This window comes from Populus nigra, chromosome 3 (genome assembly GCF_951802175.1).
Source record: "Populus nigra chromosome 3, ddPopNigr1.1, whole genome shotgun sequence".
NCBI classification, from domain to species: Eukaryota; Viridiplantae; Streptophyta; class Magnoliopsida; order Malpighiales; family Salicaceae; genus Populus; species Populus nigra.
In genome coordinates, this window is record NC_084854.1 from 15730635 (window position 1) to 15802363 (window position 71729).

The following is a 71729-nucleotide window of genomic DNA, read 5'->3' on the forward strand; positions in this document are numbered from 1 at the left end:
GATGGAAATACATTAGATCAATTTAGGTCAACTTAGGTTAACCCGTTAAACCTGCAACTTGAGTTATAAACTCCATTGAATTTAATAATTTTTTCTTAAAACTTTTTTATTTAATTATATGATAAAAAACGCTTGCAAAACTGAGTGCCAACTCAATATCGAGATTTTTTTTGAAACCACGGTAACCCTATAAAAACTAAATTAAAATAAATCATGAAGATTAATTTTTAATAATTATGTTTTATTTTTCTAGAATCACTTTTTTTTTAATAATACACTAAAAAAACAAATGCTAAAAAAACCAAGCACCAACCCAACATTAGTATATTTTTCTAAAATCACCATAACTTCATAGAAAAAAAAATCAAAATAAATTATAAAACTCAATTCATAATAATTATGTTTTTTTAAGAGCTATTTTTTATTTAACAATATGATAGATCATTTTTTATTTAATAGTATGATATAAAAAAGTAGATGATCGTAAAACTGGCAACAAACCAATGTTGAGATGTTTTTTTGATACCATGATATTCTAGTATAAAGAAAACAAAAACAAATAATAAAATTTAATTCCTAATAAATCAAATGTTGAAATATAAAAATAAAAAGAAAATAAAAAACATAAGGAAAAAAAGAGTGTTAATGTACTCATGAACAGTAACATGGATTTCTCTTACTCAATTATTTCTTCTTAATCTTCCTCAACAGTTTGTAGCTGTGTTAATTAATCTGTTCATAGGTGGTGGGCGTAGTTAATATTGAAAATTAATTTGCATTATTTATAAGCTGGTGAGTCCGTCCGTCTAGTGCATTATTTGGTTGGGCCAGGCATTGCATCTCATTCGACCACAACAGAGACATTATATTATAGTCCTTTAACTTTTATGATTCTTTAATTAAATCTTTCAACATATTTTTTTCTTGTTTTTTCCCCTCTAATTTCATCCATCTTTCATTTTTGTTATTTTTTTATTTGATTTTATTCTTCAATATTTTATCAATTTTAAACTGATTTTCATAATTTATTTCAGTTTGTTTTTTATAAAATTATTGCAATTTCAAATAAATATCTTGATATTTGGTTTATAGTTGATTTTGCAAGTATGTATTTTTAATATCATATAATTGATAAAATAGTTTTTTTTTGAAAAATAAAAGTTATCAAATTTAATAGAGTATATGACTTGAGTTATATGTTTGACGTGTTAAACCATGAAACTCGGATCAATCAATATATTATTGTCTCAATATTAAAAAAAAATTTATCTTGAATTTTTAAAAACAAAATAAAGCTTTTTACTTGTCATTCAAGTTGTCTATGGACTATATAGTTTAATTCTAAACATATGATAAATAAGAAGTCGGAGTTTTCAAAAATATCATACTAAGAGAGTTTAATAATAATAATAATACTAATTTTTTTTTCCACCTATATTTTTTTAATGCCCGAGCCCACGCGACTGGGCTTTTTTTGTTTTTTTTCCTTTCTATCTTATATTTGAATTAAAAAAAATTGATAAAACAAATCATTGAACTTAATTGAGTTCATTATCCGGTAAGCAGATTTAACAGGTTAATCCATGACATTCAGATTGTTTTTTGTTTTTTTATTTAATGCTTTTTGTATCCCTCAATTTTAAAAAAATAATACAATTTCACACTTTATTATCGACAGTCTACTTTATATATATATATATATATATATATATATATATATATATATATATATATATATATATATATATATATATATATATATATATATAAAACCTAAAAGAATGCAATTTCACCTTTTGTTGATTTGATTTACCTTTGCTATCTCAGCCCCACATGCCTATCATATTTTTTTACTTTTAAATAAATGCAACTTATTGTTGCATAAATAAATGAGAAATAATCTTTGAGGTAAAAGATTTATTGAATTTCATGGTATGCACAACTTTTATTGTGAGTTTGCTTTGTTAACTCAAGCTCACATAGGTTTTTTTAATCAAATATTGTTTTTCATTAGTTTCATCTTTCAACATTGAGTTGGTTCATAATTGAGCTTTTTAATTTATTTTTTCAAGATTTTTCCTGCGAGTTCCACAAGTTAGACTAAGTTAACACAAGTGGATCAAATATTTTTTCATTTCAGTATTTGATTGAAATATCAATCAATTCATGGTTAAAATTTTTTCTTAGAAGACACGTTAACAATACCTAAACTTCTTTTTTACATTCAAAATCATTTTTTTTAGGACCCGCAGCATAGCACGGGCCAATGACCTAGTTTAAACTATATAACTTGCTTCAAAAATGGTAAAATTCTCTTTTCCTAGTAACCCATTTATCATTACAAGATTGAATGGGTGTAGAATGTTTTTTTGAACTTTTATTTGCACAGTGTAATATTTAAAATACCAAGTTAAATTTGCTTAACCTTTTTTGTTAGGTGCATTTTTGGTTTTTTTTTTAATCTCTCTTGGCATAGTGTAATTACAAAGGTACCTTTAGAAGAAAAAAAAATATAGCTTAGGTCAAGGAGATTTTTGGCCTTTTCTATTTTTTTGTTAATATCATGTGGGGTTAGGGGCACCTAGATCTTTTGATAAATTAAATAAAAAAAAGTTATTAGTGTATGCAGTGCACGCACCAATGTATGGGAGGCGTTCACGTCCTTTGGGCAGTGCATGCGGCACCTTCCAGTGACAAAAAAAGAGCAATTGCCATCTTTGCCAACGATGCATGTAGAAGCACATCCACCAGAGAGACACTTGCAAGGCGTCTCTTAGTGTTTAGGTGGCGATTGAATTTTTTTCCTCCCCCATCATTTTCTCTCTGTTCCATCGAAAAACATGTTAGCACAACCAAAATTAAAAGTTGTCCTCCAATTTCCTTTTATTTTAATTGTGACCCTCATTCTTTTGATTGATTTTAATTTGTTTTTATTCCTTTATTTTTTTTAATTTCATCCTTTATCATTTTGTTCTATTTTATATTTATATTAAATTAGGTTCTTATTCTTTTAATTATTTTTTTAAAATTTTATTCCATATCATTTGATTTAATTTATTAGATATTAAATTCCAACAAATTTTTAATTTGAAAAGTTAGTAGACTCCACTTTTAATTTAGCTTCAAATATACCTATTAAGTATGTTCTTGAGCAAAATTTTCCAACATACAGGGGGGTCTCCATAGTCGGAATTGATTTGCATTATTTAGGACCCTATCCCTCATCAGCCTTGTGGGCAGTTCATTTGAAATACTTCAGCAATATGGCAATTCTTGTCTCGCTCAAGCTTTAAATTAAACTATATAAGAATTATCCCGACATGACCTCGTCAATTTGATAGGTTACAAAAAACTTAGATAACTGGTAAAAATATGATTTGATCTTAAAAATATTTTCAAGATGATATATTTTTTTTAAAAAAATATTGAGACGGAAATACATTAGATCAATTTAGGTCAATTTAGGTCAACCCGTTAAATCTACAACTTGAGTTATAAACTCCATTGAATTTAATAATTTTTTCTTAAAACTTTTTTATTTAATTATATGATAAAAAATAAACGCTTGCAAAACTAAGTGCCAACTCAATATCGAGATTTTTTTTGAAACCACGGTAACCCTATAAAAACTAAATCAAAATAAATCATGAAGATTAATTTTCAATAATTATGTTTTATTTTTCTAGAATCACTTTTTTTTTAATAATGCACTAAAAAAACCAAGCACCAACCCTACATTAGTATGTTTTTCTAAAATCACCATAACTCCATAGAAAAAAAATCAAAATAAATTATAAAACTCAATTCATAATAATTATGTTTTTTTAAGAGCTATTTTTTATTTAACAATATGATAGATCATTTTTTATTTAATAGTATGACATAAAAAAGTAGATGATCGTAAAACTGGCAACAAACCAATGTTGAGATGTTTTTTTGATACCATGATATTCTAGTATAAAGAAAACAAAAACAAAAAATAAAATTTAATTCCTAATAAATCAAATGTTGAAATATAAAAATAAAAAGAAAATAAAAAACATAAGGAAAAAAAGAGTGTTAATGTTCTCATGAACAGTAACATGGATTTCTCTTACTCAATTATTTCTTCTTAATCTTCCTTAACAATTTGTAGCTGTGTTAATTAATCTGTCCATAGGTGGTGGGCGTAGTTAATATTGAATATTAATTTGCATTATTTATGAGCTAGTGAGTCCGTCCGTCTAGTGCATTATTTGGTTGGGCCAGGCATTGCATCTCATTCGACCACAACAGAGACATTATATTATAGTCCTTTAACTTTTATGATTCTTTAATTAAATCTTTCAACATATTATTTTCTTGTTTTTTTCCCCTCTAATTTCATCCATCTTTCATTTTTGTTATTTTTTTATTTGATTTTATTCTTCAATATTTTATCAATTTTAAACTGATTTTCATAATTTATTTCAGTTTGTTTTTTATAAAATTATTGCAGTTTCAAATAAATATCTTGATATTTGGTTTATAGTTGATTTTGCAAATATGTATTTTTAATATCATATAATTGATAAAATAGTTTTTTTTAAAAAATCAAAGTTATCAAATTTAATAGAGTAAATGACTTGAGTTATATGTTTGACGTGTTAAACCATGAAACTCGGATCAATCAATATATTATTGTCTCAATATTAAAAAAAAAATTATCTTGAACTTTTAAAAACAAAATAAAGCTTTTTACTTGTCATTCAAGTTGTCTATGGACTATACAGTTTAATTCTAAACATATGATAAATAAGAAGTCGGAGATTTCAAAAATATCATACTAAGAGAGTTTAATAATAATAATAATACTAATTTTTTTTACTTTTAAATATTTTTTTATTACTCACTTATAACCTAATATTCATTTTTTAGGGTGTTTGAGAATGTGGGAACTAGGGGTTTTCATGGTTTAGTTCGGTTCAATTTAGACTCAAAAAACCAACCAAACCGAATTTCAGTATTTTTGATAAATATTAACCGAATCGGACCGGAAACCGGTTCAAACCAAACCAGGCTGGTTCGGTTAAATCTGGTTTTTTTTGGAAAAAACAGGGAAACCTAATCCCATAATATATGGATTTTTTTTTGTTTTTTTATAAATTGGCTTAGCTTTACATTAAAATTTACAGTAACCTGATGTTTAGTTAATTCACAGCTTGACTGACTTTTAATATGAATTAAAATCTGGACATGAATTAAATCAGATGCAAATTGGCTGACTTTTAGTTTTAATTTGCTTCCCAAAGTGATAAATCAATGCAAGATGTGTGATCAAATTCAAACATCTCAAATTAAAAGTTTGTTCGCACTAGAAAAGTTAATATTAACAAGCGAATACATTAGCAACCAACAATAAATTATCATAAACATCCGGCATAGTTTGAAGAAAAAAACCCATCAACACCAGCATCCAAAAATTCCAGCAATGACAGCATCCAAAAATTCTAGCAACGATAATGCTATAAAAAAACACTAGCAAATTAGCAACATATTAGAGTTCAATTATTGAAAGAATTAAGTATGCAAAATGTTAAGGGGAATTAACAAGGTAAAGCAAATTAATTACCCAAAACAATTATATTTCAAGATTGCACCAAGCCACCAATACTAACAAACAATCAGTTGAAATTTTTAAACTTTCACCAAATTCTACAAAAACATAAATTAAAATGTTAGATTAAATATATGTAAATAAACAATATTATAAAATAACTATATTTAAATTTGTAAGAGAAATTACCTGACTCAATTATCTCAAAATTTTCAATATAATCCATGAAGGTTCTAATGTTGATTGGAATCGGTGCTAAACTCAACCAATTCTAACAACAAACAAGTGCTTGCATTGTCGATGAAGGTAAAGAGCTTCGAAATGGATCTAATATACGACCGCCAGTACTGAATGTTGCTTCAGAAACAACTGTAGATACCAGGATAGCTAACACCTGTTGTGCCACCTTAGAAAGAATCTTGTATTTTGTAGCATTACACCTCCACCAACCTAAAATATCTAATTTAAAATCATTAGGATCCTCACAATCATCACTCAAATACCTCTCAACTTTATTTTTTTTAGACATAGCCTTCTTCCTCTAAATATTTTTCGAATTGAGAAGCTAAGTCATCTAACATTTCATCATTTACCACCGTTAAATCAACATTAACATTTTCATTTATACTAGTTCCAACACTAGAAACAACCTCAACATTCTTATCAACATTCATGTAATGCTCAAACAACCTTAGCAAAGTATCTTTAACCTTAATTGTAAAATTTTCAGCCTCTTCAACATCATACAATCTTCCAAAACAAAATCTCACATACTTTAATTTGAAACGTGGATCCTACACAACAGCCACATACAACAAAAAGTTTTATGTATCTTGATCCCCTCAATATTTTTTATACTTTTCCATCATATTCTTAGCCATGTTACTTACATAAACATCTTCATTTCTACAAAGTTGAGATATGCTTGTGTGCATGGAAATCAATTCATGAAAGAAAGAATTAGATGTCACATATAACGAGTCAGAAAATTTCAATGTAACCGTGTAAAATAGTTTCAAGAACTTGATAAAAGATCTAGCCTTTTCCCAATCTTCTAAAGCAGGAGGACCTAAGTTTTTTAGTTTCCCGTTTGAATCAACCTCAAAGTAACTCAAATACCTAGGATCGGTTTCTTCTAACCTCATAAAAATCATATCAAATTTATCAGCCGCATCTAGCATTATATATGTAGAGTTCCATCTAGTTTCAATATCCAAGCAAATAGATTTTTTACTCTCAATTTTCAACCTCTCTGCACGTTAGTTAAAAACAAGTTATCTAGAAAGAGAAGATCTAACAAACCTTACTGCATTCCTAATTTTAACCACTGAATCATCAATATCTTTCAATCCTACACATACAATAAGATTAACAATATGTGTACAACATCTAATATGCATGAAGTTATTTGACAAAATATTAGTTGCCCACCCAATTGTTACTCTTTTCAGATATTTTATTGTCAAATTATTTGAACTTGTATTATCTACAGTAATTGTTAAAACCTTATCAATTCCCCATTCCAATAAACAACTCTCAATTGCTTGGCCAATTGTTTCACCTTTATGATTAGAAACTTGACAAAAGTTTAGAATTTTTTTATTCAAGTTCCAACTTTCATCAATCCAATGAGCAATCAAACACATATAATTAATATTTTAGATTGATGTTCAAGTATCAGTTGTTAAATATAAACGTTGATCCTTAAAAGCTTTCTTTAATTTCTCCTTCTCAACTAAATAAATCTTCAAACAATCTCTCTAGATCGTCAAACGAGAAGGAACATCAAATCTAGGTTCCATTACTTTACACAATGATTTAAATCCTTGGTTTTCTATAAAGTTAAAAGGTAGCTCATCAAGTATAATCATTTTTTCAAGGGCTTTCTTACACTCTTTATAATTATAACCCACTGCCTTAACAGTCACCAAATTTTCCTCTCCATTATCACCCCCTTCTATTATAGGCTTAGGTTCTAAAACTAAAGTTTTTTGTTTTTGATCAATGACAACAGAAAATTTTTTGCATACACTTAGATGACTTCACATGTTACCAGTCTCATTAAGTATAGTATGACATGTATAGTCTTTTTCACAATACTTATATGCAGCCCAGGAGTTTTAGAATTACCATCTAGTTTTTTAAAGTGATCCCAAATTTAGGATGTTTTTCTTTTATTACATCTAGAAGGTAGATTACCTTATTCAGTGTTGCTATTTGTACTAGAGGTAGTAACTGGAACTGGAATAGGCAAAGAATTTGGTTTCGAATTTGAAGGATTTGACTCATTTGATGTAGGATGTTCGCTATTATCCATATGAAATTAAGAAAACAACAACAACATCAATCAAGCAATTATTTTCAGTTATGTAGATGTTAAGTAACTTATTGATGAAAATGTGACAGTTAGCAATTGAAATGTCTTGATTTATGCATGGCCTATTATTCTGCCAGTTAATGCAAAAGTAAGAAAAAAGCCTATGATACATTTTGCAATACATACGGAATATGCCTACTATTCTGTCAGTAGGGGAGAATGTGTTTTATATGCCTATTGCCTACTATTTTGCAGGCTGCATAAACCTAAATTTAGGAGTGTGTATGTTTTTTACGGTATTGCTGCTCTTCCCTTCTCTTCTTCTCTTGTTCTAGTTTTTATCATTGGTTTCTGTTTGAACTTCTGGTTTTGTTTTCTATACTATATTTTTGTGAGAAGAGGACTAAACTGTAGAATCTTGATTATGGTAGCTTTAAGAATAAAGGAAAAACTCATAACATGGAAACGCAATCAAATTCGAACAGGAAACATATATTTACATACATATTTATATATATGCAATCAAATTAATAATTTATATACATATTTTATCAAATTCACAATCAAATTAATTAGAAGCAATGCATACATATTTTTTTATCAACAATAAACAAAAGACAAATAATTTAGCATGAAACATATATTTACATCTGGAAAAGGAAATGCAATTTGTAATATTAATAGGTTGTCTAATAGTATTGCATAATAGAAATCATATAATACTTGCTGCAAGAGAACAAGATAAAACCACCTTAAACACTGCACTTCAACAACCCAAGCTCACAAATCTTAAATAACCTAAGATCCACGACTGAAAAACAAAGAAACAAAAACAACCCACTTTACACAATTCATAAAACTAAAAAACAAATAAATAGATCAACAAAACTCATTATCTAAAAAAAACATCAACAAAACAGAACAAAGATATGAATTTAAGCTTAAAATCATAGGGGTAGCAGTAGGGACTAGCCATTACAGTCTGACGCGGGACAACAAGCAAAAAAATTAAAGCAGGGAAAAGAAAGAAGCCTAGAGGAAGAAGAGGAGAAGAAGAAAGCCAAAGAAGAGAAGAGAGGAGAGTAAGGAGATGCAAAATGTGCAAATTTTCATTAATCATCAATAACTGTCCTTACATTTAAAAAAGTAGGGTATTTATACTAAAAACCCTAACTAGAATAAGCAATTGGGCTTATGGCCTATTAAATAAAATATCCAACAATAATTAAATCCAACCCAACAAATAAAACCAAATTCATAAACCTTAACTAAAAGTCCATATGAATTAAGCCCAAAAACATAAGTTAAAGCACAATTTCTCAATGGTTTGGGCTATCCTCCATCGTCTATAATTATACGCGCGCGTAACCAATGTTTTCGGTTCGATGTCCCCATCAATTCTCCCGGGGTTGGAAGAACTCGACCCCGTCGAGTATAGGTCAAGGCAGCTTTGATAATGCTCTCAAAGATAAGGATCAAACTGTTATGATGTCTCTCTGATAATCCAAGTACAGTCTGAATCTGGTCGTCGAGCCCATATACTAGGATTTGCTGAAGTTCATCAACCTTGGTAAAAACAACTTGTGCATTCAAAGTAGCATTAATATATTCCTTTTGTGCCAAAGATATGGATAAAGAGGTAGGGGTATCAAAAGGAGCATCAGGGATAGGTTGTATTTTATAAATACTGAGATCTTTCATGTTAAAAGTAGAGCTAATATCAAAGTTTAATGACAATTTAATGACATAATTATTTGATTTAATCATTTGCAACACTTTGAATGGTCTAACACTACTTACTTGCAATTTATGATCGGTTTCCAAAGGATACCGTTTAGGTCTAATCTGTATCATTAAATAATCTCCAACTGTAAGTGCATCATGATATTCAAGTAAATCAGCTCGAAATTTGTATTGTTCATTACTTACTTGAATTTGTTTCATGATCTCAATATGCAAATTATGAACCCTACATGGTAATGACTCAGCTGACTTAAACATCCTATCGTGAGGAGATATGGGAGGGTGTTCTATAGGCTTCTCAGGTTTGTAACTATGAACACTAAATGATTGAGGGTGTGGAATGTGACAAACATTGTTTGAAACCTGTGTAGATATGGTATGAACACGATCAAGTAAACTAGGATTATCTTCATCTTCCTCATCACGTGCATGTGGTAAGGGGTCAAAAAGCTCAATATGTTGCTCTAAACTTATGATGTGCTGGACACCAAGCATGTGGGATGAGGAATAAGGTAGTTTAGGAGGACTAATATCATGAGACTCTTCTAAGACCATACGTATCTCTACAGGCGATTCCACTGAAGAGTTCCCTAAAACTTCCTCTACCATTGAAGCAGACATATCAGACTCTTTTTTAACCTCAGTCTCAAGCTCATGTGGACTCATTGTGTTAAGTCCCTCTTTTTGCACATCCTCGTCATCCAGGTCACTAAAATCCTCAAGATTAGGCCCATACACTTCAACACTACAATATTTCTCTTTACCTATATCCTTATGTTTTTGGATGACTAAGGGTTTAGAGGTGCAATCTAAGGAGATATGACCAAAACCTAAACAATTAGTACACTTAACCTTTGAACTCACCTTAGACACTTCATTGACAACTCGTTTACCTTTATCTTTCTTACAAAGTTTGGTGCTACTAGGATTAAGTCTGTGGGGTGGAGCACCTAACAAAGAATCATTGTTTCTGAATTAGGACCTAGTAGGGATACTATAAGAGTCCTGACGATTCTTCCACTGATTCTTTGTGACCAACTTGTAGTCTTTAACTAAGGTATAAGCTTGGTCAAGGGTAGATACACCTTGAAATACAACTTCTCTTCTAAGATCATCATTTAGGCCTCTACAAAATCTATGTAAAGTCATGGCTTCATTCTCTCTTATGGCACATCTAATCATGTAGTCGTTAAACTGCGTTATATACTCATTGATAGACTTAGTTCCTTGTCTTAGATTGTTCCATTAGTCTAAGAATTTATTCCTATAAGACTGGGGTAGGTACTTCTCCTGAAGTTTATGTTTCATTTTGATCCAATCAGTTATAGAAGGTTTACCTCTCATCTCTAAACAATCCTCAACATCTCTCCAATAAACTTTGGCTTCATCAATGAGTTTCATCTTAGCAAATCTAACTTTTCTATTATCAGACAATTTATGCCACTCAAAGAATTTATCCATATCACGAATCCACATATCAAATATCCAAGGGTCATGACGACCGTCAAAAGTGGGAGCTTCTATTTTGTTAAGACTTAAGACTCGCTCATCAAAGTCCTCGTATTTAGAATAACCTAAATGATAGTCATATTGGTGGCACTCAGAGTGAACTTGTCCATAATGATTGTTCTTGTGATATTCATTAGTCTTTGAGTGCCTTATTCGAAAACTCTCTTGGGGCTCAATTCTCTTAAACATGTTGATCACCTAAGCTTGCAGTTCCCTTTAAATGGTCGTCGAGAGTATCACTAAGGTTGAGTCTACAGCAAGTGTAAACTTAAGCTTGAATACTAAATGATCATGACATAAATGCATGCAACACTAACTTATAAATGGAATTGAGATCATAAATGGTTCTTGCATGTAAAATCACAATACAAAAATAAAGCTATTTTTTTTCTGTGAAGATTAATCAAGAACAGATTATGCCAGGAAAATTATAAGCAAGCAATGCTAGACCTTTTAAGTGTAAATGATTAATCAAATAATGGTAACAATTTTTATTAACTTCAACGGGCTCAACAACTAGTTGCTAAATATCAAAGAAGAAAATGGTTAAGTAAGAGTGAACAGATAAAAATGGAAGGTGCAATGATTTTTTTTTTTGGGAATTTTCTAGGCACAAAAGTAATATTAATAATACCTTAAATGACAAGTGAAAAACCAAGAAACGTAAACTTCAACAAATATGAGAGAGTGATTCACTAACTAGGGTGCTAGGAGGAAACTGGAGCTGACGTGGCAAACTAGATGAATGGAATGCTGACATGGCAGATGACATGACCAGTTTGCTGGCGTGGTGGGTGACGGGGATGATCATGTCTGACGTGGCAGGGGTGGCATGGCTAAAGGGACAGATGATGTGGCGGTCGGCGCTGATGTGGCAGATACGATGACGTGGCAGACGACATGGCAAGATCTGCTGACGTGGCAGGTGACACTAATGCGGACGTGGCGATGACGTGTCTAGGTTAATTATATTCTCAGCTGTGGTTTTCTTTCTTTCTTCCTTGCTTCCCTAACTTCAGCGAACTATGGTCGCTGCTGTCGGCGATGGTGCACGAAGCGGGGCTTCGTGATTCTGCTTGGAGCCAGCGGTGCGAGGGAAGAGGCGGTGGTGTCTGTGGAGTCTCTGCTGGACGGGGGTCGTTGATGTGTGGATCGGTCGTTGCTACTGAAAGCGATGGCGCTGTGGATGGCGGGTCGCGGTTGGTGCTGGTGTTGTTGCTGCGGTGATGCTTCTGTGGCGTTTGGTCGGCGAAGATGGAGGGTACTGTTTGGTCTGTTCCTTTGTTTCCCTTCTGTTTGCTGTCTTCCTTTTGGTTCGTTTCTTCTTTGCAGATCCGGCAGTCGGTTCTCAGTTAGGAGTGGGGCTGCTTTTGTGGGCGTCACTGGAGGAAGGAGGACTGTTGTTGGACGGTGAAGAAGCTGGAAGGTGGAGGCTGTCGCTGCTGAGGAGTCGCCGAAGAACAGTGACGATGAACAGTAACGATGAGCTGATCTTGGTTTTGGTGGCTATTGGGGACGCCTAAACTGCTCTCTGGTGAGGATGAAACTGGTTGATGCATGGATCCGTTGTGATGGGTGTTGTGGGTAGCTGTTGCTGGTGGTTTTGTGCTGCTGAAGCCGGAGATCCACTGATGTCTCTTGCGGTGTCAATCTGGTGGTTGCCGCTGGTCTGTGTCTGAGGTAGCAAATCGGCGTGGATCGGTGGACTGATTTGCAGGTCTTCTCGGTGGTGGGTCTGCCGCTGTGACTGGCTGAGATGCCGCAGATGGCAGGGGCGTCGCTGCTGGAAACCCGATTACAGTGGATGATGAGCAATGAATAGTGAACAATAGATTCTTATAATCAGAACAGTAGGGTTTTGATCAGGGAATTTTTTTTTTACAGTGGGGTTTCATATAAACACGTAGATAGTTTAATTGTAAGAACAATTAAAAGCCTTGCTCTGATACCAAATTTGACGCGGGACAACAAGCAAAAGAATTAAAGCCGGGAAAAGAAAGAAGCCTAGAGGAAGAAGAGGAGAAGAAGAAAGCCAAAGAAGAGAAGAGAGGAGAGTAGGGAGATGCAAAATCTGCAAATTTTCATTAATCATCAATAACTGTCCTTACATTTAAAAAAGTAGGGTATTTATACTAAAACCCTAACTAGAATAAGCAATTGGGCTTATGGCCCATTAAATAAAATATCCAACAATAATTAAATCCAACCCAACAAATAAAACCAAATTCATAAACCTTAACTAAAAGTCCATATGAATTAAGCCCAAAAACATAAGTTAAAGCACAATTTCTCAATGGTTTGGGCTATCCTCCATCGTCTATAATTATACGCGCGTGTAACCAATGTTTCCGGTTCGATGTCCCCATCACAGTCTCTCAACAATTTTATATATATGCTTGTGTAGCCCAGAACAACTAGAAAATCCTCTATTATGCATGATCAATAAAATCTTATTATATCGTTATGACAGAAGCAACAGAAGCAACTAAAGCTTAACAACCTATGATATTTAATTATTCATCACGTTATCCAGACTAAAGCAACAGAAGCAACTAAAGCAATAGTCAACAGATTGAGTTTTTGGGTAACCAACTAAAGCAAAACATACAGAATAAATTAAGTATGCAACAAATTACTTGAAATCTAAAGCAATACATACGGAATAAAAGAAGTATACAACAGATTACTTGAAATCTAAAGCAACAAAATTTACCTTGTTGTCGTTTCTCTAATGAAGATGGTTTGTGCATAAGTAAAGAGAGAAGAAAGATGGAGACAAAGGTTAAAGCCTGAAAGATGGAGACAAAGATGAAGATGATTTATGCAACAGATTACTTCTGAGAAACCTCGTTATGTTCTGTTAGATGTTAGAACTTAGAATAGACTTTCAAACCCACTAAGCATGCACAATCAATTTACCTTGCTATCGTTGCTCAAATGAAGACGATTTCTAGAAAAGGAAGATTGAGAATTAATTGAGAGAAAGATTGAGAATTAATGGGTCCGATTCGGTTTGGTCCGGTTTCTGGTTCAAAACCGAAACCGAACCAGACCTGTTAACATTTATGGTTTTTTAAATCGGTTTTTCATTTCGGTTTGGTTTTTTTGGTTAATTTTTCTTTAATTTTATCGGTTTTCTTGGTTAATCGGTTATTTTGAACACCCCTAGTGGTAACGGTTGTTTTTTAAAGTGTTTTTTTACTAAGAAATACATCAAAATAATATATTTTTTTTATTTTTAAAAAATTATTTTTGATATTAGCATATCAAAATGATCTAAAAATACCAAAAATATATTAATTTAAAATAAAAAATTAAAAAAAATTAATACAAAAACAAACATATCTTTTATCATTTATCACGTGAAAACAAAAATAAAAAAGGAAACCTTGAGGGATGTGGATCAATTGGTCAAGTTCTAGGTTTGATCACTAGAGGTCACTAGTCTTATAAACTTCAGGGTCACTGAAAACTTATATAGTTGTTAACTTTAGGACTCGTGAGATTAGTTGAAGTACATGTAAGTTGACCCAGATATCCATATTAAAAAAAAAAAAAAAAAAAAAAGAGGAACGGGGGGGCATTCATTCCGGACAACAAAAAGGGTGAGGTCCGCTCCCTCTGTCAATTCAAAATATTATACTTATTTGATCGTCTTCAGGTTGTGCGCGCACTAACCGGAAATAAATAAAACAAAAATCACTAAAACAAAAATAGCCGTTATGTCCTCTGTCTTGCTTGTACCACTAACACTAACAAATCCCAAGAACCCTCACCGTCTCTCTCTCTTGTAAATTCAGTTACAAATCTTTCAACTTCTCCTCTGTAATTCTCAATTCATGTGATTTTTGTTGGTTTCTTACTCTATTTTAGAAAAAAGAAAAGAAATAATAAATCATATAAGCTACACTTCTTGATTTCTCTAATTCTCAGATACCAAAGCCTGTGCATTTCTTGATTCTCTCACTTGTTGCGACCAAAACGGTGCAGTTTTCTCTGGGTGTTACTAAAGAAAGATGGTAGGAACACCAGTAACACCAGCATCAAAGATGATACAGAGAACGCCGTCGACAACTCCAGGCGGTGGAACTAGGGTTCGCGAAGAGAAGATTCTAGTAACAGTTAGGGTTCGGCCGTTAAGCAGGAGAGAACAAGCATTGTATGATTTAATTGCTTGGGATTGTCCGGATGATCACACTATTCTTTTCAAAAATCCTAATCAGGAGCGACCTGCTACTTCTTATAAATTTGGTAATTATAATTATTTAGTTTATTTTTGATTTTGGATGATGAAATTGGTAATTAATTTAGTTTGCATTAATTGGTGGATTAATTATTATGTTCTGATAGATAAGGTTTTTGATCCGAGTTGTTCGACGCTCAAGGTTTATGAGGAGGGAGCTAAGAATGTTGCTTTGTCTGCTCTTACCGGAATCAACGGTAATTATTATTATTATTATTATTAATTTGCTTTTAGAGATATTTGGGCAAGTTTTAGTAAGGAAATTTGATTTTTGTAGCGACAATTTTTGCTTATGGGCAAACTAGTAGTGGGAAGACATATACAATGAGAGGAATCACGGAGAATGCTGTTACGGACATCTTTGAGCACATAAAAAATGTAAGTTGTGCTTTATAAGTGAAATAGTTAGTGAATTTTCACGCTTGAGTGAAAGGCCTTGTAGTTGCTTAATTTTTGTTATGCAATATATATATTTTGTTACGAATTGTTGGGATTAAGAGATTTTTATGTGGTGTGGAATGGAATGTATTTTTCTTTTTGTATGCTGACGACATTTTTCAACCTACAGACTCAGGAGAGGGTATTTATTCTAAAGGTGTCTGCGTTGGAGATCTACAATGAGAATGTTATAGATCTTTTGAATCGTGAATCTGGTCACCTTAGGCTTTTGGATGATCCTGAGGTATGCAGCAGGTTTTTGGAAAATGTTGATGAATATTTCCAATGGATTTAGCATGGCTAATAATTTTTTCATTCTTCTGGTAAAAAGAGAGGGATCATTGTGGAAAAGCTAGTTGAAGAAGTTGTCAAGGACATTCATCATTTGAGACACTTGATTGGCATTTGTGAAGGTAATTTTACTATTCATGTCTGTTATATCTCTTTGGTTCAGATGTTTCAATCCCTGCACTATCCACCATCATGGCTGTACCATATTTCGAGGAAAAGTTGCAGTTAAATCATGATACGAGAACATGAAACCCATGATGCATTATTACATAATCCTAACAAACATTGGCCACTGCAGCTCAAAGGCAAGTAGGAGAAACTTCTCTGAATGATAAGAGCTCTAGATCACATCAGATAATACGGTTGGTGAGTTTAAATCACATTGTGAATTTTACTTAATAGTGCTTAGATTTAGTTATAGTTGGTTCTTTGTTACTTAATGAGATTCACAATCTCAAGTGTTCATCTCATAATCAACTAGGTTTTATTTTATTTTTATTTTACAAATGATCTGTTATTTCAAGTATACAAATAGCTCATGGGAATCAGGTTCCTTGTGTCTGTAATCATTTGTTACTTTCTTGGTTAAAGTTCAAATGTTCACTCATGACACTGACATCTTCTTTTGCTTGCATGACTGTTTCGAATAACAGACTGTCGAAAGCAGTCTCAGGGAAAAATCAGGGTGTGTGAAGTCCTTCCTAGCAAGTTTGGTATGTTTATGAACTTTCTCCTCTTCTCTATCAAGATTCATTGTAGCATGATTAATTCATTGAAGTGCTGGAAGCTCTACAGAATCTTGTGGACCTTGCTGGTAGTGAGCGTGCCTCACAAACAAACGCTGATGGTGCAAGATTCAAGGAAGGTAGTCATATTAACCGCAGTTTGTTGACACTCACAACAGTGATCAGAAAACTAAGGTCAGTTAGTGCTAAGGACCCAAACTAATGCATCATGGACTTCAGATTCTATACTATGTATCTGGTCATATTTAATAAACAAACTTACCATAAATATCCAAATCTCTCTACTGTTTTGTATTTGCTATGACTACAAATTTCAAGATCATTCATTAGAACCTTCAAATGACTAAAAATGAAGCAATTTTATTGAGATTGTTGAGTTAAGTTGAGTGTTAATATTTTTCCATTTATTCCGAGCATTGGCAATTGGAGAATTTAAATATATTTTGAATTGGTGAAAACTTAGGCATCCTGGACTCTTTCTCTTGTCTAATTTATTTTTGCAGTGGTGGAAAGAGGAGTGGTCATATACCATACAGGGACTCAAAGCTCACACGGATATTGCAGCATTCACTTGGGGGTAATGCTAGAACAGCAATTATATGCACCATGAGTCCGGCTTTAAGTCATGTGGAACAAACAAGGAATACACTTTCATTTGCAACTAGTGCAAAGGAAGTTACCAACAATGCCCAAATAAATATGGTATGTTGTTTTAATTATAGTTTCCTCCTACAGAGAATTAACAAACTATCCTTCAGTTATCACAAGATTTTTCTGTCTCCATAATGGATTAACTTGCTGGGTGCTTAGCATTGGTATCACCATGAATCTACAGCATCTTAAATTTGAGCTGCTTATCAACAGAGTCTTAACATTTCTTTTGTAGGCAGACAGCAATTATTCTGACTGTCATCAGACAACTATTCATCAGTTGCTGTCTCATTAAATGAGTTTGTATAGCATGCTGATTTCAAATACCCTTTGGAAACCATTCTTTATTGAATGTGGTTTCAAATAATGTAGCTTTCATTATATATGTGCATGTGTCTTTTCAATATCATTTTTTTATTTTCATACTACTAAGTATAAGATTTACATACTGTGTTATCTATTATTGTCTTGTCTTCATGCTGTGCGCAAACCTCAAAGGTGCTCTAATGGTTCAGGTTGTTTCAGACAAGAAATTAGTTAAGCATTTGCAGAAGGAAGTGGAAAGACTTGAAGCAGAGCTGCGGAGTCCAGAGCCTTCTTCGGCTTCTTATTTGCAGTCTTTACTAATAGAAAAGAATTTACAAATTGAGCAGGTACATGAGTGTCTGAAAAAATGCAAAAGTAAATGATTTCCATCTCAATGATTAGTTGTGAATAGTGGATTTCTGACTGGAAGTAGATTACCAGTCGAGCTAGTAGAATGGAACCATTGACATTAAGAATTATTTGATTTTACATATTCTGTTACTGTCTGATGAAAAATCTCTGAGCTATAGTGAAATCCTTCTCTAAATTTAAATTTCTTGAGCATAGAATAGGAAATTTATACATCTATTATATGCAAAATATAATGCTAATTTAAAGTGCTTTCCCTCTCTTCTACTAAATGGTTCATTTGTTTCACCTTTGATTCGTAGCTGCATATAATAGCTTTTTCTTCAATTGTTTTAACTGGAATGAAAACTTAACAAAATGCCAAAGGTGTTCATATTGTAGAATGACTCATACTACTTTCCCATCTTTATAGGGTTAATTTGTAAATAACTTATTCTATGCAGATGGAGAGAGAAATGAAAGAGCTGAAGCGGCAGAGAGACCATGCGCAATCCCAACTTGAAGAAGAAAGAATTGCACGCAAAGAGCAGAAGGTTGTTCTAGTGACTACCTTTGCATCTATTTTTCAGTTTCCATTTTGTTTCTAACTTTTGACATTTCCAGGGTACAAGTCAATGTGGACCCTCTGGACAAGTGGCCAGGTGTCTTTCATTTCCTGTTGAGAGTGGACAGGTTATTGGTGGTAAGCCTACAGAAGCACAACAGATGAATGTGGTTGGAAGGCAGGCAATGGTTCGACAGTCAGTCACTTCTACAGATCCTTCCATGCTTGTTCAAGAAATTCGTAAGCTTGAGCAGCGACAGAGGCAACTGGGTATGGAAGCGAATCGAGCACTTGAAATACTTCATAAGGAGGTTGCTTCCCACAGACTGGGTAATCAAGCAACTGCTGAAACCATAGCAAATATGCTGTCTGATATCAAGGAAATACAAGTAGTTTCCACTTTTGCAGGAGAAATTGTCAATGGAGAGAAGGCCAACGCTGCCAGCTTGAAAGAAGAGATCACTCGGTTGAACTCTCATGAGTGTACCATTGTGTCTCTAGAAAGGAAGCTTGATAATGTTCAGAAATCCATTGACATGTTGGTTTCCTCTTTTTCAAGTACTGAGGAGACTCCAAACTCCAAGGTCCAATTAAAGAAGAAGATCTTTCCTTTTGCTTTGAACAATAGTTCAAGCATGCAAAACATAATAAGGTCCCCATGCTCACCTCTGACCTCTTCTGGTGGGGTAGTGGATAATGAGATTGAGAACAGAGTCCCTGAGAACAGTAATGCATTGTTTTGTAGCAATTCATTAGCCAGGCCATCTGAAGCTACTCCACTGAAGAGTGGTAAAAATGGCAACCGTACTCCTTCAAGGGAGGTAACTCCAGCATCTGGTTCTAATTCGGTAAATGTGAAGAAAATGCAGAGGATGTTCAAGAATGCTGCAGAAGAGAACATACGGAGTATTAGAGCTTATGTTACTGAGTTAAAAGAAAGGGTGGCAAAGTTGCAATATCAAAAGCAACTTCTAGTTTGCCAGGTATAAACTATTTGTGTGCCTTGAAGTTCCTTATTCTTAATTTACATCTCACATCTCTTGAAATAATTGGTTCTTTGATTTCACTTTCATGGGTTAGGGCCAATGAATATACTAGTTTTGGGTCAATAAGACAAACAAGTTTTAAAGGCATTGATTTTTTCTTACTTGCAACTATGACACTGCTAGTTATTTGAAACAACCTTTATCCTTCTGTCCTCTGGTCTAACAATTGCTTGATCTTTAATTCTCTTTAATCTTTGCATTCTATTGTTAGGTTTCTGCCATCCAACCACATGCATGATAATATATGTCAATCCTGAAAGAAGAAATGATAATCGTACTATGACCATCACTACTAAAATTGAACAATTTATTTGATTTCTAATTTCTTACTTTTTTATCAAGAATTCCAAAGGAAATTTTGCTTCTGGTGTGTTCTCCCTGCAAAGCAGTGCAATAGAGAGAAAAACTAGAAAAAAGAAGAAAAAAGTTTGCAGTCCATTGATGATTGGTTTGGTTATTATGTTGAATTAATTACTTATTATAGAGATACATGAAGCATTTTTATCATCGACAGGTGTTGGAGCTCGAGGCAAATGAGGAAGCAACCACCGAGACAGAAAATATGGACCAGTCTCCCATGCCATGGCACTTGGTTTTTGATGATCAAAGAAAACAAATTATTATGTTATGGCACTTGTGCCATGTTTCAATCATACATCGTACACAATTTTATTTGTTATTCAGAGGGGAACCTGGTGATCAGATATATCTGGAAGTTGAGCTTAGACGGTTGACATGGTTGGAGCAGCATTTGGCTGAACTTGGCAATGCAAGCCCAGCACTGCTAGGTGATGAACCTGCAAGCTCAGTGTCATCAAGGTAATCTCAGGTGTCTTTAACCAAATATGCACGTGCTGCATTTCTCAATCTATTTTCAGTAAATGATATGACCACTGACCATTTGTAACTTGGTGTTTTTATGCAGTATCAAAGCTCTGAGACAAGAAAGAGAATATCTTGCTAAGAGGGTGAATTCAAAGCTTACAGTAGATGAAAGAGAAATGCTATATGTAAAATGGGAAATCCCACAAGGAGGGAAACAAAGGAGGCTTCAACTGGTGAACAAATTGTGGACAGACCCTCTTAACATGCAACACATTAAAGAGAGCGCAGAAATCGTCGCAAAGCTTGTTGGGTTTTGTGAATCTGGTGAACATGTCAGCAAGGAGATGTTTGAGCTAAATTTTGCAAACCCTTGTGATAAGAAGACATGGATGGGGTGGAATTTGATATCTAGCCTTTTAAATCTGTAGCAAAAGAAGAAACAGGATATCAATACATGACCATTTTGTAAGTAAATTCTCAGAACTCAGATCCCTTGTAATTTTTTTTCGCAGCAGAAATGAAGATCAGCAGTTTAAAGTTTTTCTCATGGTGGTAGTATTTATTCATCCATTTATTCCTCATCTTTGAAATTGAACTTGATAAATCATTGATAAGGAATGTGGAGGTGGGGAAAAGTTGTTAGCCATGCAAATGCTGTATAGAAGCAGGGTATTTGGACTGTATTTCTTGGTTGTGAGATTATACTTGGTTATGGTTGTATGAATTTTATCAAATTCAGATAACAGCATGTAAGTCGAAATTGGAAAGAATTGCAGTGTTTGAACATTTTCCCCAGCAAAACCGTTTTGGCACTCGGCACTTGATAGCAAAACAGTTAGGGACCGTTTGGGAACGCGGCTGCGGCCGCGTTCCCAAAAAATTTGAAAATTTTTTGTTTTTTTTTTTTGCTAAAATTTAATATGGTTTGTACGTTTTGGATCGTTTTGATGTGCTGATGTCAAAAATGATTTTTAAAAAATGAAAAAACATCGTTGGCATGCATTTTGGCACGAAAAGTTATTTGAAAAGCACCCGCAACCACACTGTCAAACACGCTCTTAGTTGGAATGCGCTGTTTAATAAAAAACAATTTTACTAATTTTTTTTTAATACTAATTAAAGATTAAAAAGCTAAAAAATAGATGCAAATTAATATATTTTGTTATATTTTATGGAGAGCTCTTAATTTTATTTATTTATATGGTGATAATATATATATATATATATATGAAAATATTCTCACAATTTTAACTTAAATGTATTAAAACTATAAGAATAATACATTATTCATGCATTATTGTATGAAACTTTTTGACAATGATATTAAACTTGACAAGATCTAGTCTTTTCTTAGCTAATTTTTCAAATAAAATTATATATAAATTGACTTGACATGACTTAGTTAAACTGTTTTGGTATTTGATAACAAAATTGGTAGTTGATATGTGCTTCATCACGAGTTTAATAAAAAATAATTTTATTGAAAAAAAATAAAAAATACAATCTTTGTGATACCTTTTTTAGCCTTAAGAAAAGTTTTAATAAACATAAAATTCATCGAATCTTTTATATCTTTTATATATATATATATATATATATTAAAAAAAGTTGTTAACACTAATTAAAAATCAAATCATGAAGCTAATAAATAGATGTAGATTAACATATCTGATCATATTTCGTGGGGAGCTCTTAATTTTTTTATATATTTATTTATATGGTGATAATATTTTTTATATATAAGAAAATAATAATCTAAATTTCATGAAAAAAATAATTTGCTAGTATAACACCTTTTCTTATTAATATTTGTACTATAAGAAATTTTTTGTTTTATCTTTTATTTAATAAAAATAAAAGACAATACGAACAAATATAAAAATAGATTTGGATAATTTAAAATAAAAATAAAAAAGGTATTTGTCTAATGAAAATCCTTTTTATCTTATTAACGCAATCGGTTTATTTTGGTAATTTTTTGTTAGAATATTTGTTTTTTAAACATCTTATAGTAATCTCAAAGATAGATTTTAACTAAAAGAAAAATATTTTGATAATTTAAACTTGAATTTATTAACACTATAAGAATAATACATTGTTTGTGAATCATCATAGGGAACTCTTTAGCAATGGTATCAAAACCAACCAAGCCTAGTGGGTCAACTTGGAGGGCTCCTTACCCAACTCCTTTCTTGACCAGTTTTTCAAATAAAATTGTATACAGATCAATTCAGTTAAAACCTGATTTGATTAAAAAAAATAAAAATGTATCATTTTATTTTTAAAAAATATTAAGATAATAATGTTTTAGATTAATTTTTGTCTTTAAGACGTTGTCATTTACTCTTCAACAATGTTATTAAACACAACAAAGTCTATTGGATCCATGTGGTGATCCGTAGATCTAGCCTCTAGACTAGGCCACATTTTAAAGTTAATTGCATAAAAGTTGATTTGCCAAGTGCTATCATGATAAGGTTAACTCGGACAAAACTTAGTTTACTTTATAAAAATAAATGATATTATTTTAATATTTTTCTTATACAAATATTTAGAACGATGATATTTTGAATATATCTAGATCAAGTTAGATTAACCCTACCCTGTCTACGACTTAGATCATGACCATTATTGTGTATTAATAACCTTGCTTTTTTGGAAGCTATTTTTTATTAAATTGAACAATTATAAAAAGAGACTTTGCTCTAAAAACAACAAACAAAATTATTGAGAAAAGATGTATTTCTTTAATTTTCACCCAATTTTCTTATTAATGCATATCGTTATTTTTTTAATAAAAGCATGTTTTTTTTTATTGTTAGCAATGTTTTTAAATTAAAAAAAAATCTATCATGATCTCAAAAGGAATTTCTTAAAAAATATTAAAATAATGTCTCAATATTTTGCATATGATTTAAAAATAAAATGATAAAATCATGTTAGAAATATATCAAAAAAAATCTAAATAACATAGATTTTATTTTCATCAAATATTCATGAGAGATTTTTTATTATTTCTTATCAGATACATAATGGTAATAATTAAAAAAGATGATAACATTATTATAAAAATATATATTATTATTTAAGAACTATGAAAAAATTGAATAATAATTTAAATATCATGTCAAGTGTTTTTTATAATGCATTTCAATAAAAAAAAATCTTAGAAAAAACATAGAAAAAAATTCAAATTCCTAATAAAAAGAAGGTCAGACTCACATGTCTAGCCTTCATTATTATTTTTTTACTCACAAGGAAGGATACATGTCATTCACTATTTTTTTAAAAGTAAGGTGACGCATTATTTGATATCTTAGGTTCTAATAACCTCTTAGGTGGGTGAAAAATTAGGTTATAGTTTTTTGAACCCAAAAATCTAATTAAAGCTATTTTAACTTAAAGCATTTAATAAACACTTTTAAAATCTCAATAAACTAATTTTCTTAACTCAAAACATCCTTAAACGATTCAAAAATATAAAATTAAATAAAATATTCTTATCAACCCCGATCTACTTTTCACACAATATTGTAACTTAAAAATACATTAGAAGCACTCCTCTCAGTAAGAGAAACACATTAACATCAAATCTAATTTTTTTTGTTTATAAAGTTTTCTCAACTAACTGCTTTCTCTTTCATTTTGTATTTTTTAATGACTTTCTCTTCTATCTAAATTATAAACACTAAAATATATATAAAATTTAAGCTAAAGGGACCATAAAAGTAATTGAAAAAATCCAAAGGAAAAGGTCTTCAAAAAGATGCTGAATTAACAATGTAAAAAAAAAAACTTGTATTTTTTCTCACCATCAATTTTGTCTCCTCATTTTTAATATTTTGAAAATAATAAAACCAAGTTTTTTTTTTTTGCAAAATTAAAAACTAACATAATACCTGGATGATTTTTTAAAACCATGATAATTTTATAGAAAATAATACAAAATAAATTATTAAATTTAATCTTGAATTAACATAACATGAAAGTATAAAATTAAAAAAAATCAATAAAGTATAAAAATTAAATAACCAAAATATTCATAAACACCAAGGGTTTTACAGTTTTTTTGTGAGTGGTGAACAATGAAACACCATCTGTTTCAGTTTTTTTTTTAAAAAAAATATAATGTTAAAGGGAAGTGAGGTATTTTATCTTGAATGTGTTTGTAACTTATAGTGGTGTTAAAAAAAAGGGTTCATATATAATATTTTTACTATTTGACTAAACCCAATATATTAAAGTTCGATATAAATATTATAAATAATAGTTAGTCAAAAACTTAATAAATAGATACTTAAAACTGTTTAACCCAACTTAATTCATATAACCCAATATAAATAACCTGAGTTATTTGTATAAATAACATTTTTTATTTTATTTTATTTTCTATTTTTTTTTCTATGGCCTTCACACTCACAACTACCTCTCATTCTATCATTGTCTTTTCATTCTCAATATTCTTTATTTTCATATAAATTATAGCTATTGATTTTGAAGCTTGATATAATAAAATAACAATATATTTTACAATTTTAATGTTTTTTAGGAATCTAATTTCAAGAACCAGGTTGAACTTCTATTTTATTAGTCAAATTACAAACCTAAAAGCATTTTATATTCTCTTCATGCTAATTTATCTTTGTATCATATTATACCATAACTATTTGATAAAATGCTTAATTATAATTTTTGTTTTGTTATATATATATATATATATTATAATAGTTTTCGTGTTGTTTATAATATATGTATTTCAAGAGTCTTACTTGATTTCAATAGTTGCAGATAAATATTTTTTTTTAGGATTGTTAAAAAATAAAAAAATTAATATATTCAACCCTTGAATATTTATAAAATTTTAATTCAACCCTTAAATTAAATAAAATTATAAATCAAAACCCAACATAATATATTCACAAATACCCTAGTAACTTAATAAAGAAAGAATAATAATAAAAAAAAAGTAAAAGAAGAAAACCTATAAAAGCAAAATAAAAGGAAAGAGGAGGTGGACAGGGGTACATAGGTCTTTTAGAGTAATTATTGCCAGCGTAACGTTTCTGTACCGTACCCTAAATAAACCCTCTTCTTCTTCTTCTTCAGATTATGATCTTTCTATATCCCTCTTGCTCTACGATACCTGTCTCAAAGATTAAATCCAATAACTGATAAATAATTATCTAAGAAAAAAAGAAGAAAAAAAATGGGAAGGGAAAGAGAGGTTCCAAATAAATCAGAAAAGGAAGGAATCTCATACACAGTGGAGCAGCTGGTTGCCGTCAATCCCTACAATCCTGACATCCTCCCTGATCTCGAAAACTACGTTAACGAACAGGTCTCTTTTTCTCTCTTCGCTCTTTTTTTTTTCTTTTCAATTCCTTCTTCGATCTTTTTTTTTGTTGGTTTAAAAACATAAACAAATGAAATCCAGGTTTCGTCGCAAACATACAGCCTAGATGCAAATCTTTGCCTTCTTCGCCTCTATCAGGTATTTATTGGTTCAGTAATCTTGACTTAGATTTGATATGAGTGGATGCTTTATTATCTATCTATTAATTAATTATTTCAGTTTGAGCCGGAGAGAATGAGCACCCAAATTGTGGCTCGCATTCTTGTTAAGGTCCGTTTAAGCCCTCCCTTAAGCTTGTATGACTTTGGTAGATTATTGGCATGTGATTGTAATTGTAATGCTTGCTTGTGTCTTCCCTTTTGGAACAGGCACTCATGGCAATGCCAGCTCCTGATTTCAGCCTTTGTCTCTTTTTGATTCCGGAACGAGTGGTATCTTTCTTTCTGTTACTTTATTTTTCTTCTTTTTATACATGTGTGAAATCTCGTATGCATTTAGGTATTACACAGGGTCATACAAATACATGTGAGCATGCTTTATCACGGGATTCAATTTGTTATGTGGCAAGTTATAAAGGACATCCAATTGTTTAGTATCAGGGATTATTGCTCAAAGTTTTACATTAGTTGACTATTTTCTTTTATGAGCTTATATATGTGTGTGTGTGTGTGTGTGTGTTATTACGGTTGGGCCGGTCTGCTATTTTTGGATGAGTTAGCATATAACATGTCAGATTCCGAATTCATTTTGCGTTCATGTTCTTTTAAGTTAGTCTGTTAGTTTTGGGTTTTTTTCTGAGTTCCTTTTAAAATATAGTTGGTATGCTGGTTTTTGGGTAATTTAATTTATCCATGCAATGTATCTTTCAGCAAATGGAGGAACAGTTCAAGACACTGATTGTTCTCTCACATTATTTGGAGGTACATCTCTGATTCTGTTACTGGACTTGTACAGTTGTGTACAATAGATGAATTTTAAAGCACCTGCTTCATCTGCAGACAGGAAGGTTCCGTCAATTCTGGGATGAAGCTGCTAAGAGTCGCCACATAGTTGAAGCTGTACCAGGTTTTAATGAATTTTTTGATAGTTTCTTTTGTTTGCCTTTTGCTGTCTTTTTGTTGCCTAGTTGTCTAGATAGACATGTAAAGTTCAAAGAACTAACATTTTAGAGGTATTAGATCATCTTTACATACGACTAGGGTATTCCATTCACACAGGAGCAAACAAATTGGCAGATTTAGTAGCATGTTTGTGGGCATGATTACTATTCTATATAGATACAGGTGCTAGGGGAAAATCTGTCATGTAAGTGAGCTTGTGCTCACACGTGCTTGCATTGGTAATTATATGTTGTAGTAGTTGTTGATTAGTGTACAGTGTCGTGCTCTTCATTCAGCTCTAGAAATAAAGGGAGTTTGACTTGCTGTGCTTTTGTTTCCAAGTCGGTGATTAACATGGCCCCTACTGTTTTTATTGATGCCACCTTGTATCTTTCTTTTGTATGTTTGTGTACTGTGTGCTTTGTTTTACAAGAGGTCTGAATGCAGGTTTTGAGCAAGCAATCCAAGCCTATGCAATTCACCTGCTTTCTTTGACTTATCAAAAGGTCCCTAGGTCTGTGCTGGCAGAGGTATGCTTCCATTTCATGCTTTGCGCTCTTATGCAATATATATGTTGAACTTTGCTTTATTTTTGTGTCTGCTCTGTATGATTTGTTTGATAGCATGAAATTGGTGGTGAAAAGCTTTTATTATTTACAAAGGCTGAAAACATGTTGCAGCCCTGCATTAAATTAGAGATGGTTTTGCTGTACCAACAAGAAAAAATTCTAAGTAAAATGGTGTCTGATTTTTATAATGGCATCACTGATGTTCTCTAGAGCTGTTGGATGCGTGTAACTGGTTTTGTTATATATGGAGTATTTGTTTGATGGTTAGCTTCATGTTTTTTCCCAAATACTGTGCTTATCTTCTGTGTCTAATTTCATTTGGTGTGATAAGAAAGATTCCAAGAAGTTACAACTATATTCTATGTCTAGACCAGCTGCCAGTTATGTCATCTATGCAGGTTTAATGACATTTTTTACCCCTGAATTATTTGTGAATGTGGATTGAATTTTCATTATCATCTATAAAAATTTCAGTTGAAAATACTCGAATATGAAGTTTTTAGGATGAGTTTTGATCAAGGTCAAAGTTTTATCCGTTGACCCAACAACCAATTTAAACAGAGAGACAATATTGTCCAAATCATATTAGTTCAAGGAAAAAAATGATCAAATTAATAGTACGAGTTTCTATGTGCCGCAACCTCAATAGTTTAGGAGCTAAAACTGTCATTGAAGTCATCCATGCCAAAATCTTACTTAACTGGGCATGTATGTGGCAGGCAATCAACATCGAAGGTCTATCCTTGGACAAGTTCCTAGAACAGCAGGTGGCCAATTGTGGTTGGATATTGGAGAAGAGCCATGGGCGGGGACAACTCATTGTCCTACCAAGTAATGAATTTAATCATCCTGAGCTTAAGAAGAACACTGCAGATAGCATTCCTTTAGAGCATGTTGCCCGCATCTTCCCCATTCTTGGTTGACCCCTTTCGAGGGGCTAGGGATTTTTTATTTGGTTCCTCTTTTCAGCAAAAGCTCTGGGACTCTAAGTTGGGCTGCCACTACTAGCTCTCAGTAACTCTGCATAGATGTTAAATCATTTTGGTGCTGCGGTAACCAGTCCCGTGGCTTGTTTGTTCAGTATATGGGATTTAGTCCAAACATCGGAGCGCGCAATTGATAAACCTTGTAATGAATCTTCTCTCTTTTGCATGTGTTGTGCCCTGGATGCAGAACTTTGATTTAGATTTTAACAATACAATGCAATTTTGAACCCAATTGCAACCAGTTCTCGTATTGTAATTCAAAAACTAGAATTTGACCTGAGTGGATGGCAACTTAGTGGTTCTTTTGGCACTTTGAGAAGCTGGCTTTGAATGTTCCACTTGCATCCATCTTCCATTTCATTGCATTGCCAGAATGTGCATGACGTTTCATATATGTTGGCTGCTTTGAGGCCCTAAATTTTCGTTTCAAGCTTTCATAGTTGTGGAGAAATATCACGAGGCAGAAGTATGTGATGTACATATGATGTTTGTGTCTGATGTTCATCTTGGCGGCAGGCACCGAGATCTGTGTTTTTCACACGCAAACGCGATGCGTGAGACTTGAAGATACAATGACATGAGACGAGACTGTTGCTTTCTGGTTCGATATCTATTAATTAACAAAAAAAAACCTGTGGTCTTGGTAAACACAATTTCTTATGGCGTCCAATTGATACTATGGAATTCAATAATAATAGCGTATCATAAATGGGAAAATTGAACTAATTTCCTTTTCTATTTTTGTGTTTGGTTTAGCAGTTGATCGTGGCTGGAGCCTGTGAGTTGACATGTCTTTATATAAGAAAAGAAATCGTTGGTAACTGTCGAATGTTTCTCCCGCACGTGCAAACCACTACACGCATTGACAAATTCATTTAATTGCTGTTTGATACTGTATAATCCTTTTGCTACTTGTGAACCAATGAATAATGGGCTATGGTTGCAAAAGAATATGCCAAAACCCTAATTCAATAATAATAATAATAATAATCATAACAACAACAACAAAAGAGCTGCCGATGAACACAAATTCAAGTTAAACTAAATGTCTTCTTTCACAATCAATCAACCGGAGAAACCAGAAACGAGGCTTTAGAATTTGGATGGCTTTAAGACAACATCAGTCCAATAATAATCGTACTACTTTCCTCCAAACACTTCACTGAGTTGTTAGTATCACAACTGACCGCGGGTAAACGTGAAGGGAAATAAAGAATCGATGGTCTTCAATTCTTCTACACACGGAGCTCTCATTGAGCGCGGTTATGATATTTACACGACGAAAACCTACAAGTTCCACAGGCTAGTAAGGAATGAGAAGAGGGAGGAGCTCCAAAAAGAATGTTCTTTCAACTGCTGGCTATTTACTCTCTTGTATTTTGGTATCAGGTTCCATAGAGGTTCCACGGTGGAATCCATGCCGTGAGTCACGCACAACGGCTGAGCGAACTTTCATATATTTTACGGAAGAATGCCGATACAGCTGCCCTTCATTTATCTCTCTGCCCTCTCAGCAACCTCTTTATATCAATTGAAAAGAATCTCAGAGCAGGTTGAACCTAAAGAGGTTGAAATATATTATAACTCAGGGGAAAATGAGCTCAACTTCACTGGCAGTGTCTCTCCGCAGTTTACCCATTGCACAAAGTTATCTGAAAACTCCTCGAGCACATTGGAATTTGCTGGATTACTATACGATAGCTCCATTCCTGATCGCTGACTTTCCTACAAAGCAGGAAACATGGAAGTAGGGTTGAATTTTTCTGGAATTAAAAAAAAAAAAAAACAGAGACAGATGCAGTTAACATCCTTTAAATATTCTAACCATGTCATTGTGAACTTCTGTAAATTAAGTTCATCAACCTTCTATAATTTTAATTTATGAAATTGTCATATAGAACCCCTAAGGGGAAATTCAGATATATCATTTAGTTTAGCCAATCATCAGGAGTCATGTCCAGATATATCATTTAGTTTAGCCAATCATATAAATTATGGAAATTCTTCAAGAACGTAAAATGTTCCAAGAAAGACAACCTCAGTTTTTTCAACTCAACATTCAGTAAAAGTAATGCTACAACCTCAAAGTTCTTCCAACTCAATTTTCAGTAAAAGCAATGCTAGGAGAGATACTGTTCATTACTTGTTTCCTTGCAACTCAGCACTTTCTGTTGACTGAAAATAACAAGTTATTTATCGTAGCAAGGGCCTATAAATTGCCCCTTCTTTTCACATCAACTGGTTGGTTCAACAATGTTGTCTATTTTCTTTGTTGAACTGTAATTAATGGCCACATTTTGCCCAATTGGCCTGAGTGGCATATTTAATGGGAAAAAAAAGGTAATGCAGCAAAAATGAGGCAACATGACACGATGGCATGAGACCCACTTATAAGAAATGATGACAAGGCAATGCACCCTCCATAAACCTTATGCACAAAAATTGAATGGCAGTTCGATTGGATAAAAAAATCTCATCTACACCATCGCACAATAGTCTGCAAAACCCATTTCTGACATTTCATAAACAATTTCACAATTTTTTCACCTCAGCAGCATTGTCATCAAAGACACAGTCAGCCATGCATTTAGTTCTAGCACATTCAGTTTGGGATGTTTCTCATCATCATGCCAAAACTCTAAAGATCAATGATTATGACCACTTAAACTGAGAAACAAACAAGTTAGTTGTTTTCAACTGGGTATTGAACATGGCCTCTGCTATCCATGTTCAATTTGAACATGATTACTTCTACAATCCCGATTGCTGTCATCAATGATGAAAACTGCTTTGCAAAGAATCCTGGCAGGCTTAAAATCACACAAAGCTTGAACGTTTTGAGGGAGAAATCAATTTTGAGACGGCAACGTTGGCTTTGGTGATTTGAAAGGGTTCATTTTAAGAACTAGTCTTTCTTGAGCTAGGATGTTGATTGATGAATGTGACAATATCTCGGGTCGTCATCTGAATAGGGGAATTGAGTAGCTGATAGTGAGGATGATTGTGGTTCTAAGAGGTGATGCAGTGTTGGTTTAACAACACTTGTAAGCTCCTGTGTAAGGTTGGATGAGGTTTGGGACTGTGTGTGCACTCCAAAAATAGGAGATAAAGCCAGTGAAGTGAAGGAGCATTGGCAGTTACAAATGGATGGTAAAATGCTATTATGACATTTTGAGAGAATTGGTTGGAGGATCAATAGGAGTCAACAAAATAAAAAAGAAACAAAAACATGAACTTTGTGGCAATGAGAGTTGATAATGGAGACTGATGTCGGTGTAGTTTATTATTAATTATGCAATCAATATTGATATGCCAAATTAAAAATAAGAAGGCAGCCTATAAAGTAGTCTTAGTGGTGTAGTTTAATGGCAATTACTTATTGCAATTGAGTTAACATTATAAAATAAAGTGGGGCAAAGTTTGTAATTTGACTGGAAAAAAAAACATGACAGCTCACTCAATCAATTGTTGCACACTTGGGAGCTAATTTATGGGTTTGGCCAGAGTTTGACTCCACTTAATATCTAGCTATTGTTGAATTACTAAGAAACCATGCAAAATGCACCAACAGAATGGCGGAGGGGACTGACCTTCGTGCTGGATCCATATTCAATTGTGGATGGGGTTGTTCCACCCATTATTCCATTGACATTTTCAGATGACAGACCACTAATTGGATAGTTCGTGAGTAATGATGACCTGCACAAACATCAAAACATGATGAAGGAAATTATAATCACTGGTTCCAGCTTAGAGCATGATGTGACAGAAGCGCACACTCATACATAACACCTTTTTTGTTAAACCAAGCCCTATTTTTGGCATTTTCTAATAAATAAATACTTTCATGCTTAGCAGTTTCATACTTCTGTTCCATAAAATTTCACAACAGCACCATCCATCCTCATGATTGATAAAAAAAAATACCTCTCAAATGGCTCTTCTTCACATGAGTTTCCAGAGGAAGACAGCCAGTCGATATCAACAAAGTTTGAGCAATTACATGTATCTCCATGTCCAGAGAAGAAAACATGATCACTTTCCAGGTAGCGATCTCTTTGCACATATCTGAAAAGCTGTCTGCGAGGCATTGAGGGAGTGTACCTACATGTAGCAATGAACAGCTAGTATGTCAAATAGGGAACATCAGTTAACATAATAGCAACACTAATGTAGTCAAGGAGGAATTCAACAAGTGATACAGTTAAAGTTTACAGCTGTCAAATTGATTAGCTGAGTTTTAGCCTAACTTTTAGCTCCTAGATTTTATCCTATTCAATTGTATAGTTGACTTATCTAAATGGTTGATATATATCCAGTATAAATACCCTCAGCAATATGAACAAAGAAAAGGAAGTCCTCCCAGATTGCTGCTACTGACACATCTTAATCTTTTGCTTCCCATTTTCTACTAACACTTGGATTATTGAATTAGGGGATACTAATCACATGACTAGCAATTCTTCCTTATTTCATTTGCTAATGTGGTCAAGTTTGTTGAGGTTGCTAGTGAGGCTCCTATGCTAATTACTGAGGTCGAGAATGCCTCACTCTCTCCCATTCTTTCCATGTCTTCTGATTTACTTACTCCTACTCTTTCTAATAATCTTCTCTTAATTAGCCAACTCACCAAACATCCACCATGTGTTGGGGCATTACATTGGCACTAATAGGGAGAGAGGAGGTCTTTACCACTTAGAGGAAGTTGGGGCATTACATTCCTAGGCCAACCAATGGTTTGAAGTACATGAAGAGAATTATGCTAGGGAAATTTATTTTGTAATGACATTGGTGATTGAGTCCTTCATTTGCTTATTCAAAATGTTAATTTCCTAAGTTATTCAGTGAGATTTCTATTTCTAGTTAACAAAATGAGCAATGCATTTATGTTAAAAATCAGTGTTCTTTTTAAGTTAATTTCAATAAAAGTTCAAATTCTTTTTCATACATGGTTCTTTTTCTATTGCTTCTGCTTTAGGTCATAAATATTTTATTCCATTTATCAATGATTGCACTAGGATAAACTTAGTATATTTACTAAAATCTAACTCTAAAAAAAGTACAAGAGTTTTCATCCCTCTACGGACAAGTACTTGTCCATAGATATTCAGTTTTGTGACCAAGTGTCTCATTTTTTTAGGGATGTGTCTCTCATTCCTCTTTCAAGGGAGATTAGTGGTAGGGAAGAACATTTATGGTTGGAAGAAAAGAGATGGTGGATTTCAGGGAGGAGGGTATTCAATTGCTTTGGATAAGAGGGAGATATCTTTTGATCTTATAAAAGAAGTTGCATTTGAACGTAAGAGGGTAGGGATGAAAGACTCGCTCAATCGACTTCTAACTCCATTATTCCTTTTGATGATATTACTATGCCATCGGAACTCTTTTGAGAATGACCCTGGAGAATGTGTCCCTTTCTTCTATAAATTCATAACATGTACATTTAGAGTCCACCGTTCAGAGATATCCCCTTCGTTATCGTAAAGAGCATAGTAGATTTTGTTTTTCCAAATAATCTTTTAACATCATTTATCTCATATATGATTTTGTCTTTTATCATTGTCTGTCTAAATCTCACTTATCTTTTGCCATTTAGTTGTCCTATATGTCTATTCCTAGTTATTTTTAGGAAGCTTTTAGAGACAATAAGTGGAATTCTGCTATGGTAAAAGACATGAAGGCACTCTAGAAGAACTCTACCAAGGAGATGGTCGGGTTACCTCAGACAAAAAAAGAAATAGAATGTAAATGAGTGTTTACATTGAAGTACAAGTTAGATGAGATAGTAGACAAGTACAAAACTAGACTAGTTGCTAAAGGATACACAGGATTGACTATTGAGAGACTTTTGCTCATAAGGCCAAGATGAACACCAGTAAGAGTCATACTCTCTCTTGTAGTTAACTTGGATTGGTCATTACAACAACTTGATGTGAAGAAGGCCTTTCTTTATGATGATATGGTGGAAGAGATGTATATGGACCCTTTTCTAAGATTTATGACAGGAGGTAAAAGTAGTTATCAAAGTCTTAGTTCAGTAGATTGAGCCACTCAATGAATAAGTATGGTTTTAAACCAGCCTTGTCAAATCACACTCTATTCTATAAAAGGGAAGGTAACTATATTATATTGCTTATTGTTTATGTTGATGACATGATTGTTATATTAAGTGATATAACTGAGATAGAGAAGCTTCAAAACTACTCGGCCAAGAAATTTGAGATGGACTTAGAAACTTTAAAATGTTTATTGGGCATTGAAGTATCTAGATTCAAGCAAGGACTTTCTCTCTCTCAGAGGAAATGCATGTTAGATCTCTTGACTAAAACTACTAACTCTGCCTATGAACCTGTGGATACTCCTATTGAGATAAACCATGGTCTTGCTTTCTACTTGGATGAGGTTCCAGCGGATAAAAAGAGGTATCAAAGGTTGGTAGGGAAGCTAATCTATCTAGCTCATACCAAACCTATCACATGCAGTTAGTGTTTTAAGCCAATTCGTGTATTATCTGAGTAACCGACATATAGATGTAGTTGTTAGAGAATAATATAAACTATATCCTGAAACTTCACCTAACAGCTTAAGCTATTGGGTTGAGATGGTTCTTTGACATGGTATCAGAGCCTTAATGACCAAGTGATCATGAGTTCAAATTTCATCATCCCCATTTATTTGATAAAAATTAAGCACAAGGAAGTGTGGACCTGTGCAAGTTTCAAGCCCAAAGGGCTTTCACTTGAGGGGGTGTGTTAAAAAATAATATAAATCATATCCTGGGACCTCACCTAATAGCTTAAACTATTGAGTTGAGATGGTTCTTTGACAGTAGTGAATTGTAAATTGACTTGCTTAAAATCCTCTCAAGGTAAAGGTGTTATATTCTCTTAACATAACCATATGGATATTATATAAAATACTAATTATAATTTTGTTGGATTCACATTAAATAGAAAATCTATCTCAGTGTATGTGTCATTTATTAGAGATAACTTAGTAACGTGGACTAAAAAACAAACTATGGTATCACTATCTAGTGTTTAAGTATCATGCCCTCTATCATGCGATTACAAATCTTACTCAGCTTAACATTCTCTTGGGTGAACTTGGGTACGGTCCAAAAAAATCGATGTAGTGACAACAAAATGGTTATTAAGATTGCCAACAATCTGGTTCAGCAATGTGTGGCCAAACATATTAAACTTGACAGAAACTACATCAACAACAATCTGACTCTAGTGTAGTTGAGATCCCTTATATTAAAAGAGTGGAAGAGTGGATCAGCTGGCTGACACAAGTTAGGCATGTGTGATATCTATGTACCAGCTTGTGGGGGGGAGTTAATGTATACAGCTGTCAGATTAATTAGCTGATTTTTAGCTTAAATTTTTACTCCTATATTTTTACTTATTTACTTATCTAAATGGTTGATATATATCATGTATAAATACCCCTTAGTGATATGAATAAAAATCATATAGCCTAATTCTATTCTTTGATTGATACTATAAATCAAACAAATCACTTATAATAGTTATATTGTTAACTTGAAAAAATACATTAGATTTATAATAAAAATTAAATTTATGACAGTAACATTAAAATGTAAAAAAAAATCATTTTAATATTTTGTTGCTAAGAAGTGTATATTAAAAAAAATAATTATAGTGTTCATGTCTTTTCTTCATTTGAAAAGAGTAGAAAACTTGTAAAGGAAAAATGTGAAGAACCTCTAAAAAGCGTTTTCCAAACTCAGTATTTGAAAAACTGGAAAACTAGTTTTCCAGTTTTCTAGATAGAAAAATATTGCATTTGAAAAGAAAGTTTCTATTTTCCTTCTACACACCAATTTTCCCCCTCCAGTTTTCTAGAAAATTGAAGTATTACACTGTTTTAAACAGTCCCTTGGCTTTTCCATGCAAGGAAAACTTTGCATCACTTTTACGAAGCAAACATGTATGCAATTATTTTTGGTAACTAAATGTTGTAAAGCAACAATGAGAAATGACACAAGAAATGGAAAATACTGATGATATCTCGTAGACCATGATCAACACTTTTGGAAGATGGATTTCAATGCGGCACAAAACAGAACAAATTAAATATATTTCATCACATCAAAGAGCAAATATTAGAGAAACTAAATGTGAAAGATCACTTTCATTGCAGCATAATCAAGAATAGCTTTAAGAACAATGTTTATAAGAAGAACCGAGAATTCATTTAATAGAAGCACTGAACAAAATTCAACTTTTACTACAAGTGAAAGTTTCCTCCTTTTCACAGAGTACCATCATTAATAGGAAAAAAACATGGATCTTCTAAGAAACAATTGATTTATTCCAAAAAAGACAAAGGTGAAGCAATCATACCTTGAAAATGCAATGTCACTTTCACATGTAGATATTTCAGGTGATGATTCTGAAAAAACATTGTTTTCCTCTTGAAATTGATCTGGAAAAGCTGATCTGCAAAATTTCTGCTGCCTCGCATTCATGGCTAACAAAGGTGAGCCACTTCCCCGAAGATTATTTCCATCAGATAATGACCTTTTGAAAATAGACCTAAATATAAAAATTTGACGGTCAAAAGGATAAGAAAAAGCTACAAATTTAGTCAAATAATTATTACTACCCCCCCCCCCCCGGGCCATAAAAAGAAAAGAAAAAAGAAAATGGAATCATGAAATCTGAAAGATGTACACAAGAGTAACACATCAATGCATTTTTTCGCATTCTCTCAAGCACAAATGATGCAGAAATTTGTTAAACACTATGCCCGTGCATTATACTTTGCTTAAAACATTGACCATTCAAAAATGATTCAAGCAGATTGAGATACAGTCAGATTGATCAGGAATGGTGAAGCAATGAATGGAGAAACACGTTTACATGTATCATCTGTGATGTGTAATTTATATAGTTCAAGGTCTTGTCTGGCTAGCTAAATACCTTGCATCTTCATCCACATTGGTTTGTCCATTCCTTCCAACATTGTGATGCTGGTCAGAATCCAACTCCCAGAGTGCAGGTTTAACCCGTTGTGGTTGGACGTGCCCCAAGAATCTGCTCAAGTTATAGTTGTTAAAGTCATTATTGATAGAACAGTTGCAGCAAATCACTTGAGGATGATCAAGCTGAGAAAATAAAGACAACGAAATAATCTAATTATCTCAATGCCCACCAACTTTTTTCCCTTGAACTAGCACAAGTCACAATATTTCAGAGGTCAGTGAACAAATTGGCCATCTTATCAATACATAAAAATCCTCAATTAGCTCAAAAAGTCACATCATATTTATCCAACTTTTATATTTGGTACAACTAAAGGCAGCATAAGCTCTTATCAAAGATAGCCCGTGCTTTTATCAAGCAGTACGAGAATAAGACAGAATGTACAACTTACACATTAATTGCATCCTGTTTCTCAGCATCCATGTATGCATTGCTGTGATACCGTTGAAGGGTTCTGAAGAACTCCTGGGATTGTGTTGCTGCCTTCCACTGACCCCTTCTCTCAGAGAATATCTAATATTATCAACAGTTAAAAAAAATTAAGAAATAAAGAACCAAAGTAGCAGCTTCAATTAAAATTATGGAGACCAGTAAGAGTATTTATCAGTTGGGGAGGATTCAAAAGTACATGCTTAGCAACAAAGTCAACAGAAAGTCCTAAGCCCACTATCATACCCATAGCATATCTAGATGCAAATAAAATATTAAGAGAGATATTACTCCTTCGCATCATCTACACTTTCAAAGAAAGATTCCTTGCATGCCAAGGCACGAATTCTCAATCCAATATTTTATTAAAGAGGATATGGAGGACTCTTCCACCCTGAACGCTCTCCTATTGCATTCCTCAAATTCCAACACAGCTAAAACATAGTTCATGAATTAAATGACAAGAGTATAAAGTCTCCGAACTTTGTAACCAATAAATTAAATTCTACAAAAAAGCTGAGCCACTGACACGTCTACATTGAAAGTTTCAAGAAAAAAAATGAAAAGCAAACAAAACCTACAGGAGAACACTTTTTATAATTTTAGAACTATTAACATCTGCATTACTAGTTAGAATCACCTTATTATGAGCAGCTGAGCCACCATACTGATGCGCAAGTGTGTCACCCATTCTCTCATAAAATCCCATCAAATCATCAGCCAAAGGTGCATCAAGGTCTATTTTTGGGTTATCTACAACTCCTACAGCATTGAGCTGGTGTCCAAGGGCAGCCAGCCCAAATGCATACTGTGCAACATTTGTGCGATCAAGACAATCTATGCAATTGGTCCTGAGCACACCCATCTGGAACATTGGGCACTTGGTAGAATGATTTCCATTAACAACACTGTTACCTCCATTAGATTTCTCCTCTAAGTTGCTGCCATCCTCATTATCATTGTTACTGTTATACTGAGGAGATAAGTTGCCATTCTCAGCATTCCTGCATCACATGGACATTCCCAAACTTGCCATAATTAAAACATGAAAAGTAGGTCACTCAGAAATAAATGTAAAAACTTTATAATGTCTTCACATATCAAATCACATCCGTCAAGCACCCACTATACATGGCTTCCAAGACCCAAGCACTGTTGTGAAACGGTAAATTGATTAGAAATCCATTTGGCATACACTACCCAGATCCAGGGATCCAAACTATGGTTTGTTTGTGTCATTGGTCCAGCCATAGGTTTTTTTTTTTTTTTCCTGTCACTGGTCTGTGCAACACCAAACATTTCCAGGATTTTCATTTCATAGCATGCACTCAGTAAGCAGGGTGCACCATAATCAACATACATGACAGCAGAAAGAAGATTAAAACTAGATCTCCTCATAACAGAAGTTAATGCTAACAACAAAAATAATGAATTTCACCAGTGGCACATGGTCATAACTTAAGTTATTGCTAAGTCCACAACTTCAGGTACGAGTTATGTTGTTCAAAATAACGTGAATGACTGTGGAAGCTACAGAAAAAGTGATTGAACCAACTTACTCAGTAAAAGGAGAATCCGTACATCCCTCAAGTTTCAAGTCCGATGTTACTTGACAGTAAAAGAAACCTGTTAGCGTCAAAGCATATGCAGCCACTTTCCACAGAAGTAATAAAACATTTGTTGCGTTCCTGAAAGTGGACAATAAAAAGCAAGTTTATTGCAGTAAGGATTCAATTTTTTTTCTCCAAAATATCAATATGATATTAAGATGATCAAGCTAAAAAGAGATACCTGTTTTTAGAATGTTTATGTAGATCCCAGTGAAGGAATCTTAGATGGTTCTCCTCGGATAAATTTTTGTTAATATGATCAATAGCATTAGCAAACTCTGTACGAAGAATTGACTCTCGGGGTTTCTTCTCTTGGGCCTGTGATTGTGAAACAATGACAGATAGAAAAAGAAAAAGAAAAAGAATTCAAAATCTGAATTGAGAAATTACTAACAGAAGCAACTGAAACACTCAACTTTTTGTAATAAACAACCAGTATTATCTAGAGATATTTCTTGTTTGAAGACTAGTTCAAGACATTTGCGGCAGAAGAAGAATAGAGATGTAAACCACTGAATAAGAGACTTACCTTAATCAAGTTTAATATAATAATGGGATTTCCATATCTCTTTGCAAGATTTTCAAAATGAAGTCTTGTTGCTTCATAATTTTGGTCCTTCTTTGACACTGGTAAAGGACAATAAACCATGCGGAAAGTAAGAAAATATAAAGCACCACCATGAATACCATACGTTCAAGGACATACATATAATATCTGGTTTAATAATCAAACGTGAGGTTTCCTGTGACCAAAATAGTGGGATGGAGCCACGGTTCTGGACAACTGAACTTATTTGCATGGGAAATCCTTCAGGAACATCCTCAAAAACAATCTGCTCTGTCTCAACATCATTAGCCACTCTGCCCTTCTCATTTACCCCACGTTTCAAATACCTAAATATAGAGGCACCCATGGGAGGTGTACCAACGTGAAAATTAATAAAGAAACAGCAAAATATATTTAACCACGTGATAGCCATCATCAACTCAACCAGCAGATAATCAAACAATATTTTATATTATCGTACATTCAGAGAAACACCATAACCAAACCCAACTAGTTTGGGATTGAGGCTTGGTGTGTTCTTGTTGTTGTATCATACATGCAGAGAAACATCATAACCACAGAAGCTGAATTGAGAATTATTATTTTACCAGAAATTAAGGATTTGAAACGTGCTTAAAATACAGGGCAGTTGAGAACAATGGTTAAAATATATATTTAACCACGTGATAGCCATCATCAACTCAAACCAGCAGATAATCAAATAATATTTTATATTATCATGAATTCAGACAAACACCATAACCAAAACCAACTAGTTTGGGATTGAGACTTGGTTGGTGTTCTTATTGTTGTATCATACATTCAGAGAAACATCATAACCTCATAAGCCGAATTGAGATTATTATTTTACCAGAAATTAAGGATTTGAAATGACACTAAAATACAGGGCAGTAGAGAACAATGGTTTCTCGGTAACCACTAAAACAGAATAGCCCATATTCTTCAAATAATAGTCGGAATTTCTATATAAAAAATGCTAACAAAAGAAAGTTATAACCTGCTTAATCTATGGTTAAAGAAGATATACCTTACATGAAAAAAAAAAAAACCTAGGTAGTAGATTCTTCATCAACAACGAGGTATTTGGTCCAGGAATAAATTTCCGAGGTAAATTCTTAGTAGAATTTCAATTTGAAGCTGGGGGTAAATTCTGTAAGGGAAGAGTAGTGTTTTTGGCATATCCCAAGCCGAGGGCTGTTTCATTTAGTTGTTATGTTATGTGTAGTTACTTTTCTAACTAAAAATCATTAGTCTGTTGAGAAATCCCAGTTTATTAAGGATGCATAATATTATTTAGGAAGCCTGGTCTTTTAACGAATTATGGTGTAGTTGGAAGTTTTCCCATTTGAGATTTTTAGCTTATTCTGTATACTAATAAAAGAAAAGGCTTGCTTTGCAATATATGGTGATCAATTTCATCAGATGTGAGTTATGGAACAAAATAGACATTCCTAATTCATCTTTAGGCTTGGTGCTTGATGTCATTTCCTTCTCTATTTCTTATTCTTATTACTCTAGTTCTTTTAGCAAGGGCTGTCATATAAGAAGCCATTATAATATTTAGCACAGCTGCCTATGATTCCAATTCTAAGCAAAAAGAAACTTGGGAGGAAGAAAAATGTATAGGCATGCTATCTTACCTCGTGCCAGCATAATGGCGTGAACGTCTTGCAATAAGGGTAAGTTTGAACTCTCGCCCAGATACAAAAAGTGTGGCCTACACTTATATAGCAAGAAGCCAACAGTGAAATAAACAACACAATTAAAGTACACCTCACAAAATAAGCATGCTTGAACAGCTATACATCTGAAAAGGAGAAAAATAATTCAGAGTCTAAGCAACTTAGCTACCATCCACTATTCACCTGTTTAAAGAATCCATACACTAAAGCAACTGTCCACAGAGTATTTTGAAGGTGATTTCGGATACCACGAGTCAAGAACTCATTCCAGACAAACATTGTTTCGTACAGGACCTGACCTGTCTCTCTATCACACAAGTTCTTTTGAAGACTACGCATAACATGGTATGAGTAGCTAAAAAAAAAGTCCTTTGTTAGGTCCACCGTGCATAAAAGCTTCTTGTACCTACATCATCAATGAAATAAAGACAATCAAATTTACAACAAAACCCTCTGAGAAAGTAGTGCTCAAACTCTTGCTACAGAAGGAAAGAAACCACAAAAAAAAAAGAGCTATGGAAAGAATAAAGAATAACATTTTCCCATGAAACCTAAAGTTGAGTATTCACAGAGAACAACTAAAAGGATAAAAGGAAACAATAAGAAGCAAAAGCATTATGCTTCTCATCCTAAATAACTCCTCCGGCACAGCACCAACAAATACAGAAAAGGAAATAAAGACTCAAACAATTAATCTGCTACAAGGAAAGGATGAAATTTCTAATCTTGTAGGCAAAATGGTGTTGATCAGAGACCAATGCTACATCTTTTTAATTCATGAAAATACCACATTAAAAATGGTAAGCATTTTTTTTTCCCTAATAAAAAACAAAGCTCTATTAGAATAAGGAAAAAGTACAGAGTGAAAGGACGAGAATCTCTCCAGATAGAAAAAGGCTAAACCACCAAATTTCTCAAGTCTCTTTGCATATCTCCTTGGAAAATGCCTCTTAAAAACTTCTTTGGCAGAGCACCACAAGAAAGTGAAATACTATTCCAAATCAAGGCAAGAGAGCACATTTCCACAACATCCGCCTCCATTTTTTTGAGACATGAACACTTTGTCTCCTTTTGATTTACCAAGACACGCAAATCCAGTTAGGAGCAGCTCTTCTAAAGTATTCCAGAAAACTCAAAACTTACTGGAGATAGTGAAAAGCCTAGCGTAAAAAGGTTCCAAAAACTGAACAACATAAGAAGAGGTGTTCTATGGATTCATTACTATTGCCACTCATAGTACATGTATCCGAGGACAAGCTTGTAACCATAAAGTGTAAAAGAACTGTCTGATAATGAGGAAGGACACAACAACTTGTACAAAATATAACAACCAGTGCAGCTTTTAGTTTACCGTTCATGATTTCTCAAGCAACTGGAATAAATGAGCTATATTTACAAAAAAGAATGGGCTAAATACCTGTTCTCATTCATAGAATCACTGATACTGGACTGCACAGCAGAATTTGGAAGTGGAATCATCTCACTCTTGCAGACTGCATATACATTATGACCACAGATTGCACCAATCTGTCTTCTTTTTGTAATGAGTAGCATGTAGTATGGCCCAAGAAATTTGATAAACCCTAAAAAGAGAAAATGACTATGAGAATAGTGACACCACTAACAGTCACAAAGAGAAAGCAAAGCAACTAAAATGCACATACCAACAATTCCATAACAAGTAGTGACAAATTTAAGCCCACCGGTAGCCTTGTTTCCTTCATGTAACCGCCTCAACAGATCATAGCATTCCCTCTCCGTATACGTGGTAGAATCTTCACGAATATTTAACTCAGAAGGGTCGAGTCTGTCAATCTTTAGCACTCTCCAATAAGTCCTACTCTTGTCCCTCCCTATCATGTAAAAGTTCTGCAAGACACAAGATAAATCAATCAAATAATCATCTAGAACATTGCCTTGACTTCATGCAATTCAAATAGCACAAGCACACATCCAAAAATAGTAACAAGCATAAATCATTAAACAACAAGAGAAAACAGAGTGATTCTACTCTGTACAGTTAGCATCTAAGCTAAACTGACACCATTTGATCATTCAATTCAAGAAATCCAAAAACGTTTCAAGTCAATGCAATCTACTTGCAAGTTGCAACCGATCCAAAATCAAGAAACGGAAACCAAATTAAGCAATTCAAAGAAAAGAAAAAAGCACCTACCGATTGAGTCTTATAGAGCCTGAATTTCTGCATAGAAACCTGGTCAGGCGGCGGCAGTAACTCTTCTTCTTCTTCTTCTTCTTCATCATCAATTGCAGTCTTACTTATTCTTGGAGAGTATGACGGTCTTTCATTCTCCGTCGACGATGCCATCACACACACTCTCTCAATCAATCTCTCTCTTTAATTTTCCAATTTTTACTAGATCTCTCTCCCCGAGCCTCAGGCTCAGGGAATTTATCACAATAACATGCAACACGACAGAAAATAAATTATTTATTTATTGAAATAAAGAATCACAACCTTTGCATACAATGGAGCTTGGTTGCTTCAAATACAGCATTTCTTCCTCTAATTATTATTATTATTATTATTATTATTACCGTGCCTCCTCCTTCTCTCCTTCCATTCACAAAGAAAAAAAAATATCTTGATTTTTGTGATCTCCAAATCAAAATATTAACAGCGCAATTGCAGAGATCGAAGCGTTAAATTAATTAAGAGCTATAATTAGGCAGAGAGAGATAGTTAGAACAAAAGGAAGGAAGCTATTTGCTTATGCGTAGCAGGAGAGAAAAAGAGAAGAAGATCGAACTTAGACACGGATAAGAATGGAGAGATTTAAGACCAGGGAGGTTTCGAGAAAAAAAAGGAAAATAAATTCTTGACTTCTTTTTTTTTATTTGTATGTTGTTCTGACGAACACAACTATATATATATATATATATATATATATGGCCTTTTAGGACATGGAAAAGAAAAAAAATGAAAATTAATAAAACAGAGAAGTTTTAGATACAAAGGCACGAGAAATGAAAACCACAATTTGGATGACTACTACCTCCACACATTTTTTATTGTTTCTTTTTCTTTTTTTCAGGTTTATATCATCACTTTTTGTTGGAAACTTGTACAAGCAAAACAAATTTTACAAGATTTAATTCAAAAAAATTTATGATGTTAAATGACATATTACTTCTCCCGCTTATCTTAAAAAAAAAGACAAACACAAAAATAAAAATAAAATAAAATTTATAACCCATTAAAAATTGATAAGAATAACTTTATTTGCTATATTTATTTTTAAAAAATAAATATAAATAATAAATAATATAATATCATTAAATATTTCTCAGGCTCATCTTAAAGAAAAAGACAAACACAAAAATAAAAAATAAAATAAAATAAAATTTATGACTAGTAAAAAATAATCACTTTCTATATTTATTTTTTTAAAAGTAAATATAAAAAATAAATAATATAATATCATTAATTATTCCCTAAACACCTTAAAATTGATAGAATATTGTAGTAGAACTGTAATACTTTACTACATTGTGCTGGATAATGCACCAAAATCGGTTCTCGTATATATTTATTTAAATCGAGATCTTAAATTTGAACAATGGTTTCTTGAGGTTATTAGTTTTCCGTTCGTAATTGTGTTCTTAATATTGGCACCAACATAAATACAGTAAAATTCTTAAATTACTGTGTGAATATGAAGTAGATGTGTATTTAATGTATTCCGGCGCGTTGTCACGGGCTTATAAAATAAATATATTTAATAGTGTTATAATTATAAATCAGAGCTAAATAAATAAGTAATAGAAACTAAAGGTATGATAAAGCTAATATTTCATAATGGAAAAAAAATTGTGTTGGTAATCAAAAACTTAGAGACTGAATAAAATGATTTATAGCAATCCATAGTATTTTGAAAGGAAAGATACAGTGTTTTCACCATATAATTTAGTTTTTCTGTTAATATAAAGAAAAAAAATTACAAAGCTAAATTCTCTATCAACTTAATATTAAAAAAACCAACAAAGATAATTTTGGAAGAAAAAAAACCCATGAAAAAAAACGTTGTAGCAATTGACAATGTTTTGTGAGGAAAATTACAGTACTTTCCCCAATAAAATAAAATAAAATAACCATTTAGAGAAATACTATAGCAATCCATAATGTTTTGTGAGAAAAACTACAATACTTTCCCCATATGATTTAGCTTTATTATAATTATAATTATAATTCTTAACCAACTGAATATTAAAAAAATAGACAAAGATAATTTTAAAAAAAATAATAATAAAATTATATGGAAAAACACTGCAATAATTCACAGTATTTTAAAGAAAAAAATTATAAAGGTAAATTCTTAATCAGTTCAATATTAAAAAAATTAAATCGATATAGATAATTTTAGAAAAAAATATTAAAAAATACAAAAAAAGGGGAAAAAATCATGTTGGAAATACTGTAGCAATTCATAGTGTTTTGTGATGAAAGTTACAGTATTTCCCCGCATGATTTAACCTTATTTGTAATGACTTGTAATTGTAATTTTCAACAATGTTTTATGAGGAAAGCTACAGTGCTTTTCCCACATGATTAAGTTTTATAACAAAGTTAAATTCTAACCAACTCAATATTAACAAAAATAAAATCGACGAAGATAATTTTGGAAAAAAATATTACAAAAAAAAAACACAAAAGAAACCGGAAAAAACCATGTGAGAAAAAACTGTATCAATCCATAGTGTTTTGTGAGGAAAAACTTGTATTTACTTATAATTACAATTCTTAACCAGCTTAATATTTAAAAAATAAAAATGAAAAAGACAACTTTAGGAAAAAAAATAACAAAACAAAAAAAACCATACGAGAAAAAACATTGTAGCAATCCAAGTAATTTGCAAGGAAAGTTACAGTGCTTTCCTCACATATTGTAACTGTAATTTTTAACCAGTTCAATATTAAAAAATAAAATAAAAAAAGATAATTTCAGAGAAAATAAAAAAAAAAACAAAAACAAAAAAACCATGCGGAGAAACACTGTAGCAATAAACAATGTTTTAAAGAAAAAAATTATAAAATTAAATTCTCAACCAGCTCAATATAAAAAAAATCGACAAATATGATTTTGAAAAAGAAAAAAATAAAATAGGAAAACTATGTGGAAAAACACCGTAGCAATTCACAGTATTTTAAAGGAAAAAAATTACAAAGCATAATTTTTAATCAGCTCAATATTAAAAAAATAAAATCAACAAAGATAATTTAAAATAAATAAATGGAAAAAAAAGCAAATTTGAAAAAAAAGAAGGAAAGTAATTTTGAAAAAAAATGAAAAAAATAAAAAAAGAAGAAGAGAGAAAGTAGGGAAAAAATGCAAATATTTAAAAAACAAAAAGAAAAAAAAATATTATAGATTATTATTGTAATTCACGGTAATTGATTTAAATGCGAAGAGATAGAAATTCCCCCCACCCCATTTAAATATTATTAATAAAAAGAAAAAAAAACATTTTAGGGAATGAATATTACAATTAAATTTGGTGTAACAATATGGTTTCATTAATGAGACCAGGTAGCATCTGACAATGCCGTGTCTGCTCGTGGGAACTACCAGAAGATTGTGGTTACAGAGGGTGACTTATCGAACTGGAAAAGATACAGTAGTTTTGACTACAATTTCGTGTGGGGAAAGGAGTCCCATTCCCATAGGAATCGATGACAGCATAATATACAGGGGTTGAGGTATATAAACATTTTGTTGATTTTATACACAAATAGAAAATCAATATATAAATTAAAATATTATATACTCTCAGACATAGTTATTAACCCGAAAAAATATGAAAATTCCATGCGAGTGGAAGTTTTATACGATTATTTTATGTATAAAAAAATTAAAAAATATTTTATATGTATTTAAAATATACACACACACGAAAATGTTAAAAAATGTTGTATATAAATAAAATTATAAATGTAGTTATTACATATGAAAAAATTAAAAAATATTTTTTAAAAATACATATATAAGTCAGTTATCATCTAGATTATGCCAAGTGACCTAATTAATTATAAACTTGAGTTTTGACTATTTAAAACAACATGATCATGACCTCGAGTCATCCAGTTACCCGGGCCGGGTGTAAGAGGTATGTTTTAGGATGTGTCATCTATAATATAAACGCAATCAAATCAAGAGAAGGGGACGTGCAGTAAATGAATTTTGAAAGCCGCCGGCCAAGATGGTTTGTTTACGCGGGTGCACCCACGACTACGTGCAAAACAATACCTGGATGCCCGCCATGCCAGGCTGCTCCTCATGATTGAACGGGTCATTGGCATTGGGATACCAATTTCTTATTTTGTACATGGTCCTCTCGGCTCAAACTTACACCAATACGGATTTGACACGCAGATAAGGAAATGAAGTACTTGGAGGCATCAAACTCAGACAGTTCAGCAGATTGGTCCTTGATCAATCAGCAGAGGATTCTGTTTTGGAAGGAAAAATACTATAGATTTAATTATCACAGTATTGCCAACGTGTCTGTCTAGCTCTTTCTTTACATGTCAAAATTATTTGTTACAGGAGATTCCATGTGAACTTTGGAACAAGCTTCATGTGATTTTTGCAATAAAAAAAGGATATATAATTTTAGATTACTATTAATGCCTACAATAAATATGCATGTGTCAAATATACATAAGAATGATTGTTCATTACAAAATCAAAGAAAAAACCTAAAATCGATTATAATAAGAAGAATAGATTGAATTGAAAGAGTCATTAATTAACTAGAAGAGTTGAATGAGCAATCAACTAAGCAACCAGAAGTCAATATCACCAAAGAAAAGGGATCAACCAACAAAGTTTATAATCGCGTATGACTAGAAGATACATAACTAGTTAGAAAACAATGATTAACTTAAGGTTCATATGTTTATCATCAAAAGAGGGATTTAATTTGTATTGGGATTTGATAAGTTTCTTTATCTGTCACATGGATTCCATGGATTCGAACCATAACGGCACCTACAATCGTTGAAGATGACTTCCTTCTATCGTTCAAAGTTAAGAACACTAATAAAGCGTCTTCCATTCCTCCTGGAATGATAAAGATATGGGCTACAGACCTCTTTGGCATGTTTAAAAAAAAAATTCAACAAAATACAAACAAATTTAGATTGTCCAATTATATATACTCATGAAAAGCAATTCATCACTTCTATTAGTTCCCAGCGACTAGGTTGCAACCAGACTATATTGATCATCGTAGAGAGCATCATATTTGAAAGAATATTGCCAACAGCATCGCACAACAGGCATTTAAAATGACTGATAAGCTTCTCAAAACATTGGTCTTAAACAGTGACTAGGTTCCAAAACGAAGTATGCAAGGCAAGAGTGGTTAAAAGTGTATACAGTATTTGAACTTCGTCCCATGTCTACTTTCACCATATTCACCACACATCCAACAATTAATCATCAATTTCCATAACCAGCTTCATGTCAACCGTGATGCAATGAGCTTCTCAACTGCCCTCACTTTTCTCCAGAGCTGTCGGGCATAATTTGTCAGTGATAAGAAGAATGAACCAAAAAATTCAGAGGCAAATAGAGTTGGTACATTATATCAGCTCAAAAATTCAATTTCTGGATAAAACAAAGCACCGTCTCATTTTCTTGATGTCAACATTAAAATATAAACGTGAACCCATTTGTCTCATTTAGCAAGATTAACACCCCCACATTCAGCTAGACATACTCATAAAAACATTGAATTATGACCCAGACCCATTAGGGGGGGAACTTTAGTTAATTTTCACAGAATAAAATTCACTAAACTAGCATGGCCTATTCCAAGGAGAGAGTGCAAGATGACTAAAATATACCCTACCATCACAAACAAAAAAATACAGTTTCATCCATGAGTGTGATGGCAACACACGAGAGGGGGAAAGGGGACATAGAAGAGAAAGACTTACTATTGTAGTTCAGAAGCTTCTCAATGAGGTCAACATGAGTCATAAGCATTCTTCTACAACAATAACGAACCAACCCCAGAGCATCAAGAGCATCTCTGCATGAACAATCAAGATACGTTTGGAATTCGACATGTTCTCTATGAGTTCCAATTAACTATTTGCATCCCATATTATGACTATTAGGACTGTTAACTATCAGTTAGAAGCAATCCTAACAACATTTTGATAGCTGCTTTGTACCTTACACAATGAAATACTAACATAGCTCATAAATCACAACCACACTAACAGCATCTTGATAATGTTAGAATAACACACTTTTTACATCCATTCTGAATTTCGCATATTGCCTTCAGGAGGCATGCTGCCACATGCAAGTATTTAAGAAGACTCAACATGAATAATTACGAGGGGGGCAGCTACTGGAAAGTCAAGCTCGCAACCGATTTTCCAGCAAGAATGTATATATATTACCTTCTAATGGAGTGAGTACACTATGTGACCATGTGGATACAAAAACTAGGGGTCATACGAGATTACAACACAGGTTCTTGCATTTTATTTTTGTTCAATTTAAGAAATAAATAAATAAATAGCATGATCACCCTTCAGTGTAATCGGCTTGAAGAAGATCAAGATACGTATCCCATTTATTTCCGATCACCTAAAACCCAAACAAAAAATAATCACAAGAAATTAAATGCAATATCAAAACATAACCGCTAAACAATAAGAAAACAAAAATTGTTCAAGAAAACAAATTATTATTTTGTTCTCCGGATATAAAATTTTGACAGACGAGGAAAAGCTGAAAAATTGAATGAAATAGAAAGCACCTCGTGATTAAAGAAGATAATTAATAAAGTAAGTACCTTGCCGCAAGTAAAACAACGAACTGGGATAATCATCTTTGCTTGGCTCTCTTAAGATTTTCAGCCTGTGCTAGTTTCCCTTCTAGAGCTTCTCTGCTCTATGGTGGCGTTCTGCGTGTTTTATTTTCTAGGTGTCTGATGGGAACTTGGAAGGGAGGGTTTTGTTTCCAATGCCATGTTCGGGTTGTTGGGCCGGGCTTCGTCTTTTATTAATTAGGTTGAAGGCTCGTCAAATTACATAACTTTCACATCATAGTTGTTTTTGAGATGGCATTTTAAAAAAGGTTTTAAAAAATATTTTTTAAATAAATTAAAAAATATATGTTTTTAATTAAAAATTTTATAAGATTTATTTTTACAAGCAAATAAATGAAAAAAATGTATCCATGAATGAAAAGTATGATATTTTAGCTTTTATAAAATTAAGGTTTGACATGCAATTACCCATGGAGTCTAATGCAAAAAATAGAAGTTATTTAGTTAATTAATTTTTTTTATATGGTTGAGAGAAAAAAAAGCTACTATAATACCAAATAATCTCTAAAAATCTCACCGCACTATATTACGAGTAGGATTTTTAAGTTTCTAATGTAGAAAAAAGCCAAATAAAAAGATATATGGATGTGTTTTTTGGTATTATAAGATTTATTAATTGAGAAATAAAAATAATAATATATGCATTCAATAAAATAAATTTAAAATTATATTAACTGATAAAACGCAAAAATAGTTGGGAATGTTAATCAAAGATTAAAGCATGAGATATTTCTAGTAAAAAATAAGAGATATATACACATAAAAATATTTTATCTTATTTATCCTTTTTATTTTATATATTTATTTTATTTTTATTGGAGGTTTATTATAGCTTCTTAGTAAATCAGATATTTGTTATTATAAATGCATCATGCAAATACAACTAATTTATCTCAAATTTAAGGTATTATAAAATTATAGAAACCATTTAAAATATTAATTACTATTTAAAAATAGTTAAATTAATTAGTTTAAAAAATGAGAGAGGAGATATTAATTAAAAATTAAATTCAAAAAAAAAAATTTAATGAAAATTAAAAAAATAAAGGTCGAGCCCCTCACTAAAAGGAAAATCCCATCCATGCATAATTATTTATTTGTTAACAATTAAGACAGAAAATACTCATCTTAAGGTTTTTTTCAAATAAAACAAACGACATATCCTTTGTCTGAGAAAACGATTTGTCATCCTCTTGGATATTTTTTTTTATCATTAAGGTTCGAGTTTGTGAGGTTATAGTTACTCTTTGAAGGTTTGGAAGAGTGTTTAAACATTTTATAATGAAGAAGAACAAAAAATAGAGTTTAAAAACTTTTTAAAATATTTATTATAAAGAATTTTAATAGAGTGAATGCTCAATTTTAACTTTTAAATTATAAATTTTTCTTTAAATAATAATTGAATTGTATCAAAAGTTGGTGAAATAAAAAAACCACATCTTCAAAATATAGTCCAAACATATACAATGTACAATTAAAGAAGTTATTTATAATATTTTATTATGTCTTGTCTCCAAATCAAACACAAATTAGTCTAGTCTTGATGTTCATGGCACATATTTCCTGTCTCTCTATTAAATACTATCTACATTTTTTTTCCAGAACAAATCTAAAAAAATATCCCCATACTATACTGTATTCTAAGTTTTACCCTAAACAATTCCCTAGGTTTAAGTTTAGGTAAGAACCCCTGGTGTTGTAGAGTATGATAGATGAATGATATGTATTATAATGTGGGCTAGATTTTTTTTTTAATATAAAAAAATATCCAAGTGTTGCTAATATTTTTTTCTAATAAAAAAAATTTAAACTACGTGTAGGTTGACCGATGTGACCCGACCAACTTAGCTTGTCTAAAAGCAATCCGGACAACCGATAAAAACATATTTGACTAAAAAAAATGTTCAAGACAATATTTTTTTTAATATTGAGATAACAACATATTAGATTAACTTTGATCAACCCAAGTTAATATGTTAAATTGATAACTCAGGTTATAAGATAATGACAAATTCATATATGAAATTCAATTCTCAATCAATCTAATATTAAAAGATAAAATAAAAAAAATCAATTACAAAAAGACAAAAAGAAAATAGCCTAAATCAACATAAGTTAACTCGTCACACCACTGACTTTGATCATGAGATTAGTATAACCTTATAGAAAGCAAACTGAAATATATTATAAAGTTCAATCATCAATCAACTTATTGTTAAAGGATAAAATTTGAAAAAAATAAAATAAAACAAAAAATAACTCGAGTGAACCCGTCACATCCATGACTCAAGTTATAAGACCGAGATAACCCATAGAAAACAAATTAAAACAAATTATGATATTCAAATCTCATTCAACAAGTTGAAGGATGGAATTAAAAAAAATCAATAAAACAATGACAAAAAAACTCAGTCAACATAGGTTAACTCACCAAACTTGTGATTCGAGTAATAAGACAGAGATAAATCCATTAAATAAAATAAAATAAATTATGAAACTCAATCCCAAGTAAAATAAATATCAAAGGATAAAATTAAAAAACAAACAAAGCATTATTTGAGTGAACAATGTTGTTATGAGGAGGTGAAAAATGAATTCACCTTCTTTTTTTAGTCTATTAACTAGATCCTTAACTCACACTACATCATGGTTGAGATCAATTTTTTTAAAATGTAAACAAAATATTAAGGCTTCTCAAACGTGTTTTCTAATAGAAAAATATGATGCATATTGATTGACATTTTTTATAAATATTGATATGATGATATATTGAACATTTTCTTTTAAAAAATATGGAGATGACGACATGTTAGTTCAACATAGACCAACTCCAATTAACCTGTAAAAATCATGACCCTGATCATTAGACTGTGATAATTCCATAGATAGCGAATCATAATAAATTATGAATTCCACTTCCCAATCAACTACATATTGAAAGACAAAACATGACAAAATATCAATTAAAAAAAATAAAAAAACAACTCAAGTCAGCCCAGAAAAACTGTTAAAACTATGTCCCAGATCATAAGGTTAGGATCGCTTCTCGATAGTCTCTTCCTTCCTAGAAATAGAACTATAACTCTTAAACCCGTCCCGTCTCCTTACTTGAGATATCTGAGATAGCTCCGTCAACTAATAACTTATAATAGACGAGCCCATTATCCTTCTGTTCTGAACTTGCTTCTTGGTATGGTACAGGAGGAATGACGAAGAATTCTAGTTCTAGTTCCGCTTCTGCCTAATTTTTAGTACCGCTATAACTTCTTAGAAAAAAATAAAAAAAAATCATAAAATTTAATTATCAACCAGCTACAAGTTAGAAGGATAAAAATTTTAAAAATGAATTTTTAAAAAAGGTCCTAAAATAATGACCCGAGTGAGCTCAGATCAACCTTCCAAACTCGCAACCCGAGTCATGATACTAGAATTACCTTATAGAAAGAAAATAAAAAATATATGGACTAAATTTTACATAAAATACAATTGACATCCCACTCTGATATTTTTGACAAAGCAAGGAGAGAAAACTAAGGATAGGTGAGAGAATAGAGAGTAGAGAAAAAAAAAGGGGTCGACTGGAGTGACACCATCGCTCCTCAACAAGTAAGCCTAAAAAAAATAAAGGTTTCACAGGGATGATTCCAAAATCACCAAGAAAAACAATATTTGGATATCAGTAGCCACTGCACACCACTAAAGTGTAGCGGCCTACCTCACAGGCTAGCACCTAATCTATCAAGGAAAAAAAAAAAAAAAAAAAAACGATTCCCAAAACCTCAATTATAATTTAGTGATTTATCTTTACTGTTACAGTGATATAGCCACACTTAGTTTTTTTTTTTTTAATTGTTATTGTAATTGTAATTTGTAATAATAATAATAATAATTTGAGGCTTGCTCTTATTTTTTTTTCCCCTTCAGAAATTAGAGAAATGAGCTAGATAAATTGACCCCTATTGTAATTTCTTAATCTAATAAATATCTAATGGGAATACCCAAGATTGATTTCAAGAACGGTATGCACAGGGATGTTCTCATTGAGTTTTAATGGAGAGATGAGATTGATTTCGGCAATAGCATGCAGAGTGGAGGTCTTCTTGTTTTTAGTGGAGAGATGAGCCAGAAAGCATCGACCTTAACATATTGATGGATGGGTGGTTTGATTCGGCGCCAAGCTGTGGAATGGATTTTTTTTTCAGGGCAAAATAAAATAAAATGGCATTGTTAATGCCATAAAATACATTATTGCCAACTAAAATTTTTATACATGCTTTCAATAAAATAAAACAACTAAAAATTAAGAAGACATGTATATATATATTTTTTAAAAAATATTTATTCGAGTTTAAAATTATATCCCAAAGCTGAAATAAATTATACATCGCAAAAGCTCGTATCAAACCAATCATCGAAACAAAACAAAACATGAACCCACGATGAATTGTTCTCTTATATTATATTTTCATCTTTTTAATATTTCTTTCATTTTGCATTTCTACTATTATCAAATGGAAAATAAAAGAACCCAATAAAAAAAAAACATTGAGGTTTATTAAATTGGAAGCAAAAGAATAATCTTCACAATATGCCCAATCCAAAATAAGCTGGTTTGCAAGAGCCCAATCTAGCAGGCGGAAATGGCCACAAGCAGCGCCACAATCTTCACAAGATGCTTTCATTAGATGGGTATCGAGCATAAACTCCTGTTTCTGAGGAAGATAACGAAAGAAAAACTCTTTCTTTTAACAAATCTTAATAGATAGTTTCTTATAGTTATAAGAGTGTTAATCTAGGAAATGGGTCATCTTCAATCCTAAGATGCAAATTCCAGGAATTAATAAGAGCATGTATAAGATTACAGATCAAAGAAGTGGCTCAAGAGCCAAGTTAGTATAGGTAATTGGATCCACTGTAAAGACCCATCAAACTGCTGGCTGCTGGTAATCAGAGGGTATAATATGAATTATCTCATCAATTCCATTAAAATGGAACTCAAAGCCCTTGCACAATATCCCAATCATCATTTTAGCAGCGGCGACCATGGCCATCACCTAGGAGGCTAAGACCTCCACTATCCTCCAAAAAACAACAAAAAACAAAGCTTTCACGTAAATAAAAAAAGGAGCCTTTGGAAGTAGACACAGACAAGATATTAAACTAAATATTAGATCAGACTTTTGCCATCAGGAAGGAGATATGATTTTGGTTTATATCAAAGTCCCAACGTGAAAGTGGGGAACTCATAGCCCTTGCGCAATTTTCCCAAACATCATCTGGCATCTTTTTTTTATCGTATCTACACTCAATCCAAAATTCACAATCTAATTAATAATCAGATTAGGGTTTATTGGCTTCACTAACTAGTTTTATAGTATTTTGCTGCCTGTAGAGGTGTTCAGAGTTTGGTACCCTGACAATATCCTGAACCTCGAAATCAGGTTAGGCATTTCTGCAAATCTGAACCTAAAACTGGCAATCAATGAACTTATAGGCTCATGTTTGGTTTTCCAGTTAACCTGAAAGTATTCATACAAGTATGCATTCCTTCACCATACGCACTCAAAAATCATATTTCAACCTCAAATATCATTCAAATTTAAAGACAAAATCCATGATAATTATCCCATGCTTAAGAAGAATGTCGCATGGACATCCTTAAGAATCATGCATCAATCAATTCTATTACCCTACATTTAACATAGAGATAGGACCCTAACATAGATCTTACTATCCCTGAGTTGATTTTTGGATTAAAAAGATGAATAATGCACAATGTAAGAAAATAAATCTCGTCCTAATGAATACGGTGACCTTCGAACTCGATGGCGTGAAGACTGTGAAAATCAATCGCACAAATTTTTTACTTTAATTAAACCTAGATTTTTTTTGTTTTTAAAACTTAATTGCATGAATCCATGGTTGCTGAGAAAATGAAAACAAGAAAACTGGTGGCATTACGAACCTGAAAAGGGAGATGGAGCAATTCGTATAGCAAACAAAAGATAAAGAGAAACTGTAGGCCGATAGGCCGATAAAAGAGATGGAAGTAGAATGGTCACTGACGCGGTAAATAGGGTAGAATAGAGTTGGCAACAAGCCCTGGTGATTGGAAGCTGCGGCCGTGGATTGGCCGGAGAGAGAGACTGCCTGAACGTGGATTGTGTTTTGGTTTCATCAGTGTAAATATAGAAATAGGAGGCGGCGGCTGGGTTTCGATTTTAGGGTTATTGGATTGGATTTAGATTTGGATGAACCCTCACGGGTCACAATTACCCCTGTACTTTTATCAATTCCGCAAATTACCCCCTGTAAAAAAGATCTGATCAGAATTAGCCTCTGTAAAATATAATATAATTTAATCCAATTAAGCTGAATTATTGAATTTAATTAATATAAAACTATTCATTAATTAAAGGTCTATTTTTTTTTCAGTTCATGCACAATTAATATGATAATGCTAGGGTAAAGCAATACAATTGGATTACTGTAATTACTAATTTGTAATACTCATATTCGTTATCTATTTAATTTGTATTTTTTTTTATATATTAATATGGTTCAATTGTGTATACAGAGGATGAAATTTTTAACGTAAAAAAATTCAAGTATTGTTAATATATTTTTTAGTAAAAAAAATTTAAATTAAATAAATATTTATCTAATATGACCCTTGTATTGCAGCAGTTCTAAGCATTTTCAAAGTAAAATCAACACAGAAAACATGAATTGCACCACTCTGCAGATTGTCTTCAAACATATTCGTACAAGTTGAAACTATAAATAAGGTCAGAAACGAGTATATTTGCAGTTCCTTTCGAAGCCCTTAACTGGAAAAATTGGCAGCTGAAAACATGAACATTTTATCTTTAAGATTTTAATTTCAATGGAGGTATTGGTTGCGATGGAGGAAATTTGATGAAATTTAGTATCAGACATAATGATAGGAAAAAAGAGAGGCTGTCCACGCAGGTCTCCAGTAGAATCTCAAGGAATTGCAAGGTTCCTAGAAATTTCTTCTCTTGGATCGAACACAAATAACTTTGTAACCAAATCTCAAACAGGGCTGCTTTATTCATGAAGAAACTCAATAGATTCACGTAGAAATATGAGATGTTTTGGTTCAAGATTCTCTCTTTCCACACTCCATTACCCAGAAATCGTTATGTGCCTTCATAATAGTATACAAGGATATTCTCCGAAAAGCTTGTGTGCATAAATTTTTTTGACAAACAGGAGGGAGCACATCTTTGATAGAAGGATTGAATAGCAACACGGTGTCTGGATCAGGACGAACACGCATCAAGCCATTACAAGATCCAATGAAAGGGACTTGGTCAAAGCCCCCTGTTCTTCAAGGGATAATCAACCTCTGCTGCTTTGGCATCATTCTTTGCTTCATGGTCAGCAGTGTAAACTGGGAGAGGAGAAGGATGATTGTCTGCTACTGCTGGACAGAGGTCCATTGTGGATCAGGAACTGGAGAACAGCAGGCTTTTGCTTACACATCTGAATCGCAATGGAGACTTCGCAGGTAGTCTTGTGAGAATGTGGAAGATGATATCAAGAGGGAGGTTTGCAGCCATCCTTTATTCTCTGTTCAATCCTTGATATGAACTGAGAATTTAAAATGAAAAACTGAACACAAACAATTTTATAAAATAAGGGCTTGAACCAATTACAGAATCCATTAATTAACATTGATAATCCTATCCTTTAAGAATATTGTCAAGAAATTCTCCAGAATTTCCTTTGAATAGACTAAATTTGTTATGATGTATTTTTTAGAAGAGAGAGAACAAATCAAAATACGATTAGTTTAGATAGGGATTTTTGTATCATATTTTTCAATGACATAACTTTTTTTATAACAAACCTCTCAATTGTATTTTATACAAGTAAATGGAACACCTTGTTTTTTTTTACTTTACAGGTATGGAAAAAATTATTTCCCACCAACTCTTTGATTGTTTTTTTATTGAATGATATTTAATTATTTAAAGTTTTTTATTAACAACATATCATTTTTTTTACATGTAATTGAAGTTATGGATAATCCACGTTGTAATGTCATATTTAACGAAAATTTTGATGGAAATTATAATAGTGTAATGAACCGCATTATATACCACATTAATTATCCTAGTTGTGAAGGTAGTGGTGACTCAGTTGCTGGTGCTGAAGATGATAGTGATGGAAACGACGACGACGACGACAATAATGATGATGATGACGATGGTGACGATAACAGTGATGATGACGATGAATTTATTTTAAGGAGGCAGTTTGATATGAATAAATTAATTATATGCATGGCTAGAGTTATAAAGAACCATGTATGGTTTTGTACAACACATGGATACGTTGATTAAATGAGGTTTTAAGAGGTCATTGGAAACGATGTGTTAACATGTTTAGGATGGACTCAACCACTTTGTTGAGTTTGTGCAATGATTTAGAAACACACCATAGCTTAAAACCTTCAAGAAGAATGAACATTATTGAAAAGGTGGCAATGTTTCTATTTACAATAGCAGTTGGGGCGTCAAATAGACAAATGTAGGAGAGATTACAACATTCAGATGAAACTGTTAATAGATGTTTCAAAGAAGTGCTTAAATCATTATGTTTGTTTGCTATAGAAGACATAAAACCAGCAGATCCATAATTTACAAGCACACCAAGAGAAATTGCAATGAATCCAAGATATATGCCTCATTTCAAGGTAAGATGAATTTTTGTTTAATTAAGTTGTTTAAATGAGTATGAAATATTTTATAAATATTTATGATTACTTAATTTTTTTGTGGCTTGTAGAATTGTATCGGTGCAATTGATGGCACACATGTTTGTGCCTGTATATCTTCTGATAATCAAATTTCATTTATTAGAAGAAAAGGTGTACCAACACAAAATGTCATAGCTGCTTATAGTTTCGACATGCAATTCATGTTTGTGACTTTGTGTAGGCAGGATGGGAAGGCAGTAGTGCACACGATACACGTATTTTTCTTGAGGCTATTGATAATAGCAATATAAAATTTCAAAAACCACAAGAAGGTTGTGATTTGAAATAAATTGAAGACTTGGTAATTGAAGGCATATAATTTATTTTTTTAGTTTTGTTAAAAATTACCATGTTGTTCTTATTTGCAAGGAAATACTATTTGGTTGATGCTGGATATCTCAATGAGTATGGGTATTTGAGTCCCTACAAAGATGAGAGGTGTCACTACAAGAATTTAGGTGTTGTGGACAACCAAGTGGTTGGGAAGAAGTGTTTAATCGTGCACACTCATCACTATGTAATAGATAGAGCGTTCTTTTAGGGTATGGAAACAAAGATGGGGAATTTTGCAAAACATGCCTGCTTATCCATACAAAACGCAAGTTGAGATTATAATTGCATCAATGACATTACATAACTATATTATAAGGAAATCACAAGATGATGCAGTTTTTTCTAAGTATGATCGCAATCCCAATTTAATTCAAGATGACTTTTTACTTGATATTGTACCTTGCTCAGCCGTTCAACGATCACAGAGACCTTCAATATGGATTTTATACGCGATGAAATTATAAATAGTTTGATGGAACAATAAAAGAATAATTTAATGTACAAGGATTTTTCATTTCATTATGTAACAATAATTACAATCAAACAAAAAGCATATTAACCAAACATAAGAAACTGTTTGTTTTTTAACTACAATTTCAACCACAGTTTTAACTAAACACCTTATTTTTTAAAATAAACCTCACAAAAATATGCTTTTTATTAAACTGGTTTTTTTTAATTACAACCATAAAAACAACCACAATGCCAAACACATATATAAAAAAATTAAATTTATTTTCCAATTTTAGATTCTATCATACCACACCAATCCAAAAACTCAAAAATCATCGCCATCATTCTTAACCTTCAAATTCATTCAAGTGGATTTGAACATATTTTTTTCCCTACACCGTCCCTCAAAATCCATTAAAGTGGGCTATCTGTACATCTATTATCCCCTATTTTTGTTGAATGAAATCAAAGCATGGGTGAAAGATTTTTTTTTTCTTGATTGATAACTTTCCAAAGCGTGAAAGCATTCTTTTATATGTTTCTGTGTATGTTTACATACAAAAAAATAAACAAACATTCAAGTATCAACCAAATACAAATAATAATTATTCATGTTCAAAAGGAAAAAAAACTGAAATTAATGATAAACAATATAATCAACCAACAAGACTAGAAAAAACCAAATAACTAGGAGTTATGATCTATTAAAATAAAATGATTTTAATTTTATTTAAAGCAGGAGTTCTTGAAAATCCAAACTGATTTACTAGATTCACGATTGAAATCCTTTCTTTCAATGAATAAGATATTCTAATAAATAAACTTTGTAAAAGTATTTTTTGAAAAAATTATTTATTTTATTTTTTGATTTTAAATTATTTTTTTTATTGTTTTCAAATCATTTTGATATATTGATATTAAAAATAATTTTTTTAAAATAAAAAAAATATTATTTTAATATATTTTAAACAAAAAATATTTTTAAAAACAATTACTAACACACTTCTAATTATTCAATAGCAAAATATTTATACTCAAAACTTAAAACTGTGTTTATTTTTGTGTTTTAAAAATATTTTTAAAAAAATTTTAAAATGTTTTATTTTTTTATTTACATCAAATTAATATTTTTTAGTATTTTTAAATTATTTTAATGTCCTAATATTAAAAATTATTTTTAAAAAATAAAAATATTATTTTAATATATTTTTAAATACTTAAAAAAACAACTGAATTATTCATATTTTGCAACAGTATCTTAATCAATAAAATCGAAGCCAGCAAATAGAAAAGTTTCAGCCCATAGGGAACGGTCATTGACGAGTCCCAAAGCCCAAACAATAAATAATATATGTAATAATAAATATCAATACCGAGTGTCGTATGGTTCTTCCCTATCAAATCCAATCATCTCTTCCTCCGTTCCTTCCTTTTGCTTGTGGTTGTCGTCCGTCGACGATTGAAAAAAGAGAAGGTGAAAATCTCAAAGCGTGGATCAGACTTATCGCAAGGTACGCTTTCGTTTCAATTCTCCCAATATTGAATAAAGGTAACGAAAAACCCTAATGATTTAGAATCAAATCTTATGCTGTTCGTTTTCGTAAAACTAAATTATTCTTCGTGTTAACGGATTCAGCTCCTTCGAATTATTATTAATATATTTTTTCTTGGTTGTGAAATCAGTTTTTATGTGGTTTAGCTGCTGCGAATGGCGAGTTTTGAAGGGAAAGTTCAATTCTGTAAGGTAGAAAAGGAGAAGAATGCATACCCTAATGTTGATGACTATATCGATGATCCCTTATGGCCGGTGCCGAAACGGGATTACCTTGATGATTCAACTGATGATGATGACGATCCTCGTTTTCCTGCAAATTTCAATAGGCTTCCAGAGGTCAACTTGAAAAATGTATTAAGTGGGATAGTTGCCATTTTAACTGGCCAGAATAAAGATGGTGGTGGTGGTGGTGGTGGTCGAATGCCCAGTTCAAATGTTTCCTTTCTGGAATCGGAGAAGAATGGGGACACGTATTTGCACTCCTCTGTTTATATTCCGAGTGCCCCGCCACTTCTGGAGCCAAATTATACCACCGTGTACAAAGATGTCTTGGAAGCTGAACCGCCTGAGTGGTTGCCAGATAGTTCTACTACAGTTTGTATGCAGTGTACTGCTCCCTTTACAGCAATTTCTCGTGGAAGGCATCATTGTCGTTTTTGTGGTGGGGTTTTTTGCAGAACATGTACTAAAGGACGGTGTTTGTTACCTGTTAAGTTTAGGGAGAGGAATCCACAAAGGGTTTGTGATACCTGCTATGATAGGCTTGATCCTTTGCAAGGTGTTCTTATTAATACCATTAGCAATGCTATGCAAGTGGCGAAACATGATGTCGTGGATTGGACTTGCACGAGAGGGTGGTTAAACCTGCCAGTTGGTTTCTCCATGGAACATGAGGTATACAAAGCATCCAATACGTTGAGAAGCTATTGGCAGGTGCGTTTTCTGCTTGTTTTCTTACTTCTTTATCTTTGAAAGATGTTCAGTTTCCTGATTCTTGGTCTCAGGCCTTACATTTTAATTACTAATTGCATGTCAACCCTAGATTTGGCGGTAGAGTTACATTTCTCTGTTGACATTGTCTTATTATGCAATTCTAGACTAGTGGAGGAAGATTCAGCATATTATTTATGTTTTCCCGTTGACATTATCCCATCATGATATTGTCAACTAGCCAAAAAAGTTGGTTATTCAATTATAGCTGTTCATTATTCTTCCTCATTAAGGAACCAGTTGGGCTTATGCTTTCTGAAATGGTCAGGTTTCTAGGCTGAATCCTGAGAAGTCCATCCCCCTAGCAATTCTGAAAGGAGCCAAAGGCTTGGCAATCTTAACCGTTGCCAAAGCTGGTGCAATAGTTGCTTACAAACTTGGCACTGGTTTAGTCATTGCTCGGAGATCTGATGGATCATGGTCTGCCCCATCTGCCATATGTTTGGTTGGCTTAGGATGGGGTGCTCAGGTAAACTTTTCAACAAATTAGGTTTATCTTTGAAAATGCAACAGAAGCATAAAAAACTCCAAGATATGCTTGTGTTTGGAGCAAGAAAAGTCTCTTACCTCTTCTACGATAAAGTTGGTTATTATTTTTTTCTAAGATAAAATCAATTAATTCAATTTGAACGATGCTGAAATTTTATTCTTGTCACTCTTTCTCTCCTTGTTTCCCAGATTGGGGGTGAGCTCATGGACTATATAATTGTCCTCCATGATTACAAAGCTGTGAAGACATTTTGTAGTCGCATGCATTTTTCTCTTGGGGCTGGTTGCAGTGCTGCAGCAGGCCCTGTTGGGAGGGTGCTGGAAGCAGATCTTCATGCTGGGGATAGAGGATCTGGCATGTGCTATACTTACAGCTGTAGCAAAGGTATTTTTGAGATAAGTTTTTGTGATCTGACATTGAGATTTTTGTATCTTTAAATTCTATCTTATGACAAGAAGCCTTTTGGTTGGCACTAAAACTAAGGATTGAAATGAGATATTATTTAGCTTTTGTAGTTTTGTGAGGAGAAGATCTTAACTTTTAACATACTGTTTGCCAATAGCTGATGAATGTTAGAAATGTTGATAAATCTATGAATTTCCAGTTTGCATTTTCAGATTGATGAATGTTGTTTTGGATGTGACAGTGATCTTTAGGGAAAATCTCAGGTTGAAGTCCCAAGGGGACTGAATTCATTTTTTAGGATGAAGCTTAATATAATCAATGATCTTCGTGTGGGGAATGGGAAAATTTCACTTCTGATGCCCTGAACCCCTGGATGTATAGCTACCTAGAATTATGCTTTATCCGTAGTTGCCCATTGTTTTAAATAAAACCTTCTTCGGTGGCTCCATTATGGAAATTATATACCATGTCCAGACCATTGAAATTGGTTTTGGGAGATGTCCTAGCATTTGGTTGCTCTCCTATTCTGCATGGTGTTAGTTATTTTGGTCTTTGCTCCTAAAACTATGCTGCGATTTGAAAAGTTAGGATAATTGATCCTTTTAATTGTTTGGCATGTATCAGGGGCATTTGTGGGAGTATCACTTGAAGGAAGTATTTTAGCTACGAGGACGGAAACCAATCTAAAGTTCTATGGTGATCCTTATCTCTCTACTGCTGATATTCTTCTTGGAACTGTGGACAGACCTAAAGCTGCAGAACCACTATATGCTGCTCTTGGAGAGCTGTACTCAAGTCTACAGCATTAGTACTGGTGCCTGCCCTCCTTTCATGTAGAATCTTCCTGCATGTGAAGACGTGCATTGGTCCCAAAGCTTAATTCACCATCCTTGAATTGCAAAATTGTTTCAAGTGTACAGGACCGTTTCATGTGACAAACAATAAGTTTTAATGTTGTTATAATTTTTTATTCAGTTGTCTAGAAACTATCAGATGCTTGCTTGTATAGAATCCTGTATACGTACTGATTGTTTGTGTATAGACATTTTAAATCAGTTACAATGCTTGCTCTGAGGAATTTCCCTCACCCTAAAGTAATTTTTTCCTTGCTCCTGACTCTATTAAACCCCCTCATATTGTATCTTGGTTGGTTGGTTACTTGTGGGTGATGAAATAGAATAACCTTAAGCCAATTTAATTTTCAGCACTGGTTTGGCAGCCTATGGTTAATTTGTGTAGAAGACAGGCCTATGATCCTATGCGTCCGGCTTCTGGAGCGCAAGTCATCTCCAATTCGAGGCCCAAGAATCCCCTTTTCACGTGAGCGACTGCCAATGACATAAAAAGAAGTCGGCGTTTTAATCAGTTACTTTTAAGGCCAAAAGTATCAAAGTCAGCAAGTCTATTTCACAAAAATACTCGGTGGTGGAATAAGAGAGAAGCGGTTGATGAGTTTAGCAAGCTTTCCTCGGTTTAGAATTCGTGGAAGGGAGAATGGAAACCACCCCAGCTTTGGAAAAGATCGATTCTCCTTCTTTCTCTATTGTTTCTTCTTCATTGATCTATGACATTGCCATGTGATTTTGTTTTTATTTGACGGTTAGGATGGACTCTAGTGCCTAAAATAAATACCCTAATTTCAGGTTATTAGTTGCAAAAGTGGGGAAGGTTATGAGGACTGAAAAAAAAAAAAAAAAAAACCAAAAGAAGATGGATTCTTTATATCTCTTAAACTTCGGTAGCAAGTTAACAGGATGGCTGTCGTGGCTTCTACTCGGTAGCAGCAGGTTACCATGCTGCCCACAGATTTTTACTTTTGTTAACCACAGATATCGAAAAAGAAGAAACAAAGGGTGAAAATGAAGTTTGAGAATTGAAGACTAGAAGAAAGGAAAACATGGGAAACAAGATGGGTGTTTTGTTGTCGTCCAAGCGTAGAAAGAGCAAGAGAAAACAGAAATTGGGGGGGGGGATTAAAGGGGATTTTCGAGCTTGCTGACAACAACTATGCTGTTGACACTGAAGATGAAGGAAACAAATATGATGACGGGGAATTTCTTGAGGGTTGGAGAGTGTTCTGATTCTGCAACTGATAGTCCAGACTTTGTTTTCGAAATCGGTGTAGAGCGAGGGGGTTTGTGTGACTTATTCAGTCTGAAAGGTGGCGAACACTTTTATTGTACTGAATGCATTATTAGATATGTAGCTTCCAAGCTTGATGACATTCTTGCAATAATATCTTATCAGGTGTCAGATTGCCGAGGAGTTTTAGAGCCAGAATACTGCCGTGTGATCCTTACCAAAGGAGGTTTTTGATATCTGGGGTATTGCTCTATGCGAGTCTGTGATTCTCGGTTCTAAGAAATTGTACTGCCATTGTATGGACTGCTCAACCTTGATGGTTAATGATGCAGGAGGGGAGGTTGAGAAATCTTAATGTCCATTCTGCAAAAAAGCCTTTTGTGTCGAGTGTATGGTTCCTTGGCATTCACATATTTGCAGAAAATTTCAGAAACTGAAAAAGAAAGGGGAAGATGTTATGTTGAAGGATCTTGCCAAGAGGAAAACGTGGAGGAGGTGTCAATTGTGCAAGAACTGTGTTGAAGAATCAACTGGTTTCTTCTATATATATGAAGTGCAAGCGTATTTGTTTTCTGTTCCTTCTTCAACGCTCAAAGGGTCTCGAAAATTCTCGGTATTATCACTTGATTATTGCATTTTCTTACTTCTCTTTAGGTTGGATTTTTTTTTGGTATTGTTTTTTTATGGGTTATTGGTTTGCCAATCAGTGTCATCATTCTCCTTGCGTGATTATGCATTGAACATGTAGAGCATTGAATTAAAAGAAACTAAAAAATGTGGTGTGTTCACTATAGCTTCTTCTCTTTCTTTTTTTCCTCCATCCTTTTACATTTCACTTTTTTTTTTTATTGAAGTAGTGCTATTTTTTTATTTGATCTTTCTGTAGCAAAATTAATGTTCAATTGCTTTTAATTTATTGAGGACAAGATTTAAAAATATAAGACTAAAATAAAAAAAAATCAAGAAACTATTAAATTTTCATCGACTAGGATCATATATCTTTTTCATACTATCATTATCATTCTTACTTGTCAATATTCTTATGAATTAGCACATCAAATTTTCATCAACTAGGATCTTATATCTTTTTTTTTATAAGGATACAAATTACTTGCTCAAATTATTATGGTGGAGATTAGCTATAAGGTTCTTTCATTTTATGTTATTGACGTGTTCCCTTTTTTATTGTCTATTTTATTACATCTGCAAAGTAAGTCCATAGTCCCTTTGATAAATTCACTTGCTAAAATTTTCTTTTTTTATTCAAAAAATTCGTATTGATATCTTAAATTAGTATTTAGTTTTGATTAAACGAATTAGTTAGTTGATTTTTCATACATTTCTATTATTATGACATTTTGGGATGTGGTTGAAATATATGCATCATTAGCACATTTACTTGCATGTTCTTAACATTTAATGAATCGGTTACAATTGAGCTTTAGGTCATATGTGATTGGTAAAAAAAAAACCATTACACAACTGTCAAGTTCTTGATAAAAGGACAATAAAGTTTTTCATATACAAGGATTTGATATAAGCGTGATTTCTCTTAAAATGCTAGATTTGGGTAACTCTAATTTCTCAATGGTAAAACCAAGCAGGTTCCTCATAAATATAGAGAAATACATGAAAAAAATATTTGGCACCCTATTTTTATTGGTAGAGATATGTTGTGACAAAAGAAGCTTCTATCAAATATAAGAGAGCAATAAGAAAATTTGAAGAACAAAAATTGCACAGAAGTATATGCAATAGGTGCAGAATACTCGTAGGATCCAATAAGGTACTAATAAGTGAGAAATAAAACAAGATGTGTGTTAGAAGAATATTTGACATGATAAGTGCAATAAAAAGATTTGTTTCTAGTAAAGCTCATAATAGAGAATAAGTCAAAGAAATATATAATAAAAAGTTTTTTATACTTTTGATAAAGATGATAGCGAGATATTTCTAATATATACAAGGATGGAAAGATGTACAACAAGAAGGTTATTATATTCTTGATAAAGATGATAACTAAGACATTTTCAATACATGTAACGATAAAAAAATAAGTTATTGCATAAATATCCAGTTAAGAAAGAGTGACTGTCTAATTACATATGATGAAGACATCTTAATTTGAAGATGTAGATAAAATCATTGAGCATTCCAAGTGAGAAGTTGTGAACACTATGATGGAAGGCATAAAAGCTCCTCTTGATTATAAAATAACAATACTATATTTTCTAATCTTCAAAAATACTTTATTGCCTGTCTTGAAAAAAAAAAGCAATACTGTAGAAATTTTCCTTGAGCTCCTCTTGATTATAAAATAAAATTTGCTTTAAGTTCTTGAAAATTATAATGAACAACAGTATTTTTATGGCTTTGACATAAGACAAGAAAAATAAAAGAGATAAAAAAAGTAGAATGGCATTATACATGTGTAAAACAGTAAAATAACAGCTCCTTCGATTATTTTGTTAATTATCTTTAATAAACTAGATTAAAGGATAATATTGAAAATAATTAGTAATATTAAGAACAAAACTGATTCTTCAAATTGGTAAAGGGTTACATTGTGAATGAGTTAATAATAGGTAAAGGGTATTCTTGTTGAAAAAGTGATATGTATATACGTTTGTTTTTGTATTTTAAAAATGTGCTTTTTAATTTATTTATTTTTTATTTTTTTATTTGCTTCAAATTAAATTTATTTTTATGTTTTTAGATCATTTTGATATGTTGATATTAAAAATAATTTTTAAAAAATAAAAAAATTATTATTTTGATATATATTTTTAAACAAAAAACACTTTAAATAACAATTATTGTTATACTCTCAAACATCCTATTAGTTTTAAACAACATTTAGGCCGACACGTAACAATAACTTCACTAATTTAATTATCTTTCTTGTTTTTATTTTAGCTATTGATTTCACCTCATAATTGTGGTATTTACTTGCTCTATATTAAGTGAATTAAGTTTTTTGTTTATTATATTATGTTCAAATTTTAAGATATATTTATTCAGAAATGAATTCATACATAAAAAAGTATTCAATCTATCTTTATACAATTAATTACATCCAATTTATTTTTAAAAAGTTGTATATTTATAATCTATCATTTTGTCAAGCTTGTACCATAAAAACTAAAGGAATACATTACTTGACTTGTACATGACTAATTTCATATGTTATATATCCAAACCTTTAAGGAGGAGTATTTTAGACATATAAAATATGAATTTGGTTATATTTTTTTTTGTTAGATCTAATGAAAAATAGATTAAAGACACAATAATATTTTATGGATGGATGGAATATAATTAAATATATAAAAATAGATTGGCCACGAATATATCGAGCCATTTCCCTTTATTTCTTTGAACAATTGAAAACACAAAGTCAATACCCTTTACTAACCTTTTATATATAAAAAAAATAAAAAATTTTAGTCTTATCTATATTTTTGAAACCCAGCCCGACTTAGCGGGTCGATTCAGGACCCAGTTGATTTGGAGCTGAAATCAGGCCGGGTTGAAGAAAAAACAAGGAAAGAAAAACCAAGTATGACCCGGCTGACCCGGTGGGTTGACCCGACAAGACTCGATCAAAAACTCGGTTGCAACCCATTGACTTTTCTTGTTTTTTTTGTTTTACTAAAACGATATTGTTTTGATTTTAAAAAAAATTGACCCGGACGACCTGATGACCCAGTCAAAACCTGGAATTTGGGCCTTGGACCAGACCCATCGAATCGGGTGTAAAAACTATGTTATTATTGTTTAGAATGAAAGAAATACTCAGAGAATTAGAGAATTAAAAGGTTTAAACGACATATCTTTTGAGCAAGGATGATAATCGATCAAATTGTGGTTGGTTTTTTATTCACTTGCTTCCAATTGGAAATATTTAAATTTGGTACTTGTCTATGCTCTTGACCGATCAAGTTAGGTGGAGGACTTTCTCCATCCAACATATAAACTCAAGTACTCGATCAGCTCCGAGGTTGTTTTCCTAATTGATATTACAAAAATAAAATTAAGGGTCAAAACACAAATTAAATTTCAAATCCATAACTAAAACCATAAGAAATTCTTTATAAATAATAAAATAAAACTTTGTACATTCTATTAAAAAAAATACAACTTTATAAAATACAAAAAAAAAAAATAGAAAATAAGATGAGTTTGCGGCAGGTGACGAGATAACAAACTCTTCACCCAATCTTGCTTGTAGCTTAAACAACTAAACCGAGTCGGGTTTTAGCTATTCAGACCAAAATCATACCATAACCACCGTGAACCAATAAATCCAATTGGTAAGGCTAACATATTAAAAAAAATTAAAAATAAGAAATGCATCTAAATGTTAAGATACTCAAATTAATAACAAATGTAAAAGAGTTTTGAAAACAAGTTTTGGGTTAGCATATTAAAAAAGTAAAAAAAAAGGAAGAGAACTTTCTTTTGGATTTACTAGGTTGGAAATAAAAGTGGTTCATTTCAGACGACAATCATGCTTGTTTTGTCTTTGTTCGGCCATAAATCTTGCGTTCCCCTCCTTGTACAAAAAGGAATCTGTCTTTTGAATTTTGATTCATGTTGGGAATCGTTTTGTATTCCTATGGGAGAGAGGACATTTGGGTAATTCTCTTTATTAGGGTTATAAAATCAGAATTTTCCAAAAAAACAAAACCTGTCAATTCCATGAATCAAACGCCTGAAAAGTCCAAACGCCTGAATCAATTCCTTGCTGCGATGTTTAGATTTTAAATACGTTTCATCACCAAAATACCCTTGTAATAAGATCAAATGTTTAGTATGGGAAAGGTTGTTTTCGTCATTATAAAATTAGTTAGTGCCAGTAATTTCAGAGGAACCGGAACGTCTCCGCTTTATCCGGTGTGACAAAAACTTCTCGAACATAATGACAACAATACCCACACTGCATGGGGCCCGCTAACATCCAGTCTCAAGGCCATAAACGGGAAAACGCATCCCGCTGTCAAGGTCAGTGACGGCATTTTGAAAAACGCGGCATTTGAAAAGTTTAGCTTAAATGAGCAAAAATGGTTAAAAATGAGGATAAAAAACATACGTGGGTCCCACAAGAAACAGAATTAGCTGACCTGTCGAATTGAGAAACAGCCACGTTGACAAAATCCTAAGGAAAATAATAAAATAATGAGATTGATATGGACTCTGTTTTTTTTCCTAAGGAAAAGAAAAAAAGAGCGGTTTCTGTGTCAAAAGCTAAACTACTTTTGTTGTTCTAAGCTCTCTAATTTCTCTCTCTTTCTCTGTGGATGCTGATGGTGAGAGAAAGACACACTAAAACATTACTGGTGGATTTTCCTTGTAAGATTTTAAGCATCTCTATCTTTCTAAATTTGTTTGATTTTGTAACTTCAATGTGGCAGTTGATTTTGTGCAAGCATGTTGATCATGGTTACTTACGAGTGTCATATAAAGTATTTGTAGTAGACCTACTTTTTGAGGTTTGATTAATCATGGGTTTCTTTTTGCATGAACTGGGTCCATGGAAATGTTTTTTTTTTTTTTTTGGTCTGTTGAAGAATAATCTAGCTGATTTGGAGCTCTGTGATATTTTATGCAAAGGGTCAATCATGGTTTTGGATTTTATTTTATATAGTATTTAATTGTGGCTAAGCTGGAATGGATTATGGTGATTTGATGCTTTCTATTGAAATTCTTTTGCGGGGTAATTGATCTGAGTTTTGTCTTTTGGTTTAGGGGAAAAAGGATCAAGTCTTGAAGAATTTAGTTGAAACAAAATACGATGATAAATTCTTACTTCTATGTAATTTCCGGGATGGAATGCACTACTTGTCAA

The 71729-nt window shown here is 32.4% G+C and overlaps 6 protein-coding genes, 1 long non-coding RNA gene and 1 pseudogene across 9 annotated transcripts in view; 5 read left to right on the forward strand and 3 right to left on the reverse strand.

Annotated features, from left to right (window-relative positions):
- Positions 1 to 14808: 14808 nt before the first annotated feature.
- Positions 14809 to 21150, forward strand: LOC133688240 (kinesin-like protein NACK2). The gene is made up of 14 exons (XM_062107665.1): positions 14809 to 15395; positions 15495 to 15584; positions 15665 to 15765; positions 15956 to 16069; positions 16157 to 16238; positions 16415 to 16482; positions 16770 to 16829; positions 16912 to 17036; positions 17366 to 17564; positions 18029 to 18166; positions 18632 to 18721; positions 18792 to 19715; positions 20293 to 20597; positions 20704 to 21150. Exons 1-14 carry the CDS (start codon positions 15161 to 15163, stop codon positions 21029 to 21031), a joined length of 2859 nt encoding a protein of 952 aa, XP_061963649.1. The 5' UTR covers positions 14809 to 15160; the 3' UTR covers positions 21032 to 21150.
- Positions 21151 to 25684: 4534 nt separating this feature from the next.
- Positions 25685 to 28930, forward strand: LOC133688609 (eukaryotic translation initiation factor 3 subunit K-like). The gene is made up of 8 exons (XM_062108150.1): positions 25685 to 25941; positions 26038 to 26094; positions 26176 to 26226; positions 26325 to 26387; positions 26826 to 26876; positions 26955 to 27021; positions 27504 to 27586; positions 28345 to 28930. Exons 1-8 carry the CDS (start codon positions 25810 to 25812, stop codon positions 28546 to 28548), a joined length of 708 nt encoding a protein of 235 aa, XP_061964134.1. The 5' UTR covers positions 25685 to 25809; the 3' UTR covers positions 28549 to 28930.
- Positions 28931 to 29564: 634 nt separating this feature from the next.
- Positions 29565 to 44790, reverse strand: LOC133688607 (phosphoinositide phosphatase SAC3-like). The gene is made up of 17 exons (XM_062108149.1): positions 44091 to 44790; positions 43579 to 43783; positions 43332 to 43497; positions 42098 to 42320; positions 41873 to 41949; positions 40371 to 40558; positions 40194 to 40291; positions 39846 to 39982; positions 39614 to 39742; positions 38695 to 39058; positions 38017 to 38138; positions 37563 to 37676; positions 36984 to 37175; positions 32539 to 32715; positions 32202 to 32310; positions 30247 to 30336; positions 29565 to 30170 (listed from the first exon to the last, which is right to left on the reverse strand). Exons 1-17 carry the CDS (start codon positions 44241 to 44243, stop codon positions 30102 to 30104), a joined length of 2613 nt encoding a protein of 870 aa, XP_061964133.1. The 5' UTR covers positions 44244 to 44790; the 3' UTR covers positions 29565 to 30101.
- Positions 44791 to 49203: 4413 nt separating this feature from the next.
- On the reverse strand, positions 49204 to 50908 carry LOC133688814 (DNA-directed RNA polymerases I, II, and III subunit RPABC5). Its single transcript, XM_062108431.1, has 4 exons — positions 50750 to 50908; positions 50483 to 50541; positions 49878 to 49972; positions 49204 to 49450 (listed from the first exon to the last, which is right to left on the reverse strand). The coding sequence occupies exons 1-4, from the start codon at positions 50783 to 50785 to the stop codon at positions 49425 to 49427; spliced, it is 216 nt and encodes a 71-aa protein (XP_061964415.1). The 5' UTR covers positions 50786 to 50908; the 3' UTR covers positions 49204 to 49424.
- Positions 50909 to 55317: 4409 nt separating this feature from the next.
- LOC133688040 (uncharacterized) lies at positions 55318 to 57031 on the reverse strand. The gene is made up of 2 exons (XR_009841076.1): positions 56751 to 57031; positions 55318 to 55859 (listed from the first exon to the last, which is right to left on the reverse strand). It is a non-coding gene; the product is annotated as an uncharacterized LOC133688040 (long non-coding RNA).
- A 4685-nt stretch (positions 57032 to 61716) lies between these two features.
- Positions 61717 to 64893, forward strand: LOC133690235 (uncharacterized). Its single transcript, XM_062110462.1, has 5 exons — positions 61717 to 61870; positions 62043 to 62847; positions 63173 to 63373; positions 63583 to 63778; positions 64424 to 64893. The coding sequence occupies exons 2-5, from the start codon at positions 62068 to 62070 to the stop codon at positions 64606 to 64608; spliced, it is 1362 nt and encodes a 453-aa protein (XP_061966446.1). The 5' UTR covers positions 61717 to 61870; positions 62043 to 62067; the 3' UTR covers positions 64609 to 64893.
- Positions 64894 to 65806: 913 nt separating this feature from the next.
- Positions 65807 to 66629, forward strand: LOC133689423 (E3 ubiquitin-protein ligase RSL1-like; annotated as a pseudogene).
- Positions 66630 to 71086: 4457 nt separating this feature from the next.
- LOC133690177 (uncharacterized) overlaps positions 71087 to 71729 on the forward strand; it is a 5601-nt gene continuing 4958 nt past the window's right edge. Inside the window, exons 1-2 of one of the 3 annotated variants that reach the window (XM_062110395.1) lie at positions 71091 to 71233; positions 71630 to 71696. The gene's annotated coding sequence lies outside the window, so the exon portion shown is untranslated. The other 2 variants (XM_062110393.1, XM_062110397.1) reach the window with 2 other exon arrangements.

Bases quoted from the DNA above. Each gene is read 5' to 3' on its own strand.
- LOC133688607 (XM_062108149.1), bottom strand. From the start codon at position 44,243: ATGGCATCGTCGACGGAGAATGAAAGACCGTCATACTCTCCAAGAATA. The intron at 43,498-43,578 runs GTATGTGCATTT...TTCTCTTTTTAG, and splicing joins TACTTGTTATGGAATTGTTG to GGTTTATCAAATTTCTTGGG. The intron at 38,139-38,694 runs GTGATTCTAACT...TGATAATATTAG, and splicing joins GCTCAGCTGCTCATAATAAG to ATATTCTCTGAGAGAAGGGG.
- LOC133688609 (XM_062108150.1), top strand. From the start codon at position 25,810: ATGGGAAGGGAAAGAGAGGTTCCAAATAAATCAGAAAAGGAAGGAATC. The intron at 26,095-26,175 runs GTATTTATTGGT...TAATTATTTCAG, and splicing joins GCCTTCTTCGCCTCTATCAG to TTTGAGCCGGAGAGAATGAG. The intron at 26,877-26,954 runs GTACATCTCTGA...CTTCATCTGCAG, and splicing joins TTCTCTCACATTATTTGGAG to ACAGGAAGGTTCCGTCAATT.
- LOC133688240 (XM_062107665.1), top strand. From the start codon at position 15,161: ATGGTAGGAACACCAGTAACACCAGCATCAAAGATGATACAGAGAACG. The intron at 17,037-17,365 runs GTCAGTTAGTGC...TTATTTTTGCAG, and splicing joins ACAGTGATCAGAAAACTAAG to TGGTGGAAAGAGGAGTGGTC. The intron at 18,722-18,791 runs GTTGTTCTAGTG...TGACATTTCCAG, and splicing joins TTGCACGCAAAGAGCAGAAG to GGTACAAGTCAATGTGGACC.
- LOC133690235 (XM_062110462.1), top strand. From the start codon at position 62,068: ATGGCGAGTTTTGAAGGGAAAGTTCAATTCTGTAAGGTAGAAAAGGAG. The intron at 62,848-63,172 runs GTGCGTTTTCTG...TGAAATGGTCAG, and splicing joins CGTTGAGAAGCTATTGGCAG to GTTTCTAGGCTGAATCCTGA. The intron at 63,779-64,423 runs GTATTTTTGAGA...GGCATGTATCAG, and splicing joins TACTTACAGCTGTAGCAAAG to GGGCATTTGTGGGAGTATCA.
- LOC133688814 (XM_062108431.1), bottom strand. From the start codon at position 50,785: ATGATTATCCCAGTTCGTTGTTTTACTTGCGGCAAG. The intron at 49,973-50,482 runs GTGATCATGCTA...TTGTTCATGCAG, and splicing joins CAAGCCGATTACACTGAAGG to AGATGCTCTTGATGCTCTGG. The intron at 49,451-49,877 runs GTAAGTCTTTCT...TATGCCCGACAG, and splicing joins GAAGCTTCTGAACTACAATA to CTCTGGAGAAAAGTGAGGGC.